Below are 72,089 nucleotides of genomic sequence, written 5' to 3' on the forward strand. Positions count from 1 at the left end.
AGTGAATGAGATAAGCCAATTAATAGGCTTTAGAATGAAAGCAGGTACTTTCTTGTTATAATTGTGTTACAATTATCTCTATAGCCAGCTCAGACACTTACTAGCCACCACCACCTGTCAGGTCACTGAGCTTTACAAACACCAATTTCATCACCTGTTAAATGGAAAAAATAATACTTGCCCTACCTACGTCACAGGCTTTTGGTGAGGAAAATACTCTGTAAATCTTAAGCCATATTGGTACTGTGGTAAGAGAACCAGATTTAGATTTTTTTTTATTTTGGCCAGGCAATTGGGGTTAAGTGACTTGCCCAGAGTCACACAGCTAGTGAGTGTTGTGTGTCCGAGGTCAGATTTGAACTCAGGTCCTCCTGACTCCAGGGCCAGTGCTTTATCCACTGCAGTACCTAGCTGGCCCTACTCTTACTTAATTTCACTTTGGCTTAGTGACAACGGTTGCTTAAAATGTTCTTTAAATATCTGATAATAACATAGCTTATTATTATCGTCTTATTCAGTTACTATAAGCCTATGATGAATTAATCACATGATTGATAGATATTGTATCATCTAGAATAAGATGGTCTGCTTTTTTTTTCTCTCTCCTATGGATTCCATAGGAGTCCTGGGGGGACTCCCAGGCTGCCTAAAGAGAGGCAAACCAACTCAGGTAGGAAACATGCTGATGAGTATTGGTATTAGCCTTTGAGTGGCCACTATACTTCAAAGCAAATTAGGAAAATGTGGTTTCAAAGAGACAGACAAAAACAGAAGAGAAAGAAAGAGAGAGTGGGAGAGATGGAGAGAGAGAGAGAGAGATTACACATGGCATCAGAGCAGATGAACATATCTTGAAAAAGATTTTTAGATTCCCCTCAAATCCTGACTGTGAAATATTACAAAGATAATTGCTCTTTTCATTCATTGACTTTCTTGCTATCTCCCCCTGACCATTACTTACAAAATGAACCAGTTTGAAGAAATCAGCCTTGTCCCTGAATAAACACGTTTATCTCACCATCTACCTCTAGCCTACTTGTTCAGACTTATTTCATTCTAGACAGATACCCTATTTAATGTTCTCCAAATTCCATCTTCTACATCCATAACTTTCCATAGACTGTCCCCCAATGCCTGACCTATGCTTCTCTATCTCTACATCTTAACTTCTTTTAATAGTCAACTCAGGAACCACCTCCTTTGGGAAACCTTTACTGAGTTTTCTTTGCTCACGATCTCTACCTTCTCAAAATATTTCATATTTACTTAGGATCACATATTTAAACCTGTAAGGGACCTTCAAGGTCATCTAGACCAGGGTGCGGAACCCATGGCCTCAAGGCCATATGTGGTCTTCTAGGTCCTTGGGTGTGGCCTTTTGACTGAGTCCAAGTTTTACAGAACAAATCCTTTTACTAAGGGGATTTGTTCTGTGAAGTTTGGATTCAGTCACAGGGCTGCACTTGAGGACCTAGAGGGGCACATGTGGCCTTAAGGCTACAGGTTCCCCACCCCTGCTCTAGACTAACCCACTTTACTTTACAGTTGAGGAAAATGAGGCTCAGAGCGATGAAGTAAGTTGCCCAAGGTCAAACAGATATTAAGTAGAAAAGCCAGAACTTGAGGTCAGGCCCTCCAATTCTGGATACAGCAAACAATTTACTGTGCCATCTCTTCCCATGTGTCCCCGACTAGAAAATGAGCTCCTTGGTACTGTTGGTAGTGCCTTACCCTCCAAGTTTACCTTGTATCTGCCTTATATGAGTACAAGTTGTACATGAGAACATAAACTCCTTTAAGGACAAGGACTGTCTCTTCTGTCTTTGTACCCCTTGCACCTAGCACTCTGCCTGGCAAATTGTAAGTCTATTAATAAATACATTAATAAATGACTGATCATATACTTGGCACTGAGAACATTGACTTGCACACGCACAGTAGTTATTTAACAAATGAATGTTTGTGGAAGAAATGCTTGTTAAATTAAGTGTCTACCACTTCTACTTAGATCAGCTCTTTCCAGTTTTTAATTTGCTACTTAATTTATGGGTTTTCGAGGTGGACCAGTGGATAGGGTGTCAGGCCCAGAGTCCAGAAAATTCATCTCCCTTAATTAAAATCTGGCCTCAGACACTTACTAGCTGTGTAACTCTGGGCAAGTCACATAACCCTGTTTGCCTCAGTTTCCTCCTCTGTAAAATGAGCTGGACAAAGAAATGGAAAAACCACTCTAGTATCATTGCTGAGAAAACCCCAAATGGGGTCATGAAGTCAGACACAAATGAGAAAACAAATGAACTTAATTTAGTAGCAGTGCTTCTATGGGGGAATGCTGCCCTCTCCTGGATATTGGTTGACTGCCTTTTACAGTGTTAGCTCTGCCAGATGAAGTTCAGCAATCACCGTGGATGAGAAGAATGCAGAAAATACCACTTTTGGTAACAGCCTTCACTTCATAGCTAATGCTTTGCAAGTAACTTTGTAATTGTTCGGGTTGTAAACTACTCCATAAAGTCATATTTTGACAATATTTGGGGTCTTTCATATTGCTTTTGAGAAAAGCTTATCTCCAATCCATCTTCCCCAAGTCATCTCAGTTTGGTGGGGCTGTTATACTAGCAAATTAATAAATCACATTTCCAATGGAAAGCATCAGGACTAAAATAAATGTACATAAAGAGACAAAGCAAGTTCCTGTTGCCTGTTTTATGTTTGCTCTTCTTATATGACAATAAAATGTGATGCAAATAAAAAGGTCATTTCACTGTAGCAAGACATGCTCAAAGACAGTTCTCTGCAAACAGGGAGAAGATGCTCCCTTGGCTGTTTTCAAAAGTGAGCCTTGAAAAAGACCATATCATTTCCCCTTACCTGGAGGAAAAACTATTTTAAGAGGCCTTGATGTACCCTAGGACACAGTGATGAGCAGCATGCTGAATTGAGAGGTTAGAACAGGCAACCCAAGAGAGATGGACTGGAGAGGAAAGACACAGAAAAAGGTGTCAAAACAGCTGGCAGGGCCAGAATTTGAGGTCTCCCTATGGTGCTGCCACCATTGCCCTCACCTGTCACAAAGAGTGGTACAGTTGAAGCAAACTAATGCTTGCAGAACTTTCCTTTCCTGGAGCTGATAAAAGATAGTGGTAGGCCCTGTCTCTTCTTCCTTCCACTTCAGTTTGGGGAAATATTAAATCCAAAATTTTCTTATTCTTCAGTGTTTGTTCACATTTTTGTTTAATTGGTATTAATGCTGACTAGATAGAGTTATGATTAATCATAGCTATTTCTGAGCTGTGTGCTTCATTATCTATGAATAGGGAATTGCAAAAAGAGATAGGGCAGTGATGACAAGATGCAAAGAGAACTGAGAGCCTGGATTCACTCTCTCTAAATTTTATCAGAGTGATCTGGTTTGGAGCTCATGAGCTATAGAAAGAGAATCTAATGGATTGTTGTATTTTACAAACTTCCAAATATCTGAGGAAGGTTGAGATGGGTAAATTTGGTCCTCTTTGTCCATCAGGGCAAAGCTGTGGGCTTAAAAAATAGCAGTGTGGCTTTCTGGTGACCCTGGGCTGACATGTTGATCATGTTACCTTTCCCCTACTAATTGCAAAGATCCTCCTGCCAGAGTAGAGCTGTGGTTGGTGACTAGAGAATAAGTTATGAGTGGTTAAAAAAAAAAGACTGGCGATGTCTACATTCCTGGAGGGAGTGACTGGCTAGCTTGCTTCTTCTATGGCCAAACTTTACAGAGATATTCAGCTACTTAATTAATATATGTCCATATTCCTCATATAAAGATTCCTTGGATGCTAATATTATGTAATATTCATGAAGTTTTCCCTTATTGTCCCAGCAAGAAATAATCCTGCCCTCCCATATAGCGTTGTGCTTTTCTTATACCATTAAATACTCCACTTTGGATTTGGGTTTATTTTGTTTGTTTGCTTTTTTGCTTTTTGGTGAAGCAATCAGGGTTAAGTAACTTGCCCAAGGTCACACAGCTAGTAAGTGTCAAGTGTCTGGTCTGAGGGTGCAGTGGATAGAGCACCAGCCTCAGAGTCGGGAGGACCTGAGTTCAAATGTGGCCTCTACCCATATGTCCCCACCTGCTTACTGGGCTTTAGTCTTCCCATACAGTTTTCATTTAGAATTTCTTGAAATGTAACTCTGGGAAAACAGGCTTTTAAAAAAAATGATTTTTGAAGAAGACCTACAATTCTCTGGACCAGCCCATAGTGTTTCAAAATGGAGCTACCTGACTATGCCTTTTGGCATAAAAACTATGGATTTACCAAATCATTCTGGCTTCCATTGAATGGCCAACAAATGGCCCAAACTTCTATGGCTTGTTCTTTAGGTTTTGCTGGCTTAGAATGAATGTAAATAGAGACTGTTTTAGGTTCTGCTAGAAACTTTGAGGGTCTTTCCCTCCCAGATTGATATTTTTATGATTGTAAATTAGACCATCTTTTGTCTCAATTCCTACCTAACTCTTAGTCATTGAAAGGACATGCTTCAGACAAACTGAGGCCTGGGAAAGATCTTAATTTAGAAAGGCCAAGGTCACCCACTGCATCCTGGACCATCGGTAAGTCTCTTAACTTACGTCTTGCCACTGGACTTCGATGACAACTTTGTGCAGTTTTGCCTCACTTAAATCCAATTCACTGCAAGTCAAGAGTGATGTCATTGGTCCTTTTCAAGGACAAAGGTCAAACAGCAACTGGTCAGGTTCACTTGTATGTTCCATTGATAACTCTAGCTGAATATTTCTAAAACTAAATTAATCACTTTCCTCCAAAATATTTTCTTTTCCTGACTTCCCTCTCTCTGTGACTGGCTCCATGTCCTCCTAGACACCCAGTCTTACAACCATGGAGTCATTTTTTCCTCCTTCCTGTCTCTGGATTCCTCTGGTCCCTAAAATCAGCATAGCACCTTGTTCATAGGAAGTACCTGAAAAAATATGCTCTTGGAAAAAGAATCAGACTCATAAAATTTCAGTGTCAAGAGAGACCTCAGCTATCAACCTAGTTTAATTCTTATCAAAAGCATGTATCATATCAATAATATCCCCCCAAAGTTGTCATCTTCTGGCCTATGCCTGAAGCACATCAAGGACAGAGACTTCACTCCTGCACAGTACAACCCATTCAATTTTGGAACATCTGTAATTTTTAGGGACATCTTCCTTATATTGAAGCAAAATCTGACTTCATGTAACTACTCTCATTAATCTCAGTTCTGCCTTCTGTAACCAACCACAACAAGTCTAATTCAAGAATCAGTGATTTCACTGGGGGTAGATGCACCTTTCAAAAACATAGACCATAAATCCTTACTGTCTTAGCAAATGGTCTTCATGAGTTGCTGTGATCAAAAAAGTTCTGTTTTCCAACCTTCTCATAATGAACCTCTCCATATTGGTCTTTAGATGACAGACACAGTCTGGCCCTCAACTGCCTGACCACCAGACCAGGGACATGGGAACCTACTCTCTGCTCGGGGCACTTGGGTCCCTGGGTTCATACTTCAAACTTTTCAGCTTGGTTGGATCTGTTACAAGTTGTATGCCACTGTCATAACCTTTAAGAATTCAGGATCACATCTAGCCCATGCTAGGGCATCTGGATAGGATTTTAGTGAAGGACTTCCATAGAACAGTCCTTCAAATATCTAAATTCAATTATTGTGACTGCTTCCCCTATCCCCCCACTCAATCTTCTTTTCTACATTTCTTTTAACTAATCCTTGTAAAGCATGATTTTAAGTCCCTTTACTATCCTAGGCACCTTTCTCTTGGCAAACTCTGATTTGTCAATGCAATTCAAAATAAATTCAATTGAATGTACTTATAAACTACAGCGTGCAGAACACTGTTCTAGATACTGACATTATCAATGTCCTCTTCCACCTCAGAGCATGAGTTTTTCAGGGATTTGTTTCCTCCATTCATAGTCTCAAGAATGACAGCTTCTCAAATGCCATGTGGCATTTGAGACTCCCTGTTCCCCTTCCCCCATCATTTCTTTATTAATTATTTTAATCCTGATTAACAGCTTTCCTTTTGAAATGTATGCTCTTTATCCCGGTCTGCCAATAAGGTATTGTGACTGAATTTAGATGTTCATAAAGATATACACCAGTATATCTGTGATGTAAACTGATCTAAATGAGTTTTATTATCTAAATAACCTCTTCATTGGATCTAGCAACCCATCCATGGGAATTCTAGAATAAAATAGAAAATGGGTTATTTGTTCATATTAAATTGCATCTTGTTAGCTTTAGCCCACCATTCCAACTTGTTAAAATACATTTGGATCACAATCCAGTCATCCAATATATCTCTCCCACCTTTGTGTCATGCTTTGTGTCATGTTTAACAGAACGAAGCCAAGGACAGAGCTCCATGAGACTCCATTAGAGACCTCCTACTCAGCTGACATCAATTCATTAATATAGGTGTTTAAACAAAACCTGAATGAGTCTACTATAAATTTATATAATTATATAACTGCAGCTGGATAAGGGATATTACATAATCTCACTGTGATGGGGCGGATGAGACCTGGACCCCTTAAAGGCCCTGGACTTTCCCACACAGCCCAGTCCCTGGGGTCGTGTGGGAGGCATCTGGCCCATCCCTAGATACTCAATAGTCCTTTCACTGTGGTCCTCCAACCCAGCTCAGACCACTTAACTCCTTTCACTGTCTGCACCTGGCCCACCCCAGGCCATTTACCATTCCTTAATCCCATCCAGATTCTTCTCACTGTCTTTTCTTGTATATAAGTACCAATCTTACCCCTCATTAAATTGAGCAGATTCAGTAGGAATCTCTCCTGCTCCTATTGGCCTCACAAATAAACCTCACTACTTTGACTGAAAGAAAGCTTGAGTGGTCAAATTCTTTTGAGGCAGACCCCCTGTACCCTTGCATTTCGGGGTTCCCAGCACCCCAAACCATAACAACTGCAGCAAGGCAATCCTTTTATACCTAATTAATTTACTATCTCACTACAAGCAGTGGATAGATAACTGGACCTGGAGTCAGGAGGACCTGAATTTAAATCTGGCCTCAAAGAGTAGTAACTAGCTGTGTAACCCTGGGGAAGTCACTTAATCTCTTCTGCCTCAGTTTCCTCAACTGTAGAATGTGGTAATGACAGCACCTACCTTCCAGGGGTATCATAATGATCAAATGAAATAGTATTTGTAAAGCACTTAACACAGTTCCTAGAACATAGTAGGCACTTAATAAATGTTTCTTTTTCTTTCATTTGTGCAGTAACTATTCCAAACCTTCTCATCTCTCCTCAATCATCCCCTAACTTTTTCTCCCCTACCCTCTCAGCTGATTATCTTGCCTCATACTTCACTGGAAAAAAAAATAAGGCTATTCAAAGCACTGCCTCTTCTCCCCCTGTTCCCATCTCACTTCATTCAGATATCTTCCTCACCATCTCATTTAGCTCTTTCTCATTTGGTTAGACAACCCTTTCCCTACCAAGGTAAATCTCTCTACATGTACAAGTGATACTATTCTATCCTATGCTCTGCACTAGATTGATCCCTCTCTCATCCCCATTCTTTCACTAATCTTCATTCTCTCCTTGTCTACCGGCTACTTCCCTGCTGCTAAAATATGCTTTAAAAAATAAGTTCATCTCCCCCATTTTTGTGTGTATGAGGCAATCAAGGTTAAGTGACTTGCCCAGGGGATCTCACCCATTTTTAAGAAAATTTCATTTGATGCCCATTATCACCAATACTACTGTTAGCAATAGCAATTAAAAAAAAAAAAGAAATTGAAAGAATCAGAATGGTCAATGAGGTAATAAAACTATCTCTTTTTGCTGACAATATGATGATATATTTGGAAAATCCTAGAGATTCAACTAAAAAGGTAGTTGAAACAATTACTAATTTTAGCAAAGTAGTGGGATATAAAATAAACCCACATAAATCATCAGTATTTCTATATATCACCAACAAAACCCTGCAAGAAGAGATACCCCATTTAAAATAACCATAGGTAGCATAAAATACCTGGGAATATACCTGTCAAGACATAATTATATGAACATAATTGTTAAACACTTATTAAATAAAATTAGATTTAAATAATTGGATAAATATTAATTATTTATGGACAGGCAGACCCACAAATAATAAAAATGGCAATTCTAACTAAACTAATCTATTTATTTAATGCCATCCCAATTAAATTACCAAAAATTATTTTATTGAGCTAGAAAAAAATCCTAAAAAAATTCATTTGGAAGGAGAAAAGGTCAAGAATATCAAAGGAATTAATGAGAACAAATGTAAAGGAAGGAGGTTTAGCGGTACCAGATCTAAAATTGTATTAGAAGGTGGTAATTATCAAATATATCTGGTACTGGCTAAGAAATAGAAAGGTGGGTCAGTGGAACAGAGTAGACAGACAATATGCAGTAGTAAGTGATTATAGTAACTTTGTTTTTGACAAATGTAAAGATTTGAGCTTGTGGGATAAGAATTCACTATTTAGTAAAAAAAAAAAATTGGGGGGGACTAGAAAGCAGTCTGACAGAAATTGGGTATGAGGGGCAGCTAGGTGGTGCTGTGAATAGACCTCTGGCCTTAGACTCAGGAGGACCTGAGTTCAAATCTCACCTCAGACACATGACATTTACTAGCTATGTGACCCTGGGCTTTCACTTAACCCCAATTGCCTCACTAAAAAAAAATTAGGTATTGACCAATATCTTATACCATTTATCAAGATAATGTCAAAATGGATACATGACCTAGATATAAAAGGAGACACTCTCCTGAGGGAAACTACTATGTACATAGCAGTTTGCATGTTGTTTCCCTCATTAGAATGTTAGCTATTTGAAGGCAGGGACAATTTTTGCCTTTCTTTGTGTCCCTAGTGTTAGCACAGTGCCTAGCACATAGCAACAATGGAATAAATGCTTGTCGACCTGACCTAACCCATATTTTGGATATGTTTACAAACATCTGAAGCCCTGCTGTCTACTTGCCTAGATTCTGTTGGCTGTGAATTTCTAGATCTCTCCACTGATACTCTATCTACATTGTAGCTGTTCTCTATAGTATTGAGGTTGATATTCAAACAGTTTTTTTTCCCCTGCCCCTGCCATTTTAGTCAAAAGCACTTTTGATTAAATTTGCAACCACCCTTACCGTTTGTTTTGTTTTTTGGGTTTTTGTTTTTTAGACAATTGGGGTTAAGTGACTTGCCCAGGGTCACACAGCTAGTAAGTGTCAAGTGTCTGGTGAACTCAGGTACTCCTGACTCCAAGGCCAGTGCTCTATGCACTGTGCCACCTCGCTGCCCTCTTACCATGTTGTTTTGAGGAAAGCTCTTTATAAACCTTTGGGTACTACACAAATGTTAATAATTTTTATTATTCAGTAAAAATTGAGTGCAATTAGATTACATTTTAAAAGTGTGCAATGGTGTCATTAATCTTGAAGTGTTACTCTCCACCAAAGGCCATATTTTTAATATCATAATTATAATGCTGATGGATAAAAATCCTGGAACACCATAATCCCAGCAAACTTTAAACTGCAGGTGACCCAAATAGTCACAGAAAGATATACGGTAGGCACATTTAGCATAGAAGAACTGCTGGAAGTGCTGGGATAGGGGTACTTATCCTTCCTTGTCCTGTACCCAGTTATGCAGTTGTGGACCTGGTTTAGTCCTGCAGAGTCTGCCTCTAATTAGAGTAATTAGGCTCCCCATTCTCACATTCATTGGCTTGTCAACAAACCCCCATCCTGACATTTCTCAGACAATTTTACTCGCGTCTTATATTATGACTTGTGTCTGAGTCTCCCCAAAACATGGGGCAAAAGTACTCAATGCACTATATGAATCACACTTATAGAAGAGGTAGCTTATTCCTATGCATGGACAAATGCTAAACAAAGAAAGAATCATTGTCAGCTTTAGCAGAACAAGCATAATTCAGTAACTCAATTAGAACTACTCTTACAATCTGCTGGGAATCTGGTACTTAAATCTTATGGGGACATCAAGCATTTTGAAAGACTGCTAATTAGTCATTTTGCATTCACTTCAAGTTCAATCCAATCAACTCTGTTTTTAAAACTGGCCACTCACGATAGTGGCCAATCTCATCAACTCCACTAGAGTCATTGCTGAGAACTCTTCTGTTGCCACCCTTCAGTTCCAGCCTGCAGATGATACCTGCATACCTCTCATAACTCACAAGGTTACTTGTCCTGCATGTATACACCGTGGGATCTTCGCTCTTCTGAGATCAGAAAAGCATAGGCATAGAAGAAGCAAAGGCAGCCATGCACTCATGGTCTTACAGAGGCTATGTGACAGAAAGGTCAATCACCCAATGGATAGAGCACTGGGCCTGAGTCCTGACAGCACCTACCTCCCAGATTTGTTAAGAAAATATTTGTAAAGTGCTTCATATAACACCTGGCACATACTAGGTACTTAACAAATGTTTCTTTCCTTGCCCTTCCTCTCCCTTCCCTTCCTCCACCTGCCTCTCAACACACAGACGGAACCAGTTCACATAAACATCAGTGATGGAAAAGGGGAGGGATTCAATGAGCCCAGCAGTCTCTTTTCATAAATCCCTTGAATCATCATCTCTTTTGGTTCAGGAGTCACTTAGGGGCTTCTTCATCATCACACAGTACAACTCCTCAGCAATGCATCATACATGGCTGAAAGTTGCCCCCGCACCCCAAGCTTCCGCCTGAATTGTTGAAACCAGGGAGGAGATATCTGGGTAGGTTCCAAGGAATGGTCCTCATAGTTCAATTCAACCATCGGAAGTATATGACCAATAACAATTCAAATCAAGAAGTGACATTAAAAGCATCATCATAGTACCAAAAAGGAAACAGGCTGGTTGTATAGTAAAAGAGGAGATAGTTTGTATAGTAAAAGAGAAGATAGTCCACGTGTTACATTGGCATGTGGAAAATATTTTAAAATCCACAGGAAGACTTCCAGGACATTGGGTAGATGCTGTATGGAGGATTTATTGGAGGACATAGGCAAAAGTTGCATAATATAATAGGGGATGAATAAATTGTAGTATCTACTGGAGAAAGGAATCCCTATATTGATGAAATAAGGAATCCATTAAAATCTCAAACTATCATTTTTTTTTTAAAGATTGTCTCCCTGGGGCAACTAGGTAGTGTAGTGGATGGAGCACCGGCCCTGGAGCCAGGAGGACCTGAGTTCAAATCTGGCCTCAGACATATAACACTAGCTGTGTGACTCTGAGCAAGTCACTTAACCCTAACTACCTCACCAAAAAAAAAAAAAATTGTCCCCCTAACACTCTCAAGACAGAAGTACACGAGCTACTTGTAGGTTCGATCCTATTACTAATCATCACGGGAACTTTGACCTTCATTAGGCTGGTCTACTTCTGCTTCTAAAAGCTCAACTAGTGAAGACAACGGTTCACCAGGGCTCGCTGTAGCTCAGAACTCCCAAGTTCATGAGATTTGCCAACCTTACCCTCCCTATTGGGGGTATTCCAGGTGTGCACCGTCACTCTTATTATTAGGTAAAATTCGATCCTATTCTAAAAAACAAAACAAAACAAAAGAGGTAAAGTAACTCCATCCTAAATTTCTGTGATACCTAGAGTCACCACAAGATGTCCTTATCCTCTATTTTAATAATCCCAATTCTTCCCTTTGTTAGAGGGAATTATTATTACATGGTATTTTATTGATTCAAATATAAAATAGACTTTTCCCCCAAGTCTGGCTTACATTAAATCTTATTTGGTTTCTAATCATGTTTCCAGTAGTATGGATTATTTTCATATATCCCCCCAACGTATCAACTCCAGTGAATCATTACTATTTCATTGTTTGAGAACAAATATCTTGAGAAATAAATGAAGTTTTCATTCATCTGAAAGTCTAGATCATTTTCATATGCCTCAGTCCACTATATACCAATAGTTGTTGCCTTTTAAGAGAATCTCATTTTGAAAATGAGACCTCTATCCTGGAGCGGCCTGTATTTGGACATCATTCGCTGATAATCATCTAGCTCCAGGAATTCAGCAAATTTACAAAGCTTATATTCCCTCAAAAGAGACAGTATGGTACAGCAGAAGGAATACTAGGTTTGGGATTAAAAGCTCCACTCTGAAGTCAGAAGTTACTTCCTGTGTGACCTTAGGCAAGTCATTTAATTTAGGGCCTCAGTTTCTGTAGTACCAAATGGCTGAATTGGACTACATGTTGTAGTACTAAGTGAAAAGAACTCTGAATTTGGAGTCCAAGGACCTTAGGAGCCAATCCCTGCCACTTGCTAATTCTGTGACCTTGGTGCACCTCTCTGGACCTCAGTTTCCTTTTCTATAATAAGCATCCTATTTTGTATCTTGTGATGTTTTAGTCAGTCACTAAATGTGGATTAAGCATCTACTATGTGCCAGGCACTGTGCTAAGTGCTGGAAATAAAGAAAAGCTAAAAGATGATCCATGATCTCTAGGAGCTTATTACCATTTAAGGTACCCAAAAACTACCTATCCTTTTGAATCAGATTGTTACCTGATGCAAAAAAAATCAGATACCATTCAGGAAGTCATTTATTAGCCTTAAAAAGATGTGAAAATCCTATTAATTCAATCCAACAAACAGTTATTAAGCACCTGCTCTACCCCAGACACTGTGCTTGGTACTGGAGATACAAAGACAAAAATTAAACAGTTTGCCCTCAAGGAGCTTATATTCTACTGATAAATACAAAGTGTTGCTGTTGTTCATTTGTTTCTTGTTTGTTTTTTTTTCCCAGTTGTATCAGACTCTTTGTATCATAATTTTGGGTTTTCTTGGCAAAGATACCACAGTGGTTTGCCATTTCCTTCTCCAGCTCATTTGACAAAGGAAGAAACTGAGGCAAACAGGGTTATGTGACTTGCCTAGGGTCACACAACTAGTAAGTGTCTAAGGCCAGATTTGAACTCAGGAAGATGATGAATCTTTCTGACTCCAGGTCAAGCACTCTAAGTAATATAGCACAGTTTCAAGAGGGAGAAGGCAGTAACATTTTCTAAAACTCCCTGCTGACCTTCTAATGTACTAGATAGATTCCACTTCTGTGTTAGTATAAAATCATTTTCATGAGGTGGCTAATCTTCATTCATAAGCCTCTGCCATTGGAACCAATGGTGTTACAAGGTTGTTTGTAAAGATATTTGCCTCCATTAGCTGGCTCGTTACTAAGGCAACCAATTTGTCTGCATGTGAAGAATTCTTATTTCAGATAATAAAAGAATAGGATACCAACTTGCTAAGAACTCCCACTGTATCCCTCTCCTTTTCCGCCTGTGCCCAGGAATGTGTCACATCTCTTGACTATTTTGTGCAAATGGCTTTTTGTGATTTTGTTTGCTGAAGTTTCACTGGACAGGAAACCATGGGAAAAGTTCTGCTTGTTCTAACATGATGCTTTTCATTTGACTCCCTCTGAGTAGGGATCAGAGAGCTCTTCCTGTAATTGATTAGAAACAAAGAACCCAGACAGACACTTCCTTAAAATCTCCTCAGAGTACAAGAGTTTGGGGGAGCTTCTCCATAAAATGAAGACTACGGGAAATCCTACGTGCTCTCAGAAGAGAACCAGTTTTTCTTTGAGGTAGGATAGGGACTTATAGACCCATGATTTCATTGATAGGGGGTAACTGTGGCATAGTGGAAAGAGCACTGGACCTGGAAACAGGAAGATCTGATCAAATCCTGTCTTAAAAGTTTACTAGCTGGATGACCCAGGCAGAGTCATTTAAATTCTGTCTACATCAGTTTCTTCAACCGGAAAATGGGGATAAAAATAGCACACGCCTCCCAGGGTTGTTGAGAAGATAAAATGAGATAAAATTGTTAAAGTGCTTTGGAAACACTAAGGCACTATGTTACTGCTAGTTGCTGTGATTGTTGTTAAACAAGCAACTGCCTAGAGATAGTAACACTTAGGGAAAATAGTTGGCTGGCCTAAAAACAAGGTTTGGGTGAGACAGACCATCAGCTGTGTCAGCTTATTGCTGTTCAATATGGCACACACCACTACTAGATAGGTAAAGTTCTTTGCAAATGTTTACATGTTATATAAGTGTAAGCTATTATTTATATTACATTCTATCATTAGAGTGTTTGTAACTTACATATAATCAATTTGGCTTTGTAATCATGGAAGTATATGAGATCTCCAAGGCAGAAAGCATATGAAAAGAAGAGGCTGAAAATAGTAATAATAATCACATTATTTATTGTTTATACTGTACTTTAAGGTTTGTATTTTCCGTTTCATCATTTGGTCCCCTCAACAATCCTGTGAAACTGTGCCATTATTATCCCCATTTTTACACATGAGGAAACAGGCTCAGAGGTGTCTGAGGAGGGCATGAACCGGAATCTTCCTGACTTGAGTCCAATACACTATTCCCTGTGACAGGTAGCTGTGCCCACACTTAGGGAGTTGAAGGAAGAACTGCAATGAGACTAAAAAGGTACAGTCAAAGAGGTAACAAAATAATCAGTGTCTCAGAAGCCAAGGAACAAGAGAGTATTCAGAAGGAGGAAGTTATGGACAGACAACTGCTGCAAAATACAGCAAAAAGATCAGAGAGGCTGAGGACTGAAAAGGGAACATTACATTTGGCAATTAGGGAGTCATTAATGAACTTCAAGGGTGCAATGTCAGTATAATTTACCTAGATTTTAGGAAAGCTTTTGGTAAAGTTTCTCATGCTATGTGGTATTCTTGTGGAGAGATAGATTAGAAAAGAATGCAATTAGATGAATTCAGAATTAGTTGGAGGGCAGGGCTCAAAGAGTAACTGCTACTATTTCAATGACAAATTAGCAGGAGGTCTCTAGTGGAGTACCCCCCAAGGATTTGTGCTTGGCCTTCTGCCATTTAACATTTTTATCAGTGGCTTGGATAAAGATATGTAGATAGTATGCTCCTTAAATTTATAAGTGGTATAAAGGGATAATCAACATGGGAGATGACAGTTCTCGACAGGCTTAAGCACTGGCCTGAATCTAAGATGAAATCCAACAGGGGATAAATGTAAAGTCTTACACTTGGTTACAAAAAAAAAAATCGACTTCACAACTTCACCTAGGAGATGCAGAGGTTGTTCTGAAAAAGATCTTGGAGGTTTAGTCAGCTGCCAGCTCAATGAGTCAGCAGTGTGATGGAAAATCAAAAAGCTAATGCAATCTTGACCTGCATTGATACATATAGCTTCTAGTGAGAGGTACTTGGTACCTCTGTGTACCCACTGTACACTGCCCTTGTCAGACCTCATCTGGAGAACGGCGTTTAGTTCTAGGTATCACAGCTTAAGAAGGATAATGATAACCTGGACAATGTTCAAATCAGGGCAAACAGGTCAAGTCTGTATCCTATGAGGACTGGGTCGGAGAAGCTGGGTAAGTTTTAGATAAGGAAAGACAGGGAGGCCATGATAGCTGTCTTCCAGAATTTGAAAGGTTATTGTGTGGAGGAAGGATTAGATTTGTTCTGTTTGGTCCCAGATGCTTAATGTTAGGCAAAACTTCTTAACAATTAGGTTTTTCCCCAATCTTAGAAAAAGAAACTGAACAAGCCAACAATAAACTTCCTAAGAAGAAATCCCCAGGGCCAGATAGATTCACTAGCGAATTTTACCAAACACTTAAAAATCAAGTAATCCCAATACTATACAAATTATTTGGAAAAATAGGTGAAGAAGGAGTCCTACCAAATTACTTTTATGACACAAATATGGTACTGATACCCAAACCAGGAAGAGCCAAAACAGAGAAAAAAAATTATAAACCAATTTCCCTAATGAATATTGATGCAAAATTTTTAAGTAAAATACTAGCAAAAAGAGATTATACCAATATAACACAAAGATCATACACTATAACCAGGTGGGATTTATACCAGAAATGCAGGGCTGGTTCAATATTAGGAAAACTATCAGTATAATTGACTGTATCAATAACAAAACCAACAGAAACCATATATCTCAACAGATGCAGAAAAAGCCTTTGGCAAAATACAACACCCATTCCTATCAAAAACACTAGAAAGCATAGGAATAAATGAAGCTTACCTTAAAATGATAAGTAATATTTATCTAAAACCATCAGCAAGCATTATCTGTAATAGGAATAAGCTAGAAGCCTTCCCAATACAATCAGAGGTGAAGCAAGGATACCTATTATCACCTCTATTGTACAATATCGTACTAGAAATGTTAGCTGTAGGAACAAGAAAAAGAAATTGAAGGAATTAGAATAGGCAATGAAGAAACAAAACTATCACTCTTTGCAGATGATATGATGTTATACTTAGAAAATTCTAGAGAATCAACTAAAAAAGTACTTAAAATTATTAACTTCAGTAAAGTTGCAGGATAAAAAATAACCTCATATAAATTATCAGCATTTCTACATATTAACAACAAAGTCCAGTAGCAAAAGATAGAAAGAGAAATTCCATTTAAAATAACTGTAGACAAGATAAAATACTTGGGAGTCTACCTGCCAACAGAAACCTAGGAACTATATAAACACAACTACAAAACACTTTTCACACAAATGAAGTCAGATCTAAATAACTGGAAAAACATTAATTGCTCATGGATAGGCCAAGCCAATATAATAAAAATGACAATTCCACCTAAATTAATCTATCTCTTCAGTGCCATACCAATCAAACTATCAAAAGTATTCTTTTATACAGCTAGAAAACAATAATAATTCATCTGGAAGAACAAAAGGTCAAGGATATCAAAGGAATCAATGAAAAAAATGTGAAGGAAGGCAATCTAGCCTTACCAGATCTCAAACTGTATTATAAAGCAGTAATTATCAAAACAATCTGGGGCAGCTAGGTGGCGCAGTGGACAGAGCTCCAGCCTTGGAGGCAGAAGGACCTGGGTTCAAATCCAACTTCAGACACTTGACACTTACTAGCTGTGTGACCCTGAGCCAGTCACTTAACCCCACTGCCTAGCCCAGAAAAAAGAAAAAAAAAAAACTATCTGATACTGGCTAAGAAATAGAGTGGTGGGTAAGTGGAATAGATTAGGTACAAATTACATTATATTAAGTGACCATAGTAAACTAGTACACGATAAAGTCAAAAATCTAAGCTTTTAGAACAAAAACTCATTATTTAATAAAACTGCTGGGAAAATTAGAAAAGCAGTATAGCAGAAACTAGGTATAAGCCAACATCTCACACAGTATACCAAGATAAAGTCAAAATGGGTATATGATTTACACATAAGAAAATTAGCAGAGCATGGAATAATTAATCTGTCAGATCTGTGGATACAATAAGAATTTATGACCAAATAAGAGATAAAGAGCATTACAAAATGTTAAAAAAAATAATTTTGATTATGTAAAATTAAAACGTTTTTATACAAACAAAACCAATACAAATAAAATTATAAGGAAAGCAGAAAGCTGGGGGGAAAAGTTGCAGCAAGTATCTCTGATATAGGCCTTATTTCTCAAATATATAGAGAACTGAGACTAATTTATAAAAATACAAATCATTCCCCAATTGATAAATGATCAAAGAATATGAATAGACAGTTTTCAGATGAAGAAATCAAAGCTATCTATATCACACCTATCAGATTAGCTAATAGGACAAAAAAGAAAAATGATGGGTTTGAGAGGATGGGGGAAAACTGGGACACTAATACATTGCTGGTGGAGGTGTGAACTGATCCAACCATTCTGGAAAGCAATTTGAAACTATGCCCAAAGGGCTATAAACTCTGCATACCGTTTGATTCAGCTGAATTGGGAAATGGCTAAACAAGCTGTGGTATATGATTGTAATGCAATATTATTGTGCTATAAGAAATGACAAGCAGGATGATTTCAGAAAAACCTGGAAAGACCTATATGAACTGATGCAAAGGGAACAGAACCAGAAGAACATTATACACAGTAACAGCAATATTGTTTGACGAACTGTGAATGATTTAGCTCTTCTCAGCAATACAATGATCCACGAAAATCCCAAAGGACTAATGATGAAGTATACTATCTGCCTCCAAAGAAAGAACTGATAGGTTGAATGCAGACCGAAGCATGCTATTTTTCACTTTCTTTCATTCTTTTTCTTTTATTGGAATCTTCTTATACAAAATGACTAATATGGAAATGTTTTATATGATTGCACATGTATAACCTATATGTGATTGCTTACTGTCTCAGGGACAGTGGAAGAGAAAGAGGAAGGGTAAAATTCAGAACCCAAAACTTTTTTAAAAAATGTTAAAAAATTGTTTTAACATGTAATTCGGGGGGGGGGGGATAAATAAATAACAATTAGAGTTGTTTGAAAGTGGAATGAGATACCTAGAAAGGTTCCCCCTTCCTTGGAAGTTTCCAAACAGTGGCTTAATGACCACATCAGGTATATTACAATGTGAGCCAGCCTCATTTCCTACCCTTTCCTAGTACACAACCTCTCACAGAATCTTAGAGCTATGACTCCAGAAGTCATCTATATAGTTCATCCTGTGATTGAATAGAATCCCTGACAAACAGTCATCCAGCCTTTGCTTATAGACTTCTCCTGATAAAGGAGGAAATCTACTACCTTCCAAGAGAGCTGCTGGGTCCTATTCTAGCCCACAATTATCTGCTAGGTCTTCTCATGGACATAAAACACATCAATGTACTAATACTAAAGTATTAAACAAAAGGTCCTGAGTCAGTCTCAAACATTTCAATGTACCTTCAGCATGATTTATAGGCCACTGCAGTGGTGTCAGACTCAAACAGAAACACACCCTGGTGGCTGTAAATATGCAGTCAATAGACTTAGAAAACCACAAATTAATATTATTTGTGTTGTACTGTGTTTTCATTTATTTTGATAAATATTTCCCAATTTTATTTTAATCTGATTCAGGCCTACCACTGTGGAAGTTTTGTGGGTATAGCCCAAGTTTGATATCTCTGGTCTAGAAAATAGCTTAGGAGACTTAAGTCTACTCAGGATATGAATTTGAGATATGAACAAACTTAAGAACCTGTGTGATTTGTATGAGCTCATAAAGTACCACCATCAGTCTGAAGCTAACTGTGCAAGGTAGAGTTTCAGAGTCCAATAAAAGCCCTAAGGTCTTATCCCTATAAGAACAGGTCCAAAGTCAGCTATGGGGTGTGTCAGATTGTCTCCTACAATTACAATGCTCAAGCATCTCACAGCATAGATCTGGAAGGGAAATAACAGAAAATGCCTTGCTTCCCCACTCATCACTTTCCCATGACCATTAGAAAGTGAGGGAAACTAACACATAGTCAGAGATGGGACCTTGCTTATACAATAAAGAAAAGTTAGGAAGTCATTTTTGTTAGCTGCAGGGAGGTTGAGAAACAGGGACAGGGTTAGAGAGTGGCACCTCTCCAGCACAAATTTTACTGTCCAAACAAAGACTTGCAGTTTTTCATTACCCTCCCATCTGAGGCCTCAACTGGTCATAAAGGACATCTTTCAAACCCCTTCAAATCTACTTTGTATATGAATGTCTTGTATATAGGCTCTTCCTCATTTTTCCTCCATAGTACAGAAATTAATTTACCACAGAGAGGCATTTACCACCAAAGAGGAATTAAAATTGGTAGGATTCTGTTCATCTTAATGAAAAATCCTGTGAAACTATAGAAATCCAGCAGTACATTTCACTTTTGGATAATTCTTCTAATCAATCAGGCAGGACTCCTTACCCTCTCTTAAGTATATTGATGCTGTCTTGATGTCTTTGCCAGTACTGTTACCCAGTATGGGAAAACTCTTTCCTTGTCCCCACCTATCTATTCTTCAAGTTCGAATTTCACAATGATGCTTTCTCTAACTACAGCATTCCACATTGACTTCTACCATCTTGGAAATCTAACTGTAGGAGAGTCAGTACCACAATATAGTTTTGTTTCCTCAGTTAGATAGATAGTAATGGTACACTGCACATCACTAGTGCTAAAAATAGTGCAAGAACAAAATAAATGCTTCTTGACTGATTATATGTAACTGTTCCCTTAGCAATCATGTCACATTTTCAAAGAATCCGATACTGGTCATTTTATCCCTAAATTGTGTGGCTGATAATTCCTTTTTGAGTAAATTCCCTGTTTGGAGAATTCTGCGACTGAATATACCTGCATTTGGTATAAAATGTATTTTCAAGTAAATTCACATCCCCTATTTGTGAAATGCTTACTAAACAGCACAAGTCAATCAAAAAAAGGATTTAAGTCATAATGATCCAATGAATAGGTAGAATAAACAAGATACCTACAGTTTTTTTCCCCTTAACTAGTTCTTTCAAGAATAGAAATTAAGTAATGAAATTTAACAGAAATTAAACATAAAACATTAATGATCAAAGAAAGGAAATACAATATGCCACCATGATATTTTGTCCAGTGTAAGAAACTTTGAGGTTTTATTTTTTTTTAAGTTTCGAATGTCCATTCACACCACAGCAATGCCAATACGCAAAATGTGTATTTACTTTATACAACACTATCATTTATGCCCCAAATTTTCAATTATAAAATGCCAATATGCTTAGATTAACTATGATAGATAGTATTTTAAACAAAAATAGGTTTGAGTTGGTGGAAGTTATGCAAAATGGGGCTTTGAACAAGTAACAAGCCTGAGTTCCACAGAGTTTTTCTGAAGAGCAATTATTTAAATCATCTGTGTTCTCCACTCCTCCAGAAGTAGGAAAGGCAATCAACTCAAGCTTAATATTACAATCTACATTCCATTTCAAAGTAATTCCTAACTACATTCAGTTTTTAGGACCTACTTTGGAACTTAACAGTAAAGAAAAAAATCAGACTGCACCACTCTGGGACCTAAAGTTAACCCACTTCTAATAATGCGACACAAATTGTTCCAACTTGGCAAAAAGGCCACCCTGACTTTGGCAAGCTTTAATCATTTGATTACTCTAAAACACCCACCGAAACCATAATTCTACAACTATGGTAAAGCAGCACAATGTACAGAAAATTCCCAAAGACTCTAGTTTTTAAAAAGCAGCCTATTCAAAGTAAACATTAATAAGATGTGTGTACGTTTTCAAAATTTTCATTACTTAATGCCTTATTTTTAAATTAAAAAAACCTTAAATTTGCCAGCATTTTACATATCCTAGACCATATATTTACAGATTTTTTGATTCCACAAGATTTTAAAGACATTAAATGGCACATAAAAATTCTAATACTGCCCCTCCCCTCAACTTTTTGAAATTTAATCTTTCAATAGCATTAACCAAGGTGCATTTTAATTGTCTCTGCCTACCTGACATATCTGAGTTTCTTCCAATCAAAATAACCCCGAGGATTTGTAAGAAACTAGCCAAATAAATCTGAAATTTTGGTACCTTTCGACATTTTAAACATAGCTACTTTAGTGTACTCATAATTAAGTCATGAAACCTTGGCTACTGGGAATCCATCTACAATTATATATAATTTTCAGATTATGCCAACTTCTAAATAACAGAGAAGACACCATCAAAAATGGCTCCTGTGACAGAAATTACAACTAGGAGCCAAGGAAAGAATAGGGGGCAGTATTTCAATACTCCCTCATGGCACGGAACATCCTGGGTTCTCAAAGGCTAAGCCAACAAAGTATACACTCTGGAAGGTTCTACCAGATTGAGTCCCCAAGACCGACTACATATGTTGTCTAAGGACAGAATGATGGGTTACAAGGTGACAAATCATTTGGCCACAGAAACTCAGCAATCAAAGAAAACATTTTAAATGGCCCTTGGTCCTGTGCGGCCCCTTTCTGCTTCCTGTGCAATCATGGTGGAGTGGCACAAAAGGAGGCAGAGGATAAGGACTTTTATTTATTCATCAGATAACTGAAATAATGAGCAGAAATGGTCCTGGGAAGCCCAAGACTCTTTAAAAGCACTTGGTATTTAACTAAGTTGAAGCATTACATTCATTTTAAAGATGAACCAAGAATAAGTCTTAGCAGTGGTTTCTACAACATTCAAATGCAACTTTCTTGAAATCAGTATCAGTAAAATGCAGCAGGATACTTTTGTTTAAGAAATAACATTCTAATCATTCTTCTAATACCTCATTAAGAGGTCTGATTCCTCATTAAGAAGATCCTTTTCCCCACCTGCAGTTTGATAGTATGTAATCCAAAAGTGGAACTGTGAAGCAGCTAATGGTGTTAAATATTCCTCACACTGTTATGTCACAAAGAAAATGAAATAAAAATTAATAAAATTCAAGAATAACAAGAAACAAATGACTGTCATTGCACTTAGATTTTCCAAGCATTTTTTTCCAAAGCCGATTTTTAAAAGATAGAAACCAAATAAATGTAATTACATTTCTTCAAAATGTGTTAACAAAATTAACTGCACTATTTATTTTTATTAACTCTTTTCCTTCTAATACATTAAAGCAATTGGCATATTCTTAGAGTTTCACAAACTAAACCATTTTCTTGAACATTTTTGCCTGAAACTTGCCCTAAGGTTAAATTTGCTAATATTTTTGACTCTATGCACATAGCTAAATCACATTTTTTTTTAAAGGGAAGCATATTAGATTAAGAGTTGTTTTATATGGCACTATACCTTTGAAGATACACAGAATATTCTTCTGGTAATTTAGTGACTTACAGAACTTGGAAATAAAGTGTTATGTTTGATTTGCATGTAATTATAGATATTTCTCTGTGCTGCATAAATACACACCACTAATAATACAATAAATGTGATTTGGCCCCTAGGATCATGAAATATAGTACTGTGGCATGACCAACAATCTATAAGGAATTGGGGGAATTAAAGAATATATTAGTTGAGTTCAAATTATCTTAATGGTTTTTTACTCCTTTGATAAAATTTCACCATTTTTTCATTCTTCACATTCTCATCTTGAACTCTTACACAAGAGATGACCTTTTCCACTTTTATTTTTTAAACTATGTTTTGGGATATAAAGATTTTAATGTGTTATATAAATAATATACGAGTAATGCTGTACATAGACAAACAGACCTCTCTGGGAAAAAAAAATACAAGTGCCATGTATCAGACCACTGAGGTTGTACTTTCAGGATTTACTCGAATAAGTCTAGATGCATTCCTCAAGTCTTGGAGTTGCTTGGCAGGTTTCCCTACACCTTGTTCAAACCTCTTCTCCACCACAGGGAGCACTGTTTCATATAGAAAGGAAGCATTTTGTCTGATAAAGGCTTTCTTTTCTGGGTCTTGTTCACATCGGAGACTGTAATCCACATGTTGAACTGCAACCAAAATTATTTCCACCAGACTCTCTAGAAGCACCATATGCAGCTCTGGAAAATACAACTTCAGAGCTTCTTCCAAGAAGCCCATAGTTTGTTTAGTGAAGGCCACTACTGTGTAGCTTAGGTTCACCCAGCAGTCATCCCCCGTGTACTGTTCAAAATTGCTCACCCCACAGCTTTTCATCTCTTCTTTGAGTTTCCCCAAGGCCTCTGGAGTCATCAAGTTCATCCTCCTCCACATTTCCTCAGAGTTTCGGTGCTTAGTGGCCTCAATTATGATTTCTTTATAACTGTGCAAAGCCCCTTGGATGTCCTTTACCAAGAGAGCATGGATGATGAAAGTAAGGTCTAACCCAATATCACCCAATTGCTGGCAATGTTCCTTAGCCACCTTTACACACTCAGCTGCTGTAGACAAGCTCTCTTTGCTGTCAAATACCTGCTTGCTAAAAGCATCCACAAACATGCCCATGGCTGAACGGGCCCAAACAATAAAGGCAGAGTAGCAACCACTGTTGGTGCCTGCAAAATCGGTTTCAAACTCCCTAGCAGTCTCAAGGAGGCTGGTGAAGAACACATGACATAACTTATGAATATAGAGTAAAGTGGCACCTTCAATTCGAAGCTGTCTAATGGCAGTATGCACAGCTGCTGCCCTATTTCTCAAAAACAGTTCACAAGCCTTGGTACATTGGCCAAGTCGTATTAACTGAGAAACTGCCCTTCGAGTGGCTTTAGGGCCACCTCTTAGAGAGCGATCCGGGGAAAGTTCAAAGACTAGCACTTCAGTGAGTTGCCTGACTCGCTCATCCACTTTGGCCTTCAGTTCCTTTACAGGAGGTGGGCACGGCTTGCCCTCCAGATAGTGGTTTAATTTATCCAACAAGTCCACTGCCCCTTCAAAGTCCCTCTGGGCAATACAGACATCCAGGTCCTCCGGCAACTCCTGGATCCATTCCATTGATAAGTCCACTTTCTCCTCAACCTCCGGAGAAGTAGGCTCCTCCTCTTCTTCATCATCCTCAAACGGGTTTGTGGCCTGGGAAGAAACATGGGGTGGGCCCCGCGGAGCTGCCGCCTCCTCCTGTTCCCTCCGTCTCTTTTCACTGAGAGCCCTTTTGGTTTCCTCCAGCACTTCCAGCCACTCCCTTTTGATCTTGGCATTCTCCGCCTGAAAGATGCGGCTCTCGGGGAACATCAGCAGCTTGAACATGTCCTTCATGGGCGGGTTATCCTTGACATTCACCACCGCCAGTCGGTCCAGGGGGTACAGGGCATTGTAGCGATACATCCCCCTGCGCTGGGGCAGCCAAGTGGCCACCAGCAGGCAGTCGTTCATGAGAAAACCATGCACCCGCTGCAGCTGAGCCATGTGGTCCGCCTCATACTCCACCAGGTCTCCGTTGTAGACCAGGTACTGCCCGGGGGTCTCCAGCAGGTGCCTGCAGCCCTCCACTTTCTCCAGCAAGGTGGTCAGCGTGCGCTGCTTGCCCTCCTCGCCCGCACTCTGGCTGTCCCGGGCGGCGCCCCCGTGGCCGGGGAAGAAGCCGGCGGGGCCGCGGAGGTGGTCTCGGCCTCCGGGTCCGCCGGCGCCGCCTTCTTCGGCCCCGGCGGCGGCGGCTCCCGCGGCGGCGGCGGCGGCGGGGAGCAGGGTGAGCGGGATGCTCTCGAGGCTGCTCTTCTGCTCCGTGAGCAGGTGGCTGAGCTGGTACATCTCGCTCTCCAGGTAGGAGATCTCGCGCGCCGTCTCGATGAACTGCCGGTAGTTCTGGTACACATTGCGCTTCAGGTTCTGCGCCGTTTCCTCGGCCAGCGCCTGGATCCGCTGCCGGTGCTCCTGCAGGTCCCGGTCCCCGTCCGACTGCTGCGACAGCTGCTTCACGTACAGCCGCGCCTCGAAACCGCTCGACTCCAGCTGCCGCCGCAGGCGGCTTGCCCCGCTGTCCGACATCGCCATGGCCATCGCTTCCCCCGTCACTGTCACGGTCTCCGCAGCCGCCGAGACCCACCCAACTCCGACGGAGTTCAGGGACCGGGGAAGAAGGGCGGAAGCGAAGTGAATGCGCCTGCGCGGGAGGAGTCAGCCGGTGCTTGCGGCCAATGACAACGCATGCGCGACGAGGGCGGGCTAAAGGAACGTAAGGAAAATGAAGCCACTTGGCTGCTGCGCCTGTGCAAAAAAACAAACAAACAAACAAAAAAACCACTTAAGACTAAGAGAGGAGGAAGAGGAGGAGGAGGAGGCTGAGAAACTCCTTTTCCGGTCCTTTGGGCTCTGACTATTGAGCCCTTCTAGTGCCGGAAGTTGATTGTTTTGTCACCTCCGCCTTTTCTTGTACTCTCGCGAGATCAGTTTTAGTTTCCGTTTCCGACAAGCTGATTCGAAACACTGTGGTTCCCGCAGTAGGAATGCCGAGGTGGCGGACCTGTGTGTGAGGTTGCAACTTTCTGTTTTCTCGGTTCCCTCCCCCCCGAGTTCCTTCCTGCTGTCATGGCCGCGGTGGAAGAGGACTTTGCGCTGGCCCTGAAGCTGCAGGAGGAGTGGAACACGGAGGTCCCGGCGTTGGTCCCGCCCCCGAAGGAGCCCAAGTCGCTGGTGGACGAGGCTTGGGAGCTCGTGGACCCCAACCCCGATCTCCGAGCGCTGTTCGTGCAGTTCAACAAGCTGTATTTCTGGGGGCGGCTGGGGGCGGTGGAGGTGAAGTGGAGTTTTCGAATGACGCTGTAAGTAAATCCCCTGCCTTGCTGTGGGGTCGGGGGGAGGGGGGACTCCAGAAGCCCGGGCTGCCCCGCCTGGGGGCGGTAACTGCGGCCCCCTGGCTCCCAGCGCGGAGCCGTCCGTGGCCAGCTTGTTTGCACAGACCCAGATTTCTTCCTGCAGTGATAAGCCAAAAATCAGTTCTGCCCTCTTGTCATTTTATCTCTCTCTTCTTCCTCTGTGCTTTTGGATGCCGTGCATTGGGCCGGAATATCTAAGGAGTTTCGTAATTTTGAACCTTTCTTGGACTGAAGCAAAATCTCATTGAGAAGATATGTATCTATTAGCATCCCTACTGCTTGAATCAAATAATAGTGTCCTTAGTGTTTACAAATGCATCACTTCTTACTTATGCTTCAGTAGTAAGAATTATGTTTTAATCTCTCTTACTGCTGCAGAGCCCTCCAGACGTTGATAGGGATGAGCTTCTGTGATCCTCTCCCCCTTCTAATTCTCTTCTCTCCCCACCCCCCAACACTCAAAAATCACCACCAGGTGATCAGTTCTCTATCATAATGATTGGATTTAGAGTTTGAAGGGACTTCGGAAGTCATCTAATTCAACTTGGAATCACAGGACCTGAATTTAGTTGCCATCTCTGCCAGTTGATACATGTTTGACCTTGGGCAAGTCATTTAATCCTTCCTCGAACTCAGTTTCTTTATCTGTTAATTGAAAGGGTTTCTTCCATCCATGCCTTATTTTCCTTTGGGAAGGATAATGAGTTCTGTTTTAAACATGTTGAGTTTGAGGTATCTCAGGAGCATACTGTTTGAAATGTCCAGTAGGCACTTGGTCATGTGGAGTTGAAGCTCCAGGGAGAGCCTTGGGCTGGATCTCTGCAACTTCGAGGCCTCTGCATAGAGTTGATAGTTTGAAAGCTGTGGAGGGTAACCAAGAAAGAATGTGTAGAGAAATGAGAGGTCTAGGAGACCCCCATAGTTACAAGGTATAATGTAGGTGATCAACTAGTAAGAGAATGGGAAGTAGCTGTTTACATGTAGGAGAACCAGGGGAAAGTAGTATCACAGAAACATAGAGAAAAGAGTGTCCAGAAAGTGCCCTTTTATGTGAGAAAATTTTTCCCATTCTACCTTTCCTGTCCTCCTCCTTCCAGTGTATCCCCCTTTCTCACCACCACCACCACCGCCCCTTTTTTAAAAAATCATCTCAGTGTATTTGATTTAGACTTTATGCCCTCTGTAGATTTTAACTACCCTAATGATGGCGAAGTTCTTAGGAGTCACATGTTTCATCTTCCCATATAAGAATGTAAACAGTTTAACTTTACTGTGCCCTTTATGATTACTGTTTAATGTGTACCATTTTATTCTTCTCTTGTGTCATGTGTTTAAATGTCAGGTTTTCTATTGATCCTTATTATTTTTATCAGGGATGCTTGAAAGCCCTCCATTTCATTAAGTAGCTTTTTTTTTTTTCCTTTGAAGGATTATGCTAAGTTTTGCTGGGTAGGTTATTCTTCTTGTTTATAATTCTAATCCCTTTCCCTTCCAGAATATCATATTCCAAGCCCTCCTCTTCTTTAACATGGAAGCTGCTAAATCTTGTATGATCCTAACTGTGTTTCCATAGTATTTCAGTGGTTTCTTTCTGGCTGCTTGAAGTATTTTAGATTTTGTTCTGGGAGCTCAGGAATTTGGCTATACTATTCCAGGGAGGTTTCATTTTGGGGTTTCTTTGGGTAGACTCTTTCAGTTTCTAATTTGCTGGTGGAACTAAGATTTCCTTGATAATTTCTTAAAATTTGATGTCTAGATCCCTTTTTTGATGATGTCTTCCAGGTAGTCCAATAATTCTTAAATTATCTCTTCTTATTCTACTTTCCAGGTCAGTTGTTTTTTCAAGTTAGGGAGTTTACATTTTCTTCTATTTTTTTGTTTCATTTTTTTGACTTTGTTGTTTCTTGATGTCTCATGGAGTCCTTAGCTTCCACTTGCCCAATTCTGATTTCTAAGGAATGATTTTCTTCAGTGAGTTTTTGCACCTCTTTTTCCATTTGGCAAATTCTGCTTTTTAAGGAGTTCTTTTTTTCTGTGAATTTTTGTGCTGATTTTACCATTAGACCAATTAGATTTTTTAAGGTATCTTCAGTATTTTTTGTGCCTCTTTTACCAAGATGTTAATTCCCTTTTCATAATTTTCTTGCATCACTGTCATTTCTTTTCCCAATTTTTTCTCCACCACTTGTATCTGTTTCTTTAATGCTTTCAGGACTTATTATTGGACTTGGGTCCAGTTAGCATTTTTTTTTTAATTAGACTTTGCTTTGTAGCTGTTGTATTCTTCTGAGATTGTATCTTGGTCTTCTCTGCCACTGTAATAACTTTTTATAGTCAGGTTCTTTTTTTGTTGTTGTTTGCTCCTTTTCCCTGTCTTTTTCTTAACTTTGCACTTTGTTTAAGTTGGGCTTTGCTCACCTGGGGGCGGGGAGGCCCTGTTTCAAGCTTCAAGCTTTTTTGTGCTGCTGTTTTCAGAATTAGTTCTAGGGTTTTGCAGGTTTTCAGTGCTTTCCCAGGTGATGGTGATTTGTGATGAGGCATGGTCCCACTCTCCTGGTCTACTTCCAAGGCCTATTGCTTATGCTGCCGCTGCCGGCACTGTATTCTGAGCTAGCTCCCACCCCAGTGTCACAGACCTCTCCTGCTGACCTGCTAAGTCATCTTAGGCCAGAAAAATGTGTCACTCTGACCTTTTGTTGGCCGCTCCAAAGTGTGATTTGAGTTATTTTATATCAGTTCTGCCACTTGTTTTATTGGATTGTCTAATCCATTTATAACTAAGGTTATGAAAGTTAGGTATATGTTGTACTCCATTTCTGTATATTGCTTTATTTTGAAATATTTTGTTCTCTTTTTAAGTTCTCTTAAGCTAGGACTCTGTCCCTAGGATTAACTTTGCTTAAACCATTTTTATGCAACCCTTTCTCTTCAAAATGATAGTACTAAAACACAGATTTGACCATATCACTTTACTACATGAGAAGTTTCTCTTGCTCCTTATTGCCACCAGTGTAAACTATAGACTCGTCTTTTCTTCAATTAAAACCCTTCACTGTCTGATGCAAGCCTGTCTTTCCAGACTGATTACACATTAGGCCTTTACATGGATTCTCTTGTCACAGTCAGATTGGCCTACTTGCCATTCCCCATACATCCTCATCCCCTTACCATCTGATCCTGTGCTCTGCCTCTGGGGGCTCTGGGTTTAGTAGATGAACTTTCACCTTATTTGGGGCACAAGGGCAGAAGCAGACCTTTACTTCACTCCCCCTCACCTTGTCTTTATCCTTTACAATGTAAACTCCGTGATCACAAAGTACTATCGCTTGTATTTGTATCCCTAGTATTTAGCACTATCCCTGGCTTATAATAAGTAAGCTCTTTTAATAAATGCTTTTTTACTCATTCACGATATTCCTTCTCCTGTCTGACTCTTTTCTTCAGGCTCCACTGTCCCCTGTCTCTGGTATGCTTTCCCTCCTCATCTCTGCCTCTTAGAACACAGAGCTCCCTTCAAGGCTCTCAGCTCAAGTGCCACCTTCAGTAATAACTCTTTCATGATTCTGGAATTGTTAGTTGCTCGCCTCAAATTACTTTGTATTTATTTTGTATATATTTCTGTGTACATGTTGTTTCCCTCCAGTGGAATGTAAGCTCCTTGAGAAGAACAGACTTTTTTATTCACATACAGTTCCTGGCTTATATAGTAATCACTTAAATAATGCACATAATGCTTGAATAATTTACTCACTCAGGAACTAGAATGGGACTTTGAAGGACCAGGAACTGTTGCCTTATTTTTGTCTTTCATGGGTTGCCATGGCACAGAATTTATCACCAAATGGCTGACCCACTGGAGAAGAACAAATTGGGCCCTAGGCTCCTCCTCAGAAAGGGTGGCATAAGCAGTCTGTTCCTTTGACTGTGCTGGAACACTTTCTGTCATGGTAGAAATTGTCACTATGCTTCACTGGCACAGACTTCAAGAACCTAGGGTCACTTCCCTCTCTATGAGGCATTGAGTAGAACTTTATCAAAAAGCTACTGTGAATTCAGGAATGCTTTAAAATTTATGTTTCATTAATCACAAAAACACCTACATAAATTTGAAATAGTAATATAACATGTATGAGACATTCATTCTACAAAAGAAATGTTTATTTATAAGCTTGAGGACAATTTACAATAAGTCTATGGCCCCCAGTTGGGAACTATTTATCTTGACTAATTCCCTCTTACAGGTAAGGAAGCTGAGGCCAATGAAAGCAAGTTCTGCTTCCTGCCTTGTAGCCCAGCCTTTAAGAAAAATAATATATGTTTATCTTATTTGTTCTAGCTGTTATTTTAGATTATGATGTTTCCTTTGAAGGAACCATATCTTTATATATACATATTCTAAGAGGAAAAAACTATAAACATAATTTCAGCTCTCTTATTGAGATCTCATGTGCTTTTAGTTTTTTTATTTTCTTTTGAAGCTTTACCTTCCAGTAGGACCCCAAGTTTCAGTGGCTCTAAAACAATTAGTTGTTGCTCTCAGCATAAATTTGTTCTTGTTTTATATAGTCCTCTCCATCCTTTCCAGGAACTGGAGAGTTATATTAGGTGAGAAAATAGCAGAACATCAGTTGATTCCCCTTGATAGTAATAGAGGGTTATAGAGCAGGCTTGCCACCTGGCCAAGAAGCTATTATCAACTGGTGTCTGTTCAGCTATTACTGTGCTAACAAAAATCTAGTAATAACTGGCATTTACCTAGCATTGTAAAATTTGTAAACCATTTCATTGAACCCTCACAACAACTTTGACATACGTACTACATGTATCATTATTTGCGTTTTGCAACTGAGGACACTGAGGCTCAGAGAAGCTATGTAACTTTTCAGTGTCCCGAGTGGAATTTTCATTCATTTTTTCTTGGCTCCAGGTCCAACATTCTATCTACTATGCAACACCACCTCTCTAGAAGTAACAGAATCAGGAAGTGTATTTAATTGGAGCAGAAAAGGAAATACAAAACATAATAGAAATAATTTTTCAATCATTCCTCAAATTATTCCTACTCTTTTCATCCCACTCATATCAGAAAATTAGAGAAACTATGCAATGTTTTGGCAACTTTAAGTATCTACTGGGTGTAGTTTTTCTTCTATAGCTCCTATGTACCACTGGCAAAGCCTACCCCTGAATAGTGGGGAAGGGACGTTGCTTATCTTGTTTTGTATTTGGCTCCCACTTTCTTCTTTCTATTTCGTTACCATGATAGCATCTTCTTGCTAATTCAGTATCCTGCAGGAATTCAGAATTTCAGTTCACCTGCCATCTAGCTAACCCTATCTGACTCTCAAAGTGCTAAAATGTAGAACTGGAAAGGACCTTTAGATAATCCAGCCGCATCTCCTCATTCTACAGAAACTAAAGCTCAGAAGGGCAGGATAATGCCCAGGTCACACCAGGTAAATAGTAGCCAAGATTCAAACCTGAATCCTTTGACAACAAATTTGTTTCTTTTCTTATTGACCCATAATGCCAGTCATGAAAATTTCTATAAAATGAGTCATTTCCTACATCACTGTTTTCCCACAGACTTGATTATAGGGTTTGGGTGAGCCCATCTTTAGCTTTTGCAGTTTAGTTCTCAAGATAGAATCATCCAAACCTAGGATAAGATGCAAACAACTGAGAATAGACTTGGTAAAAAATTTTGTTCCTTTTCTGTTTATATTTCTTTGAATTTCTGGTAAGTGTAACTAAAACTTGAATGTTTGCATTTTTACTTGTCTTTTTTAGATGTGCTGGATTTTGTAAGTATGAGGGAAAAGGTGGAATGTGTTCCATCAGCCTCAGTGAACCCCTTTTAAAATTGAGACCGAGAAAAGATCTTATAGAGGTGGGTATTCACAAATAAATCCTGACTCTTATCTTAGTAATTAGATATTACAACTAAAAGGGACTCTGGAGATACATTTTTATTTCCTCATTTTATAGATGAATGTCTTAGGAGGGCCTTAGCAGCTGTCCGAAACTCAGATAGCAGAATGGTTACATGAGTAACCAAACACAAGAAGTATAAAAGAAAGTTATTTAGCTTTTAAAGATATAATTGTCAAAATCAAGGCAAGTATACATTGATAGTCCTAATTCTGTTTTTCACAAGTTTGGTGAGCACTGACCTCCCCCAGTCACCTTTTCTTTCTCAGAGACATGCTTAAAAAGCTGACTAGAGGTTAAGTTAGGTGGGGCAGTGGATAGAGCACTGGCCCTGGAGTCAGGAGGACCCGAGTTCAAATGTGACCTCAGACACATAACACACTAGCTGTGTGACTCTGGACAAGTCACTTAACTCCAATTGCCTCACAAAAAAAAAAAAGAAAAGAAAAGAAAGGGAAAAAAAAGCTGACTGGTACAACCAGCATAAAAGAACTCCCCTCATTTGAAGAGGCCAAAGAATTCTCACTCTCCACTTGTTTCGATCCCCAAATGCTAGATGCTTGTTATCCTGAGGGTCACTTTGGCAATTGTCAAAAATAGGGTCTTTGTTGCTTGAAGCAGTGTGTCTTTCTCCTCCCTAGCTTTATTTAATTCTTTTCCTGTGGATCCTCCCCCCTCTCAGCACATTGGCTTTTGAGCTATTTGGTTGGTTACTCAGCTTGCAAGGTAGATCTGTGCTGGAATGTAGAAGACTTTTACATTGTTGTGATTGTCTCAAATGGCTAAAAACTTGTGCTGTAATATTACGCTATTATAAACTTTGAATGAATTAGGCTGACATGAAATTTTGAAGAGTTCATCCCTCGAAATTTTTACAGTGGCATCCCCCACACTCACCACAGACACCACAAGTGTCTGCATCCTGTCTTCTCTCTCCCCATATTCCTCTCCCTAATCAAATTGCAACCATCTGCTTGTTCACGAGGCTGAGGATCCCTAATGGCCACAGAGCAGAATTAGGTCAGTTTGGCTATACTTTTAAATGTTAGGTACCTGTACTGCTACTTCCAAGAGGAAAAATTTATGTACTGTCCTAGTTACACTACCAAGAGCTTGAAGATGACTTGGACAAAAAACAGCAATATTTTTTTTTCCAAGATGGAGAAGATCTATATACATGATCTCATAGATTATTTAGTCAACTCCGGTACTTTTCAGTTGAAAAACTAAATGACATCTTTGAAAGTAGGAAGAAATAGTTGGGTTTTCTTTATAATTAATATTGATAAAAGTAGGAAGATAATAGCTTCAAGTGAACATTTGCAGTTGGGCAAAAGGCAGAATGTTAAAAACAGAAGAAGAGGGTAGTAGCAAAAAAATAAGTGACAACAGAGCTTCATCTTTAAAGACAAGCTAAACCTCAGGCAGCAGAAAAACAGGAAACTCATCAGTATTCTGCTGAATCAGCTAAATTTTCACTTTGAAATGCTAGCAGAAATAAATCTTATGGGTTACACTTTGACGTACACTCAGTACTGTCAGAGAAGCTAAATGTTCAATATAATAGATTATAGAAATGAAGTTTCTTAGGATAGTGCTTTGGTCTTTAAGGGACTATTAATTCATTGGTGTGAATGCGTCTTTCACCTCAGTGAAGACAGTATTTGTGCATGTTTGAGCCAAAAAAGGGACATAATTTGTTGGTTTTCCTTGTGGGGATGAGCCTTTTCACTCATAACTAGGCCAGCCCCCAAATGATAGAAATGCTTTCTGTCCTAGATCCCATACTTTCTCTGACTTATTCACATCTGCTAGTGCTTATGTTCCAATGGCATGGCCTTTGAGACCCCAAGGATTTGGAGTAGGGTGAAAGTCATAAACCATATTCAATAAATATTAAGTCAGTTGACTTGAAATCTAGAAACCAATGTATATGTGTGTGTTTAAAAATAAATTTAACATGATTAACAGGATATTGATAAAACCTTATTTACTTTGGAAATTTAGAGTGAATCTCAAATTTGTGACCTATTAGTATTAAATAAGGTTTGTTTTATATATGATATATTTTGCATAACAACCTAAGAAAAAATTGCTTGGCCTTTGTATAGTTGATAAATAGTTTTTCTAATAGTTTTTCCACTATATACATCTTGATGCCTTCACAAGGGCTTTCACCAGCATGTGGAATGCCCTTCCTCCTCACCTCGCCTCTTAGAATCCCTAGTACACCTGAAAGCTCAGCTCAGGTGCCATCTTTCCATGAGGCTTTTTTTCTCTCCAACTTCAAAAACCTCCCCCCTCCAGTACGACCCCCAATTACCTTACATATAGTCTGTATCCTTTTTATTCTTATTTTTTTTATGTACTTGTTGTCTCCCCAATGGAAGCTCCTTAAGAGAAGAAACTTAATTTTTTTCTTTTGTGTCCCCAGTAGCTGACTTACAAGTAGGTACTTAATAAATGTCTGTGGATTGATAAAATATAGAAACTCATTGATGATATAGAAGCTCATGATAAATACAAATTATAGCAATAACAATTCTGATTAAAATTGACATTGACATAAACTTGAAAGATTTTGAAAAGTACATTATAATAAGACTTCATTAATCTTATCAGGCTGATTTATTTATGTTATGACAAGTTATATTTAAAATGAGTAAATATACCAACATACAAGGTAACTAGCTGAAGGAAGGAAAGATACCAAAGATATGGGGAAAAAATCTCAACCTTATTTCTGTCCCCAAAGAAGGTGACCTATATGTCTATTCCCATTTGTACAAAATGTTTTGGAGAGATTTCTATATACAAATTGAAGGCATACTCAGTAAAGGTGTGTTAGTAGGAAACAAGAAGGCTTTTGCAAGTGATTTTCAACAGAAGACCACATCTACTATCTCACCATTGACTAAAAGATATAAAGCATATAAGATCCCGTTCTGCTTCTTGTTTATTGATTATACAAAAACATTTGACTTACACAGCAAATGCCGTCTTACAATTTCTTCTATAACAAGGTGTCTCCTATCCATATATCAGGATCATTCAGTATTCTTTGAAAGATTTAAGAAGAGAAATAGCACTATTCAGTTCCCCTCTGATAATAAATATCAGGCAAGGTATAAAGCAGGGAGATGTGTGCTCAACAAAATTATTCACCATAGTGATGAGATCTGATATAGAGTGCTGGTCAAGGAGGGATTCCTTCTAAATGATGAGATCTTCCAGATGCCCCTGCTTGTAGATGAAATGTTAGTGATCACAGCAAACCCTAAGACATTTCAGAGTCACTCCTTTGAAGAGATCTGTAATTGCTCAAAGGAGTTTGAGCTATTCCTCCACACAGGGAGAATCAAATAAATGACAAATGTGTATTGCTCAGATTTCAACAGGTCTCTGAATGGTCACCCAGTAGAGCTTGTCCAACAGTATATGCATCTGAGACAGACAATATATATATGGAATATAAACTGGGCCCAGACTTGAAAAGAGGGAGGAGAATGGGCTTGGATTGCTTTTAGGAAATTGCAAAGTACTTTTATTGACCTCAGGCTTCCCATAAAAGCAAAGGCTGACCTTTACAATACAAACATCTTATTGGTGGTGGTGTGCGGCAGTGAGATGTGGAATACCATTGGCTCAGAAGAACTAAAAATGAATGTCACTTAAAAGGCAGTGGAAAAGGGAGGGGCATGGTGGATATGAGCAGGCTGCAGCATATGACCAGTCAGGAATTCCAGAGAAGAACAGGAATAAAAGATATCATCAAAGAATTATGTGACACAAAGAGAATATGGGCAGGTCATAATGGCTAGAGTGCTAGACTGGTATTGCCCACAATGTCAGGAGAAAGCAAAGAAGGCTTCTAGCATGTTGGAAATCCATATGAATATTGAGTAAATACACATAGTATGTAACAGTGTTAGGGCTTTTGTAAATTTTGTTTTCCCTCTGCTCACTACCTTCTCTCTTGTCCTCCCAAAAAGAAAAAAAAATTAAAGCATAAGCATCACCTTAGTTTAACAATTTAATTTTTCTGCATTTTTCTCATAAAGGTCACAAGTTGAGTTGGTTTGCTTTTATCCTGTTTCAGACACTGTTACATGAAATGATACATGCGTATTTATTTGTCACTAATAATGACAAAGATCGGGAAGGTCACGGCCCAGAGTTTTGTAAACATATGCGTCGCATCAATCGCCTAACTGGAGCCAATATAACAGTAAGTGTACCACCTTTAGGAAATTCTGTAATTGTATTTATTTAGACAAATTAATTTTAATAAAATTCAAGGTAGAGGAAGATGTTCTCTTCTATTTACAGACCAGAAAATTGAGTCGCAGAGAAGTTGTGATTTGTCCAGGACCATGCAATTGAATCGGTGGCAGAGCCAAAAATATGTCCCAGGACCTCTGTCTTCCATTACCAGATGAATGCCATGTGTTTTACTCCACACAATTTTCTTCATGGAATAAACACATATTTTTGTATACAGATTTCAAGTCAAAAGTGAATGAAAATCTTTTCATAACAGTTGTGTTTATTGACATCCAAGTGCAATAAGGACACATGATGAAGAACAAAACATGCCAAAGTGTTTACCTTCTATGCAGTCAGGTGTCTTAACTGTAGTCAGAGTTTAGAGTTAGTTCCATAATCAGGAAAAGTGGCTGATGTTGAAAATATTTTTTGGAAGATCTGTTCGATCATGTAGTGTTCTATCCCAGGTACTCTTTAGAAAATAGGAACTAGAGACAAGCTCAACTCTGTTGTGATTCAGATAAGTTAGGCTGGTGTGATTGTACTGCTGTCATCACAGGCAGGGCTTGTTCTGCCCTGTTATAAATTCTGGAGGTATTCAGCTGATCAGTCCTGACTGAGCCAAATATCCATGAAGAGACACATACATACACACACACGCACACACAGAGATGCATGCACGCACATACATGCACACACACACACTCACACCTTATGAATATAATATAGGAAGAAATCTAAAGCAAATGCAGACAGCTACTACCATTGTTTCATCTCCCTGGTACTAGATGTCTGATCCTCTGATCCATCCTTTTCTTTGATGATTAATTTGTAAGAGTTCTGAGCATGGTACTAAAAGAGGAAGCAGTCCTGAGCTCTCCTCCACCAGCATCTTTGCTCTTGGTACTTTCTTCTTCCCAAGTTCCACCATGCTTAGTGCAGTATGAGTTAAATTAATGCTTGTTGAGTAAATGAAATTTGCATTTGAGAGGATGAATGATTACAGTGTTTGAGTGGAGAAGAATAAGGAACCAGAAGCAGGGTTTACTGCAAAACAGTTTTTAAAAATTCAGCTTTCCTCACCACTGGTAGCTTATCATTGATCAAGAATTAGGGAATTAGTTATTCTAAGCAAAACCACAAACAATTAGACACCGTTTCTTCCATTGCCACTGTCTTGTTACATGGAAAGGAGCAGAAAGAAGATTTACTTACTGTAGAAAATTGTGTGCTACAATGATTTCTTCATTAGAAGCATTTAGTCACTTAGAACTTTTTGCTAGAATAGTATTTTCTATGGTGTGATTTTACTTCAGATAATATAGCATCCAATTAAGTATTATGTCAGCCTTACTTATTTTGGTGGTACATGAGCTTTTCTTAGGTTTTGATCATTTTCCATCTGACCGCTGAAAGCAATAGAATCCAAAGGCATTAATATTATATTTCAGACTGAGTTCCATGAGGGCAGGGGAGATTGTGATCTAATCCAGCCTTTGTCTCTATTCTCTATTCCAAACACCCAACGCAATAACGTGATGTGTGTTTGTTGAATTTGTTGTTGAATTGAATGATTCAAACATTTCCTTAAATTTATTCAGCTCAGAAAGAATTTGTTTCCTCTGTTTATGATGAAAATTCCACTTTTGATAGAAGTTAAACTCTCATGCTTTCTGTCCAAAATTAGAACTTTTCAGAAGCCCAGGGGAAACTAAGAAGGTGAAATATTAGCCTTAGAATTTTAGAGTTGAAAAGAACTTAGATGTTATTTAGTTTAGCTTTTCTCATTTTACAGATGAAGATGAAGAAACTGACCCCCAGAAAGGTGAAATACTGTCAGGCCAGCATCATGGGCCGTGGGAGTGTCAGCACTGCATAGAGCCTGTGTTTTCAGGCTCTTCCCATTTTACTATGCTGCCTTCCAGTTTCTAATATAATTTCTAAAGCACAGCAAGGAGCACCGGCCCTGAAGTCAGGAGGACCTGAGTTCAAATCCAGCCTCAGACTAAACACTTGACACTAGCTGTGTGACCCTGGGCAAGTCACTTAACCCCAATTGCCTTAAAAAAAAAAAAAGCACAGCAAGGTTGCCCATTTTAAATGATTTTGCAAAGGTGTTATTGTTAATGTGATGAATAAATACTTAAAAAAATTTTTTTTAATGCAGATATACCACAATTTTCATGATGAGGTGGACGTGTACCGTCAACATTGGTGGCGTTGCAATGGACCCTGCCGGAACAGAAAACCCTACTATGGTTACGTGAAACGGGCAATGAACAGAGCACCCTCAGCTAAAGACTTTTGGTGGGCTGAGCATCAGAGAACTTGTGGAGGCACGTACATAAAGGTCAAAGAACCAGAGGGCTATTCAACAACAGGCAAGAAAAAGACAGAGCTAGAAAAGCAGCCAAACTCTGGAACAGAAAGTAAAGATAAAGGTACCCTGACTTACATTCTTCTGCCTTTTCTCCATGGCATAATAGTAATAGCTACCATTTATATAACACTTTTCTGTTATATAAAACAAAACTCTTTACCTATGTTGTCTCATTTGATCCTCACTACCCAACACTATGAGGTACGTGCTTTCCCCCATTTTGCAGATGAAGAAACTGAGGCAGGATTTGAATTCAGATCTACCTGATTCCAAATCTAACACTCTACTGTGCCCCCTGCCTCTATGATGTAATGTTAGTACTTTTCATATTATTAATTGATACTCAGATAGCATTTATTAAACACTTGCTGTTTGTTAGGCACTGTACTAAGTGTTGGGCAAGCAAATACACTCAAGCAAAACAGTCCCTGCCCTCAAGGAGCTAACATTCTAATGAGGGGAAATACCTCTTAAAGAGGAGCTAGAAAGGAGTGACATGAAAGTTAGAGTGGAGGCATCATGTTTTGTAACTGACAGCTAGAAAGGGAGGTGGAGGCATGATTCCATGGAAGACAAGGCGTGCTCAGGAATAAGAGTCCAGAGTGGTTCCCATGGTTAAAGACTTCCAGGGTGGATGAATATCAAAATGGAGATGGCATAGCTCGGAATTGGTGGCATGCAGTTACCAGTCATTTGTTCTTGTATAATTTTGTTCTCCATTTTGATTTTATTCTCTATTATTATTTTACTTTTAAGGAAGTAGCATTGCATTCTTGCTCTCGTATATCTATGAAGAAACTATGCTTCCTATTTGTGAGTGGTAGGTGCCATTTGAAGAATTATAGGGGTGTACTCTGCCACTCTAAATAGAGGTACAAGAAATTATTCAGCAGTCAAGAGACTTCAAGGTGTAATAATTTTACTGCTGTACTTTTGCCAAGATAGTAACGTCACACCAGAATTCAGGATAGCTATGCCCCCATCTGACATCAGTAATTACTTTTGTAAAACACACATTAGGTGAAACGACATTACAGGGAACACTTCATCCATAGGATCCTAAGCCTAGAGGTTAGAATCTCCCCTTGCAGGTTAGCTTCCATCCACTCTGTACAGATCTTGTGTGTACCTGTTTATGTATTGTCTGCTGCATTAGAATAGAAATTTCTTGAAGGCAGGGACCATTTTTTGCCTTTCTTTGAATCCCTAGCACAGTGCTTGAACATTGTAAATACTTAATAAATGCCTCTGTTGGTTGATTAGAAGGGAGCTGAGAGGCCATCCAGTCTAACACTCTCAATTCTCAGATGAAGGACCTGAGATCCAGGATGATGAAGGGTCTAGCCCAAGGTCATAAAGAGTAATGGTCAAACGCAGGATTTGAAGCCAGGTGCTTTGCCTTTAGAGCCATTGCTTTTTCTGCTGTACTACATTGCCTCCTTAATTTATTAGGAGCCACATGATAAATATGAGAGCAACCAAAATGCACACTACAAAAGCTTAAATTAAATTTTTACAGGTGCCTTACTTTGACTTTATGATGGTAATACTGACCTCCCCTTGTCCTGTGCCAGAAGTGGCTTCTGCCCTCCCTGCTCATCCCCTTGGGGCCCATGGTGTGCTGGAGCTACAAGGCTTGCAGATTCTTACAAGGCTGTGCTATTCCTACACACTTTTTTTTTTAAATTTTAATTAATTTATTTATTTTTAGTTTTCAACAATCACTTCCATAAGCTTTTGAGTTTTAAATTTTTCTCCCTCTCCACCTCCCTCCACAAGACTACACGCAGTCTGATATAGATTATACATATACATTCCTATTAAACATATTTTCACATTAGTGGTGTTGTAAGGAAGAATTAGAACCAATAGGAGGAACCACCAGAAAAAGGAAACAAAACAAAACAGAAGAAAAAAAAGAGCAAATAGTATGCTTTGATTTGCATTCAAACTCCATAGTTCTTTCCCTGGATGTGGATGGCATTTTCCATCATGAGACTTTTGGAGCTGTCTTAGATCCTTGTGTTGCTGAGAAGGATTAAGTCTATCAAAGTTAGTCATCACACAACATGTCTGTTATTGCCTACGAGCATTTTTTTTCCTTTAATGGCTCACTATAGCCCTCTTGAAGAGAAGGCAGTGACTTAGAGGATAGGGTAGCCCACAAACTCTACTTCACTGCCCTAGCCCTGAGCTTCTGATTAGCACTGTATGAAAGACTTTAAATCAGATTTTTCTGTACTACTCAGGATGGAGAAGAATTGTATTTGTGGAATTTACTTTTTCTTTGAAGATTAGCTATGTTTGGAAGTGCTTAGATAGAATATATAAAGGATATTTTTGTAAATAATGTATAGGATTCATATATAGTATTATATTTCATATATATAAATTACTGTGTCTAATTCTTTCATTCTTGGTGTTTTCTAGCCATCTGTCTTTTTCCTTCACTTTATTTTTGATCATGGGAGATTTCTATCTTAATTCCACAGAGAGTTAGCTCCTAAAGAATGGGAAATTTAAAAAAAGCTTAACCCTAAAAAACTGCTTCTAAAGAAACTCATTTTTCCTCCATTAACAGCTTATTATTGCATAGCTCCACTTTATCATCCAATATAGCCTTTGCATTTTGAAGTATCCATTAGCTTAGGTGAGTTAGCTTAATAAAGGTGTTCTGGCTTTAAGTGAATGGAAAAATCTCATAATTAATGAACGGCTTTTGCAGGTAAACCAAAGGAAGGAGGGAGCCAGCTGTTGACTCCTTTCAGTGGAAAAGGTTATCTCCTGGGAGGAACAAGCAGTACGTCCTCACTTGGGAAACTCATCAACCCACACGCCCTTAATAAAACCCAAGAACTGCCCAATCAAAACTGTCCACTGGTTGCCACAAGACCCAACCATAAAACTGAGTTGAAATCAAATTCATCTCGGGGAATTAACAGCTCTGAAGATGAATTATCAAATAAGAGACCCAAAGTCGAAAACAAAACTGCTTTTGCCAATTTTTTTATCAAGAAAGAGCAAATGAATAACATATGTACAAGTGAAAATGGCTCAAAATGCAGTTCATTCCCTGTCACCTCATCTCAGAATTCCAGCAGTTTAATTAGTCACAAAAAAGCAGTGAGCTGCCCTGTTTGCCAGACTCAAGTTTTGGAGACAGAAATTAATGAACACTTGGATTCCTGCCTTATGTGAGAAACCGTTGCCAAAGCTAAGAGCTACAAATGTCTTTGGGAAACGAATTTGTCTTAATTATGTAGCAAAAATTAGTTCATAAGAGTATCATACCAAATAATGAGAAAGTTAAAGTGTTGTGAGTAATAATGAAGAGTGTGTGTGTGGAGGGGGGTGGTGTATGTGTATGGATTATAAAATTGAGAGGGTTCTTTCTGTGGCCTTCAAAGTTAAATCTGTATTTTTCTGTTATCACAGTTTGAATAAATACTGGCTGTATATAGATGTCCCAGAAGTTTTTATATAAAATTTTAAAACACCCTGTATAGTAGTGCTAAATTTGTATGTTTCATATGGCACAGTTCACAATTTGTTGACTGAGTTTTATTATTTTGCAATTTTGACCGCTTATGAATAAAAAGGATTTCAAAATACTGTATTTAAGATAATGACTTGTTTTTCATACATTTAAGTCTGTTGTCTGTATGTCTTCAAAACTATGCCATTTCAAAGTTGAAAACACACACACACACACACATACACACACGTTGAGTCCCTTCAGGTGAAAAGACTATCTCCTTGGAGGAACACGCAATGCATCCCCACTTAGGGAACTCATCAAGTCACATGCCATTAATAAAACCTAAGAACTGCTTAATCAAAACTGTCCACTGGTTGCCACAAGACCCAACCATAAAACTGAGTTGAAATCAAATTCATCTCCAGGAATTAACAGTTCTGAAGATAAATTACCAAATAAGAGACCCAAAGCCAAGCTATAATACTGAGATGTTATCCAAAGAATTGAGAATGGTTTTCAGAGTTGCAAACAAAGGAGACAGAACAAAGTTTAAAGCACTTTTTTGAACACATCTAACTTACAAGTATAAAAAATATATATATGTTAATATGTTTTTTTTTTTTTTTGGTAGGCAATGGGGTTAAGTGACTTGCCCAGGGTCACACAGCTAGTAAGCATCAAGTGTCTGACACCAGAATTGAACTCAGGTCCTCCTGACTCCAGGGCTTGTGCTCTATCTACTGCACCACCTAGCTGCCCCTGGGTTTGTTTTTTTTAACATTCTAGTTCTTCACCATTAATATCTTGTGAAGACTTAGAGCAAGATTAGATTTTAGGCTTAGCTGAGGTTCAAAGATGGTAAATTGACTTAATTGCAGTTGCCATTTTGCTGACTAATGTGAAAGAGCCATTATAAATTTGTATGCTAATTACCAAATTTAGTTAAGCTATCTCCTCAGGATTTTAGTATGTTGGAGTTACATATGCATAAGAAAGGACTGATTTGTATGCACACACGGTAGAAAATCACACATAATGGTTATAACCTTTAAAGCAGAATGTTTTGAAGCATAGTATACAGTTTTATCAATTTTCTTTAAGAAAAATTTCCTAAGTTATAGTGATGAGACTGAGCTTCCTAATTCAGTTTGCCTTTTATTTGATAATAGACTGGGTATAAGTTAACTTATTTGAAAAACTAATATTTATGGAGAAATGTTGCTGTTCTGATATGAATATTAGAATGCATGAGTATGTTAACCTCCATGAAAGTCCTACTTCAAAGCTTCATTGTGATGTGGAGATGACCCTGAGGCTTTTGAAGGCTATGCAGGCACAGAACAGAACCTTAACAGATTCTCATCTACTACAAGGAGAAGCATCTAGGTGGTCACCAGATAGTGCTGCACCTAGAGTCAGGAAGAACTGAATTCAAACCTGGCCTCAGATCCTAGCTCTGTGATTCTGCTCAAGTCACTTAACCTCTGTGCCTCGGTTTCCTCACTTGTAAAACGAGAATAATAGCACCTACCTCCCGGGGATATGAGGATAAAATAATGTTGTAAAGTGCTATGTACATCTTAAAATGTTGTATAAAGCTAACTATTCTATAAATGTCAGTTTTCTTCAATCACATCTACAGATCTCTCATCTTCCATCTCATTTTCGCTCTCAATCTCAGTCTTTTTGTTTTAAATCTCTCACTCAAGTTTTCAATATCAATCACTCGTCTTCAGTCTTGCTCTCATCTAGGATCAAACTCTGTTTGACATTTAAAGCCCTTCCAACTTGACATTTAAAGCTCTTTTTCCAGTATTAGATATTACTCTTCTTCACATCCTCTATGATCCAGCCAAACTTTTTTTAATTTCTCACATGACACACTCCCTCTATTCCTGATGCCCGATTCCTGAGAGGCAGCTATAGCGCAGTGAATAGAGGTCTAGCCTTGGAACCAGGAAGACCTGAGTGTAAGTCCTTCATATGATACATACTGGCTCCGTGACCCAGGGCAAGACTCTTTGAGTTGCAAAGAAGCTGCTTACCTGCATTGCTGGAGGAAGTTCCTTCACCTGCGTGTTCTCTGTACAGGTGAGAACTTAACGCTTTTGTGTCCTCTTCAGTCTCTCTTGTTGGATCGTTATCTCCTAATCGTGAGTTTCCCTCATGCTGTTCCTGGATCCCTTCTTGCTTGGTGAGCTTATCTGCTGCCACGGATTCAGTTCTCATCTCCATACCTATGACGTCCAAATCTGTCTCCTATAATTTCTCTCCTGGGTGCTAGGTGGCACAGTGGATAGAGCGCTGGGCCAACAGCCAGGAAGACCTGAGTTTAAATCTGGCCTCCGACACTAGCTTTGTGACTTTGGGCAAGTCACTCAACCCTGTTTGCCTCAGTTTCCTCATCTGTAAAATGAAGTGGAGAAGGAAATGGCAAACCATTCCATTATCTTTGCTGAGGGAACCCTGAATGGGTCACGAAGAGTCAAACGGGTTAGGACTAAACAAAAAATCTCTCTTGGGTTCCAGTCCCATATTTCTAACTTGCTGCTTGACTTTTCAAATTGGATGTCCTGTTGATATTTCAGACTCAGCAGTATTCTCATCTCCCCTACCTGAACCCTCCCCTGCTCTACACTTCATTATCCCTCAACTGGACTTTGTAATAACCTCTTACTTGGTCTCCTTGCTTCTAATCTCTTCGTTGTTATGTAGTTTTTCAGTCATATTGAACTCTGCCTGACCCCATTTGGGGTTTCTTGACAAAGATACTGCAGTGGTTTGCCATTTCCTTCTCCAGCTCATCCAACAGATGAGAAAACTGAGGCAGAGTGAAGTGACTTGACCAGGGTCACACTGCTAGTAAGTGTCTGAGGCCAGATTTAAACTCGGGGGGAAAAAGGAGTCTTCCTGACTCAGTCTATCCACTGTGCTGCTTAGCTGCCCTCTTCCCTCTCCACTCCATCCTTTAAAGAGCTGTCAAAATAAACTTTCTAAGGCTTAGGTCTGACCATGTCACCCCCACCCTCTAAAACCTTGATATAATACAAACTCTTAGCATTCAAGATTCACTGCAGTCTTTCCCTAACCTATCTCTGCATTGATCTCTCACATTATGCCACTCCTTGGACTGTATGTTCCAGCCAGGCAGGAATACTAGCCCGGTGTTTTTTCCTAAGTTTCAGTAATACCTCCTCCATCAAGCCTTCCTGATTCTCAAATTTCCTTGTATTCTACTTCTCTGTACACATAATGTATCACTCCAGTGCTAGAAAGGCAGCAGATGTCAATTTTTGAACCTCTGGCACTTAATGAGCACATTGTACAAAGTAGGTGCTTTATATGTGTGGAATTGAACTGAGGAGGAGATCTCAGGAACCATAAGGAAGTTAAGTATATTTGCTAGCTTTCATAAAAAAAGTTCATCCTCCCTGACAGCTGGTGCTGGTTACCTGGTGAGCTGTTTACTGTGAAAAGATTCTAGAGGTTTCGTGTAATTTTTAGATTAAAAACTATGGATGACCTTTTTTTATGCTATTAGGAATTGAGCTACAATAATTCAAATTTTGAAATGGCAATTTTTAAAACTTGTTTCAAATATTAATGATAGTGAAGAGTGGGAAGGAAAAATGGTTTAAAATATTTTTAATTAAAAGAAATTAAGCCATCCATAGTAAATATTTCACATACTTATTTTATATAATTTCTTTCCTAGCTATACACAAATATTACTCCCTTTCAACGAAATGCCATTTCAGGGGTGCCACCTATATTCAGGCTATTTCATTGTACCAAGATTAATAAAGTATAATATATTTAATATACTTAATATAGTCTTTAAAAGCATTCTTATTGTTCTCCTAATCTGTTTTTTCCTCTGATCTATTTTGTATAATGGCAGTGATAAAGTAATTAACTTGTTATGTGGAAGTTTTAGATCCATTTTCCTATTCCTAAAATATGGAAATTAGCACCAAAGGGATTTTTTAAATTACTATACATATATGTAATTGAATGAATGAGCATTTATTAAGCACTTGTTACCAGCCAAGCACTGCTAAACATTGGGGATACCAATTACAAGCAAACAAGAGTCCCTGCCCTCAAGGAGCTTACTTTCCAATAAAGGAAGACAACAACAAGTGTTTTGGACTGGGAAGTCAGAAATAGGGAATGGTGACTGCCCTACTACTTCAGTTGGTTTACGTGTCCTTACTGGGAATTAATTTGATTATTTACAGGGTGTTAATTTGATTACTGTTCTCAGAACTGGGAGAGGGAGGGAGAATGACTTCAGTGGCATGTCATAGAAATAAGTATATTTCATAGGGTTGACACCTAAAACATTTTTGAAGATTTTTCTGCCTTTTCCCATTAGACCACACTTGGTTTGCTCGGGTTATATTATATGAGACATGTTGAAGTGGATAGTGGGATAGCTTTGGAGTCAGAAGAACTGGATTCATTTTGAACCCACAGATACCTTCCCCCTCTCCCCACCCCATCTTCCAAGGTACCTGATTTCTGTCAAAGGCACCACCATACTTCCAGTCTGCCAGGCTCAAAACCCTAATGTCGTCCCTTTCCAATCCATTCTCCACTCAATTGCTGAGGTGACGTTCCTTAAACACAGGTCTGAGTATGTCATGCCCTCTCTCCCAGTCAATAAACTCTAATGACTCCCTATTACTTTCAAGATCAAATATTAAATATTCTTTTTGGAACTTAACTCTAATCCTAATCCACCTTTCCTGTCTTATTACACATTATTCTGCCCACTACTCCCCTTTATACGTGTCAAACTGGCCTTCCTACTAGTCATTTACAAAACTCCATCTCACACTTATGGGTCTTTCCTCTGGTTTCCTCCCTCCCACCACGCCTGGAATTTACTCCCTTCTCACCTCTGTCTCTTAAAATATTCATTTCCTTCAAGATTTACCTCCAATTCCACCTTCTACATGAAGCCTTTCCCGATCCACCCAAAACCTCTTCCCAACAAAAATCACCTTGCATCTATTGTGTAGATATATAACAATATATGTATGTGTTGTCTTCCCTGGCTAGAGTAGAATCTCCGTGAGGGCAAGGAACCTTTCACTTTTCGGTTCACCAACAACCATTTATTAAGTGCCTACTCAAGCACTGTGCTGAGCACCAGGGATTCAACGAAAGGCAACAGAGTCCCTGCTCTCAAGGAGTTCTTAGTCCAATGGGGGAAGCAATATGCAAGCAACTATGGATAAATAAGGCCTATGTGGGAGAAGCTGGAGGGAACTGGAGGGAATTCCAGAGGGAAGGCACTAGCTAATATTAAGGGGATCAGGAAAGGCTTCTTAAAAAAAAGGAGGAGACTTGAAGGAAGCCAGGCATTCTTTCCCTGGAGGTGGAGGGGGGAGTGGTCATTCCAGCAGGTACTTCTGTCTTTGTATTTCTCCTCTGCCTAACTTACCTAGGTCTCCAGGCTTGGCCCTTGACAGTACCCTCCTTTTCTTTCTTCCTTCTTCTTTCCCGATTCCTTTTATGTTTTGACTTTCCCTCTTAAAATATAAGCTCCTTCAGAGTAGGGACCATCCTTTTAGCACAGTGCCCGGCACATAGTAAGCACTTAATAAATCCACTATCACGTAGCATACTGTCTTTGTTGTTCAATCGTGTCTGACTCTGTGACTTCATTTGGGGTTTTCTTGGCCACGATGATGGAGTGATTTGCCATTCCCTTCTCCACCTCATTTGACAGATGAGGACACTGAGGTAAACAGGGTTAAGGGACTTGCACACAGATAGAGTCTGAGGCCAGATTTGAAGTCGGGAAGATGAATTTTCCTCATCCCAGGCACAGTGTTTAGCACTTAATAAATGTTTAGTTGGTTGATTATAGTCTTGCCTCTAACACTAGTTGTATGACCATGGGTAAATTAAGTCACTTAGGAGGGAGCTAAGATTAAAAGCAACAGATAAATTGCTTCTCTGCATCAGGGGAAGGGAATTTCCTTACCAAAAGTTCCCGAAACTGATAAAATGACAGGTTCAGGCAAAAAAAAAAAAAGGTGGATATTTTGTTTCTTTATATATCCCCGCACTTATCTCAATCCCCTGCTACACTTGGCTGAGAAATGTGGGTAAGCTTCTAAGGGCATGGTTAACTCTCACATACGCTGACTAGTGTTTGGCTTTTGCAAATCCAAGCAAGGCCTTTGTATTAAAAACTGACGCTAGCCTAGAGGTCACTGAGTTAGTTTAATATAAAAAGAGTGAAGCCAGAGAAAAAAGGCAATGGATGACGTCTGCCTATGTCATTTAGACCTGGTCTAAGTAGAGGTGATTTCCCCATTGCCCCTTCCCCATCCCCCACTCTCACCCCCATCAGAATCCTAGTGCATCTGCCAGTGAAAGATTTTCACATATGAGCCTTAAATTCCCTCTATCAATGAAATCACAAGTCCTGAACCTATCCTGAACCACCCTGGCTAGTCCCTACACTGTTGTATGAGTCTCTTCTCAGGTTTTTGCATACTTAGAAGGTGTTCCTCCATTTCCACCACCAGACTTTCACAAGCTGTCCTTTGGCCTGGAATGCATTCCCTCCTTTCTAGTGAAGTCCTAATGCTCCTTTCCTCAAAGATCAGCTCCATGAAACCCTTTTCCATCTCCCCAGCTGCAAGTTTTCTCTCTCTCCTCAAATTTCCCTAGGGCACTTTGGCTGGATCCCTCCTTGGTTCCCACTCTACCCTGAACTACATTTATGTACAAAATCGTATTCCCGTAACAGAGCTCCTACAGGGCAGAGATTGTGGGTTGTTTTGTTTTTCTCTCTCTTAGTATCCCAGAGCTTAGCACAGTGGTTTGCATGTAGTTAAATATTTATTGTACTGAAAAGTAGATGGAGCATTTCCTGTAAGAAGTTGCAGCGGGTCACTCAAAGAATGGGACAGCCCCAGTAGCTAAATGGAGCAATGAATAATCCCAGTTGAAAAATCAGCCTCATGAGGTATCATAGACAGTGACATTCAGCAGCAAAACTGGGTTTATTCAGGATGCAGTGAGCCGGTATCATTACTATCTACCTATGTCATTTAGATGTGATCTGGGTAGAGGTGACTTACCCATTGCCCTTTCCCCTTACCCCTTAAGGGCTATACTTTGGGGGGCAGGAACAGGGGCTATAATAGAGGTAGTACAGTGGATAGAATGCTGGGCCTGGAGTCAGGGAGACCTGAGTTCAAATCTAGTCTGTGACCTTGGGGAAGCCACTTAATTTCTGCCTGTTCCCTCTGGGGCTAATAGCAAGGCCTACTTTCCAGGATTATTGTGAGGATTAAATGAGATATTTGGAAAGCACTTAGCACAGTGCCTGGCACATACTAGTCATTATATAAATGTTAATTATCATTAAAACCAAGTGTGAAAAAACCTTAGTAAAACTTCTTTCTCCCTGAAAGTGCTTAAGAAGCTGGTTGAACCATCCTTTGAAGAACTAGGAGTCCCCAGTTAGTAAACCAAATCTTGATCTTAAGAAACAAGATTTACCAGTAGGTCTTTAGGCCCTCCCTAGTAAATTAAAAAAAAAAATACATATATATATAAAAATTGGAAAGCTGGGAACAGCTACTTTCAAAGTAAATGTGACAAAACTGATGACCTGCCTACCTAAATAATATCTAATCCTTAGTTAGAGCTTCTGCTGCTGTCTGATTCAAGCATTAATGCTATCTTTTGGAGGAAAATGCAATCCATAAATATTTGGAAAATAAAAGGATTGGACACATTAATGGCACTCATACTCATGGGACTTCAGCTATATGTGCCATCACTATTAACTTAAGAGCCACAGGTTTTTTGTTCAGTCTAACCTTGCATTTTAATATAGCTATTAGAAGCCTAGAGGTGTTGGAGGTCACGGCACCTCTGTCAGCAACCCTGAATTAGGCCTACCAGAATGTGTAAGCTCCAGTTTAACACTAGGTGGTGCTCTTAGGAAGTTATTGTTTTCTTAAGGAGTAAAAGCAAAACCACCAAATGGATGGGGTGGGGAAGGAGAGAACTGGCCAAGAACTGGAAAAAGAATGACTAGTTATGATCCCATAGAAAAGAAAGCACAGGTCACAATCTCAAGCCCTAAGAAGGGAAAAGCAAGCTGAGAGGTGTGCTCGTCCAAAAGACAGGGGAAAGCTTCTGACCCCTTACTGACCATCCAGATGCTTGATCTTTTCACCTTTCTGCTAAATGAAGGTACTCCATTTTCTAAAGGCACAAGGCAATGACAAAGCCCAACAGGAAATCTTCCACCCTAGCCAAGAGCTAGACTTTCCTCCTATTTTCATATTATAGTACTTTGACTTGAAAACATTTTTTCCATTTGTTTACTGAATCTTGTTAGGTTAAACTAAAAGCCCCCTGAGGGCAGGGATCTTCCTTCTCTGTTTCCACATCATTTGCACAGTGGAGTGTCAGGTACCTTGTAAATTATCAGACAGGGTTAATTAAAAGGAAAAATAATCTCATCCATCCCAGGCCCTCAAAGTAACTTCAAAATATTGGATCCTCTTCCTATCTTTGAAAGTAAATACTATTCTGAGGGCAGTGGATAGAGCAGCTGTCCCTGAAGTCAGGAGGACCTGAGTTCAAATCTGACCTCAGACACTTGACACTAGCTGTGTGACCATGGGCAAGTCACTTAACCCCACTGCCTAGCCAAATTAACCCCACTGCCTAGCCAAAAAAAAAGAAAAAAGAAAGTAAATACTATTCTGTACTGGAGATCCTGTTTCACCTACTACAAAGAGTTAAGAAGTATTGGAAGCATGATGTAGCTGGACAGGGCACTGACATTGGAGTAAAAAATGTCTTGACTCATCCCCTATCTCAAATGGTTCCCACTTGATTATCTCTGTAACCATGGGCAAGTCATGTAACCTCTCTGTGCCTCAGTTTCCTCACCTGTAAGATAACAGGGTTCGGGGAGGGACTAGATGGCTTAAGGTCCCTTCCAGCTCCGTGATATGATAATTCTACTTAAGAGATGTTATCACAAGTTTATATAAATACACAGATGGTTGATTTTTTACCTAATGTACCATAGGAAAGATCTTTTTGTTCATTGCTTACTCAACTGCTACTGCTCATGAAGTGGTCTAAAGTAAGAATAAGAATTTAATTCTATTTTCTGTGGCCCTTTTCTCTAAGAAGGCCATAACTGCTGCTTTGAACCTTGTCCAACCATGACCCTTGTCGTACCCCTTCCCCATTCAACAGAGACTGCAGCCATTCTGCATGGCATTGCATTAATCATGTTAGGAAAGTTTTACTGGGCTTTTACTATCTGTTATGAACTATATTAGGCTTTCTAAGTGAGTGTAAGGTAATGACAGGAATGCTGGATTGGGACTCAGGGAACATTTTCAGCGTCCCAAACATTCTGTTTACTATGTGACCTTGAAAAAAAATCACAACCTTTCTGGGCCTCAGTTTCCTCATTTGCAAAATGAGAAAATTGAGTTACATTATAAATTCTAAGGTTCATTTCATCTCTAAGTCTGTGATCCTATATGGAATGGAAATGTGACTTCAAGAAGCCACAATATGAGAAACATGATTTAGTGCTTGTAAAATTTAAAATCTTACCCCACTACACTCCACCTTAGGCTTAGGAGACTGCCTTGAAGTTAGGAAGACCTGGTTTCATATCCTCTGATTGAGACTGTGTAATCTTAGACAAACAGGGGCAGCTAAGTGGCACAGTGAATACAGTGCCAGGCCTAGAGTCAAGAAGTTCATCGCCCTGAGTTCAAATCTGACCTCAGACACTTAATAGCTGTGTGACCCTGGGCAAGTCACTCAACCCGGTTTGCCTCAGTTTCCTCACCTGTAAAATGAGCTGGAGAAAGAAACGGCAAACCACTCCAAGTATCTTTGCCAAGAAAACCCCAAACAGGGTCACACACATGACTCAATGACAACTACAAAAAATCTTGGATGAATCCCTTAACTTTTAAGTGTCTCAGGCAACTCCTAAGTGCCTATATTCCAGAAGAACTACCCTTCTGCATTGGTAGAGGGAGTTTGCCCTCACTGGAGTTCTAAGGGTTCGGACACACACACCTGTATCTACATATCAGGCACTTGTTACACACTGAACGTACGTACACACACATACACACACACCTGACTAGAGAGACGGTTACTTAGGGCTGGGAAGACTGGCTGGTTTCGTGGAGTTTTTGTTGTTTTTTTTTTTTTTTTAATGTCAGGTGATTTTTTTATACTTACAAAGCTGTTATACAGTAAGAATTTGAAAAGCTGCTCCCAAACAATGACTCAATGGATTGCATGGACTTCACAACTGTGATAAAATACATCACCTCCCTTTTTTTTTTTTTTGACTAGGCAAGGGGTTAAGTGAGTTGCCCAGGGTCACATAGCTAGTAAGTGTCAAGTGTCTCAGACTGCATTTGAACTCAGGTCCTTCTGACTCCAGGGCCGGCACTCTATCCACTGCACCACCTAACCACCCCATATCTCTCATTTTTCAAACTTAAATGCCTTAACAGGGAAGCTAAATGATCAACTGATCACATGGCAGTTCTACAACAATGTCAGAAATAGTGAAAGTTTGTGTCCATGCGTTTTCTAGACTTTTAGTTCAGACTCCCCAAAATTATACTGAATTTCATAAGCACTAATCCAGGGGAATTATCACTTGCCAACCCTATGTTTATGAAATTATCTAAAATCTCAAAAAGGATCAACTACACAAAGAATACATGTATTAGAGGCCAAGCATCACCTAAGTGCTTTCCCTTTAGGTCATTTCCAGGTAGTGAAAAACTTAACTACCAACCTGACTTCACCTCTAGGTCTGCTGTAATAAAAATATTATCACTGGTAAGAGTAGCAATGAACACCCTGTTCCTATCTCTCTGCCTCTTTAGGAATACCAAATACAAAATTATCTGGGTCATAGCCATAATAAGGACTATCTCTACTCTATCTGAACAAGCATTAATTAAGTGCCTACTATGTAACACGTGTTAATCTCTGGAGATACAAAGGGAGGCCACAGTCCCTGATCAAAAAGAGCTTGAATTCTAATGGGGGAAACAATGTGCAAACAAGGATGTACAAATTCTATGCAAGAAAAATTGATGGTAATCTCAGAGTGATGGCACTAGCAATAAAGGAAACCAGGGAAGGCTTATTTTTTTTTCTTTTGGTTAGGCAATTGGGGTTAAGTGACTTGCCCAGGGTCACACAGCTAGTAAGTGTCAAGTGTTTGGTCTGAGGTCTTATTTGAACTCAGGTCCTCCTGACTTTAGGGCTGGTGCTCCACTTAGCTGCCCCCAGGGAAGGCTTATTGCAAAAGATGAGACTGTAGTAAGGCTTGTAGGAAGCCAAAAGGTAGAGACAAGGAGGGAGAGAATGCTGGGCATGGGTGGGATAGCCAATGAAAATGCAGATTTGTGAGGTGGAATTTGAGGAATAAGAAGACCCATGTCACTGGATCTTGAGTTAAATGGAGGAGAATAAGGTGTAATAAGAATGGAAAAGTTGTAAGGGGCCAGATAATGAAGGGCTTTAAAAGCCACAGGATTTTTCGTTTGATCTTAGAGATAACAGGGAGCCACTGGAATTTATGGGATAGAGGGACGGCATGGTCAGACCGGCAGTTTAAAAAGATCACTTTGAGGTAAATGAGAAATGCTTGAGGGGATATGGGAAATTAATGCATTGTTGGTGGAGCTGTCAACTGATTCAACCATTCTGTAAAGCAATTTTGAACTATGTCCAAAGGACTAAAACACCATGCGTTTCCTTTGACCTAGCAATATCACTACTAGGTCTGTATCCCAAGGGATAAAAAACAAAAAGGAAAAGGACCTATATATACAAAAATGTTTATAGCAGCTCTTTTCTGGGGGCAAAGAATTAGAGATTGAGGGGGTGCCCATCAATTAGGGAATGGCTGAACAAGTTGTGGTATGTGATTATGATGGAATACTATTGTACTATAAGGAATGATGAGCAGGATGCTCTCAGAAATATCTGGAAAGACTTGCATAGGCTGAATCAAAGTGAAATGTACTGTGTACAAAGTAACAGCAATATTTGTAAGATGATCAGCTGTAGTTGACTTAGCTATTCTGAGCAATGCAACAATCCAAGACAACTCTGAAGAACTTAGGATAAAAAATGCTATCCATCCCTAGAGAAAGAATTGATGGGGTCTGAATACAGATCGAAGCATACTTTTTCTTGTTTTGGTCTATATTTTCTTTCACAACATGACTTATGTATATGTTTTGCATGACTACACATGTATAACCTAGATCAAATTGCTTGCCTTCTCAATGGGGGAGGAGGGTGATGGAGGAAGGGAGGGTATTTGGAATTCAAAGTTTTAAAAACAAATGTTAAAAACTGTTTTTGCATGTAATTGGAGAAAAATAAAATACTAAAAAACAATTTAAAATTAAAAAAAGATCACTTTGACAGCTCAGTGGGGAGAGACTTGAGGCAGGAAGACCTAGTCCAGATAAAGGCTTGTAACAGGGTGGTGGCAGTGTCAAAAGAAAGGAGGTATATTGAGAGATATACTGATAGAACATGGCAACAGATTGGATAGGGGTGGGAAGTGTATAAAGCCTAGGTAACTGGGAGGATGATGGCATCCTCTATAGTAACAGAAGTTTGGAAGAGGAGAGGCTTTGGGGAAAAGTAAAGGAGTTCAGTAATGGATATAATTCAGATGTCCACGAGGTCCATTTTACAGTTGGGGAAACTGAGGCAAAGAAAGATTAAGTCACCTGCCCAGGGTCACACTGCTAGTAAGGCTCCATAACTGAATTTGAATTCAGATCTTCCTGACTCCAGACTCAGTGCTCAATCCATTGCATTACCTAGCTGCCATTTTTCCTGTACTTAGTCCCAACAGTAAAATTCTCTCATTGATCTAAGCCAGAAATGAAATAGTTCAAAAGAAAAACATTTTCCTCAGAAAAATGTTAGGGTTGAATTCCTGAACATCTATTTTAGCTTCCTGTTACAGTAGCCTAAGTTCATGTATCAGACTATGATTTCTATAACGGTTATGTACCTAACAACTTTATTAACACGTTGTATGTGCAACCATGACTAAACTCAACTCAGGTGAGGAAATTGCTCTTTTCTGAGATGTGTGAAAAAGATGCTATTCATACAATTGAGAGATATACCCTTGAAAAACTGCCTTGATCTTTTTAAGTCCTTCCTTTTTTGACAGATGAGTGATGTATACCTCAGGAAAGATGAGTTTTTATGAAATTTAGTGCTTGAAGGGACCTCTAAACTTAATTTATAGAGTAGGAAAATGAAGCCCAAAACGACACGGACATTATATAACAGAAGCCCAGAGATATGACTGGCCTTAGGACTTTATCTGTCTTGCAAGAATGAAATCAGAAAAAAAATTTTTCCATGTCTTACCTATTGCTGATGTGAGACCCTTAAGCTAACCTCTGAACTCAAATATCAATGACAGCACACCAACTTGCAAGGACTTCACATTTTTCTTGTACACATAAAAGTGTTATTTTGCTTAGACAAATTTCTTGAAGATTTCTTGAAGCCCTAATTTATTGCTATGAAGTTTAACATCTGTTTATGCCATTGTTTGTGTGATGAGTAATTAAAAGTTGTTACATTTAAATTAACAGGATATAGAGCTTTTATCCACTTGTGATCATTACTGGTTTCAATTTAGGTATAGGATAATCTTAGGGACCCTACTGAAATAAATGCTAATGTGTTCAGAAAACTCATTGTAATGAAATCAGCCTTCCAATTCAGACTGCCAGCAATGCTGCCCAAGAAAGAAATGCAGAAAAGTAGTCTTGATAGTTTGTCTTTCCCTTTCCTTTACTCCATATGCTGCAGTTAAGTCTAATAAGCTTCATTTTAATGTACCAAATGTAAATGGCTATACATATTGGTGAGGAAATATATAAAAGTCTCACCTTTTTTTAATACACAACAGTTAGACCTCAAAAGCTACCATCAACTCTGATCCATTATTTTAAATGGGAAAAACTACAAAGAAGTTTTTTTAAAAATCAAGTGAGAATGAAGGTTCACTAGGAAGTGCATATAGTAGGGACCCCAAGTTTCTTTCTCTACAGCGCATACTGGCACCAAAGGAGCAAGCGCATCCTCTTTTCCCTCTAAATATTTTAGGAAGAAGCGCCCATCAATTTGAACCTAACCCAACAGATCCAGGGGGTGGTTACAGTGAGACTGAGACAACTGAAAAACAGATTAGGATGTTCTTCCAAGCCTCTAACCCTTGACTTAGGAAATAAAAGTACAGGAAAGTAAACAAGTAGTGACAAGTCATTCTGAACTACCACAGAACTGAAAGAGGTTGGCTCCCCTGATCCCTTGGAAGCTCTCTCATGGGTGAAGTCTGGAGCAGAACCAGTATGATAAAAGGCTTCAGAAATAGAGGGGTGCAGTTTTTTGAGCTGTTACATAGGCTGCCAGGAATTGTGGAATAGATGTACTAGTCCTCTGAGAAAGGGAACAGAAACCACCACCCAGGAGCAGAAGAAAAGTACAATTGGCCTGGGCCGGAGGCTGAACAATACAAAGTGGGACAGGACCTACAATGGACATCAGGGATCCAGGACATCTGCTGTGAGGGAAGAACTTTAGGAGGTGTGGGCTACAGGAAAAGAAACCCTGCACAGACTTTCAGAAAAGAGAAAGAGGAACTTCAACTGCCAAGAAGCCCCTGGCTAGATAGAATATTCTGAAGGGCACCTAAGTAACAGACCACGCAGGTCTTTAATGGAAGAGCTGCCCAAGGGCATTACTATTTTCTAAGGTCTTTGTGATGTGTGTTTTATTTGTTTCTCTTAACTTATAAAGTTGTTAATATTTTGGGTCTTGTGAATCTGTGTATTTCTAAAGGAAGCTGTGGGGAGGAAGGGTGTTCAACATTCAAGTTCCCAGATTACTAATTATCTAATGAGAGCAATAAGCTAGAAGTGAGAGGTTCTTCAAAGTATACCCAAGGTCCTTTATGTCAGAAGGCAGTCTCTGTTATAAGGGTTTTACACAATATGAAAGTTTGTAAAGGACTCAGTCAATCCTTCAGGAGTCCAAAATATAAATTGACACCTCAAATAAAGAAAATGAAATTTCAAAATATAGCTTGTTCATGCAACTTAATTCTTACTTGGCAGTAGGTAGGTGAATCTAAAGTAGTTTTATTTTAAATAGTGCACTATGGAAAACCAAGAAACAAATGTTTTAAAAAATATTATCTAGTAATTATAAAAATCTTGTGAAAAAGCCAAGGATAATTTTGCTTTCAAGGAAAAACAAACATTTAAGTATCCAAACACTATGCCTGTAGACTCCTTTTCCTTCAAACATAAAGCTTAGAACTATTATCCCATGGGGTGGGTTTCTACTAATATACTACACTTTAAAGTATTTCCTGTTATCCAACCTTCAAAAATGAAAAACAAAACAAAAAAACACTAGAGACTGAATTACAAATAGTAATACCAGTAATTGGACTAAGTCCAAATGGGCAATAAAAACACCTACATACTACATCATCAAATAAGTGCACTGGCAAGAAAGTCACTGGTATGACACAGGCTTTTAAAAACAACAAAATGACTTTTGAAAATAAACCACCATATAGTTTTCCAAGAACCTTTATACATCTGTTTAATTAGATTAGCTTTACAAGCAACTTGCGAGCTCTTTCATAATGAAACACTGCTTTTCAAATTACATGACTCTATAGGCAATTTGTGAGTCCTGAATTCTTTGCCTATTATAAAGGTCTGTGTTTTACAGCTGGTTAATGTCATGAATAAAAATAGCATTATGAAGTTTATCTTTAACCAGGATTAAACACAAACAAGTCATGAAAATTTTTTTAAAAGTGCTACCTGGTTAACAAGTTAACTGTCCCACTACTATGAAATTCTGAGAAGACAGTGAAAATATGGTTGCCCTGAATTGCTGATGTTTTCCTAATGATTTATAAATATGATGAAGCAGACTTAAAAAAAAAATTACACCATTGAGTTAAATCTGTCTGGTAAGCACTACACAGAGATGAGAATTTGGTACTTTGCATACCTGCAGAAGTATACGTTTGAATTACAAAGGGGCTCACAAATTGAAGGCCTTTTCTGTACACATATCTAAAAATAAAATTCAAACATACCTCCCACCAAAATAATATAACTTCTGGTAAACCTAGAAAAAAAAAAGTAGCGCTTTTTAATTGTGGCTTAATGCAATGCACTGCACTGCAGACCAGACCAGAAGATGGCAAAAACAACTTGCACTCCTGGATCAGGCTGGCAGAGGCACTTACAGAGGAAGTGTTGGGTCAAATTTATGGAAAGAAGGGAGAGAAGAGGAACAAAATGGAACACATTTAGTAAAAACAACAATAATTCTGAGTAGAAGCTAGAGAATTCTTTCTGCAAGTTCTCCTAAGTGAGATCACAATACTGAATGTTTACCCCCACCCCATTCCCCACTGTCAGTTTCACTAAACAATTAATTTTTTTCATGTTTTACATGAACAATAGCAATCTTTTAATAAAAATTACTGAGCTTTCCATAGAAAAGGTTTCTAATTGAATACAAACTATACAGATGCTAAAATTGTCATAAATTGAAATATATACAGAAATATTTCTGTACACTCACATTGTTTTGGCAAAGGAAATCAAGGACAGAGATAGAAAAATTAAGTGGGCAGGTGAGTACCCATAATTTATGAGAGTGGATACGGCCCTATGGACTTTGCTAATGAGCACAGGAAAACATTTAAGTCCAAGACACCTGTTCCAATTCATTCTTTAAACAACAGAAGTTTAGGGAGGTCTTGTGTGATTTAGTAACATTCCCTCTCTTTCTGAAAAGTAAAAAAGAACACCAAAACATAAAAACCAAAGCATTTCAACTTTCTTACTAAATGTACACCTTTTCAGTACTGATCAAAGGCCAGTGTTATGTTTGGGGAATGCTTTAACAGAACAAGAATCCGAAAATTCATTGCACATTAAGCCTGTAATGATGCATTTCAGTCTCAATGTATACATAATTTGCCCTTGATACTATATAATAGAATCAAGGTCCTACTGATCTGCAGATCAGATGGGGCATTTAATAGGAAGAAAACATGGATAAATTTAAAAGTTTTAGGAATGGAGACATCTCTTTTTAAACATATAGAAAATTTCAGGGTAGATCTGAAAGCCTAAGAAAGCCCTTTTTTGTCTTAGGAACTTGATGCTATGTCCCCAAAGCCAAGGATAACCTGGATATAGCCTCAAGCTCAGTGCCAGTCACTTTATTATTACTATTATTTTTTAAATTTAACTTAAAAGATAAAGCCCTTCCCACTCTGGATTTAACTTGTAAAACATGAACTAAAATAAAATAACTGATAGTAGAATAGTGATTTTTTTCCTGTTAAATTTAATTAAGGACAAAGTAAAAAAATACAGTAGCAATCTTTAAGAGTTCAAATTAGTTTAAGATATGACTACAAAAGAATCCGATTTTTAGCTGGTAATTAAAGTGCTCCTTTTCTGACTTTAAATGTAAAGAAAATTAAAGTGATCTTCAGTTACTGGCGACTATCATTAAATTAGGTCTTTTAGGGCAAAGGATAACAATATGAAGAGGTTTACAAAAATAGATTGATGCTATTTTGGAGAATAATACTGTAATTTTTACTCAATTCACTTTGATAAAGTGTACCTGGTCATACAAAAATTACCCCAAATTCAAATTTGACTATATAAAAAAGGGAGAGATGAATTGGATTCAACTGGATGATAGGTCTGACAAAATATAATAATGAAAAAATTCTATGTAGGGCACTTATTTTATGTCCAGATGTATATGTCATTTTTAATTGCTTATAGTCTTCAAATAAGCAGTCACAGGTTTGGAGTCAGTCACACAGTACAATGCCACAGCAGTCAAAATCTTCTTTTTGATGCAACACAAAAATGTTGTTTTGGTTTCCATATTAAAATGCTGATTTGTTGTTTATTTTCCTTTATCCCATTTATTCAAATTCACAAGTTAATAAACAGCATCAATGTAGGTGTGTTGCTGGATCAAAGACTCTATAAAACGTCTTTCCCAATTGAATCAGAAGGTTTATTAAGTTCAACCCTCACACCTTTTTCACCTGCAGGAAGAAAAAGAAAGTATTTCAGTTAAAAAAAAAAAAAAGCAACCACACATTATAACTGGCTCCAGGCAATTACTTCTCTGCATTTAATTCCTTTGTCACATGATAGCAAAACCCTAACTTCGTAATCATTAACTGAAAACCATTATTCCTTCTCCAGAATGTTACCTCCAGCACAATCAAATTCAGTAATTACAGTGCTGGACTTCCTTAATTAATGAACCTTTAAGATTCTTGTAGGTGTCAAAAGCCCTGGATTTGGAATCAGATGCCCTAGGTGCAAATCACAGTTCTGTCACCCACTCTGTGTGACGTTGAGTAAGTAACTTCTGTTGGACTCAGCTTCTTCATATAATGAGTGAGAGGGGATGGATTGACTAAATGACTTCCAAGTTCCCTTCTAACTCTATGACTCTCTGAAGAGAAAAGCAGTCTATTTACTGACTCTAACTTCTGCCTTTTTTGAATGAATGCAAGCTAGTAAAGTGTCCTCCACAGCAAAATTTCTGCAACTAATGACTTAAGGAAAATATAAAAGGGGCAGGAAGATCAGAATCGCCAAATATTGATTAGTATGAAAATCATCAGGAGGTTTATGCTAGGATGCAGTTTCTGAAATTAGAATGGAGTGTTCCACTAAAACATACACAAGCAGGCAAAGAGGCAATGAGTGAAATCACTGATATAAGAGAAACAATCCAGAACTTGGGACTGGGCTGAAAGAATCTATCTTCATAACATAAGCATAACTGTATTTACTCAAAATTGATTTTTGTGTACATTTAATAAACACAAAATCTAAAGGTTAAATTGAAATGCTGAAAGCAAGAACAGGACTATTCTGATTAGCCAAAGACCTCACTGCTATAGACACGAGCATTCCACTTTCAAATAAAAGAATGTAAAACTTCAGGAGAATAAAGAATATTTTTCTCTGGTCTCAGTTCAACCTATTTTTGGAAATCACTGAGAAGAAGAGTAATGATAAGTTTTTAATACAAACCCAATGTGATTATTACCTGTTAGATATTTTACTTTAGCTCGTGCCCTCTCATCTGCATCAAAATACCACACTGTAATTGCGTACCTAGAAGAAAATTTAAAACAAAGAAAAAATGTGAGGATCAAATGAGATAATGGATATGAAAGCACAGTGAAACTATGTAGTAATATGCAAATGTAAGGCTGGGGACAGGCAGTGGGCGAGTGCCACCTTAACAATCTTATATTTAATTTTTTTTTTTTTTTGGCGAGGCAATTGGGGTTAAATGACTTGCCCAGGGTCACAAAGCTAGTAAGTGTCAAGAGTCTGGTCTGAGACCACATTTGAACTCAGGTCCTCCTGACTCCAGGGCCAGCACTCTATTCACTATGCCACCTAAAATATAATTCTACTATAACTATCTTAGTATTTTATCTAAGAATAAATTATTAGCACAATAAATACTCAATTATACAGCAACTTGATTCATTCTCGAACATAGCTGAGAACTAGAATATAAGCAAAAAAGCCCTCTGAACTGCCAAAATAAATGTCATTAAATCCATGTTATTAATGCTCACGTTTTACCTATGGGAGAACCCCTATGGGCCTCATTTATTGGATGTATACTTTTAATAAACTTAGTCATCTGATATAAACATTAATTATTAAGTGATTAAAAGCAACAAATTACCAAAGGGAGGTGGGGAAGACTGGTGGTTAGAGAACTGACATGGAGGCAGCTAGGTGGTAAAGCTGATAGAGAACAGTCAGGAGGACTCAAGTTCAAATCTGGCCTCAGACATTTGACACTAGGTGTGTGACCCTGGACAAGTCACTTAACCCCATTGCCTAACCAAAAAAAAAAAAAAAAAAAAGAACTGACACTGATATTATTAAATGACCTCTATGAGGAAGATGACAGAAACACAATAAAAAACAGGCCCCAAGAACTCAAAAAGCACACAGAGTGAGACTACTTAACATAATGAAAACTGTTGCTGTACCTTGACAACTCCTAAGGCCATCACTATATTAAAACATAGTACAACAATGGGTGATGGTCCCAAGTAATCAAATAAGGTTTAAATTATGCTAAACAATAAAAGATTTTCAACAAAAATAATTCAAATAAAGTTTTGCCTAGGAGTGAACTTGAATATCGTTTGTAGATCAGCTTTTTTTCCAACAATGTAGGATAAACTGAAAGTCACTATATCCAGGAAATATTGCAAAAGAAGGTATACAATTTAGAAATGAAAAGTAACAGACTGGAAAAAGAAATACAAAATCAGAACAGAAGAACAGGGACTAGTTAGTTTTGTATCCCCAGCTCAAAGCACAACGCCTGTAGATACTAGGCATTTAATAAATGTTGAATTCAATTTTTTTATTTAAAATTAAGGAGATTATCCTGTAGATTAGAACCACTGGTCATGGGTAGCACGGAATAATAATTGAGAGAACTGGCACTAATAAATGCTATAAAACTAGCCCATGTAAACATTTACGAAGTACCTACTACATAGAAAACATTATGCTAGTTAATGGTAAAGATATGAAACTGAGATAAGATACGGTCCATACTCTCATGAAACTTAAACAATAGAGAGGTATGACACATGTATAAATAATAATACAAAATAATATATTATAACTAATAAATTATATGAAAAATTAAAAAAATAAAATGTGTGAAAGATGCAGAAGGAAAGTGATGGGAAAGGGGAAGACTTCAAAAAGAGATGATGTTTCATCTGGGCTCTAAAGCAGTGGTGTCAAACTGAAAAATAGAAAAGTGGGAAACTAAATAGTACACAGGATCCTTGCGGGCACATACTGGCTTAGAAAACCACATACTAACATTAAGTATTTTTTAAATTACATTTTCCAATTACATTTTAATCTGATTTAGGTACATGCAAGTTTGACACTTCTACTCTAAAGGATGGGTAGAGGAATTTAAAAGGAATGGGGGGGGCAGGTGAATCATAACATAAAGAACCATGTCAACAAAGGGGCAGAGGTAAGAAAGCATGGGGCATATATAAGGGATAAGGAATCTAGTTTGGGTAAAATAAAAAGTACAGAGGAAAGAGCATGAGACAATACTGAAATGGTAGACAGACTGTGTAGGCTTTAAACTTTGGAGAAGTCAAATTTAGGATACAATAAAAATTACTAAGCTGGAAGAGAATTCATTATCCAATTCAACCATTTCACTTAACTAGTGCAGAAACATGTCCTGAGACATCAGGTGACTCGTCCAACAACACACAGTGAGTTAACACCACGGCTAGGACCAGGACCTAGGACTCTGGGACCTTAGTACTTCAATGTCCTTCCTTCCACTATACCACTGTCATTCTTAGTGTTGATTTTTCTGTTCTATAGGCTGACTCTGGTAACGTATGGGGAAGCTACAGGATCCTAAAAAGTCATTTATTCCCACCTCCTCATTTTATAGATGATGAAACTAGTTCGACTGTGACATGTCACCTTCCTTGCTGGGAGTTCCCTATACCAATGGAATTAGAAGTTTATAGTAAATGTCAGAGGAAGGATTTGAACCCAGGTCAAAAGACACCAGAACCAGGGCTCTTTTCCCTCTACCACACCCTGACCTTCTACTCAAAACTATTAATCTCCCTTTACTGTTCAATTTCCTTTAACTGCCTTATAAAAATCTTGGCTAACCAAACACCAAAATGGTCTACTGGCACAATGGAAAAGATCTCTGGATTTGGATGTATTCAAAATGTGTCTCTGCCATGTAATACCTGTGTGACCTTGGATACTTATCTGATACTTAACCTCTCTAAGCCTCAATGATTTCATCTGTGAAATGGGGAGATTATACTGGCTAACCTCTAAGGCCTCTTCCAGCTAAACCTCTGATCCTTTTCTCTGTCCAAAGTTGCAACTGGAACCCAACCTCTTTTGTGGAGGCTTTTCTGACCAGCCCAGCTGGAAGTGGCATCTCTCAGGAGCAAGACTAGATAACCTCTTTTAGCTCTATGTAATTACAACATTTATCCTTATGACTCATTTAATGATCATCCACCACCTTATATTTTTAGTTACCTTTTAACATGTGAATATATTATCTCTTCAAAGAGGCTGCAACAGACTGATACTTCCCAACACCAGTGTTTTCCAAAGTCTTTTCCTGACCCCCATGACACATGGTGTTTAGCCCTCCACCCACTGCAAAGTTTAGTATTAAAGAGACCAAGTATTTGGTACAGAACAAGGGCTATATAGCTGGGATGAAAGCAAGTAGAAGAAAGGTAGAAAACTCTCACTGAATCTCTAAGTCCTCATCAGTGGCAAGTGCTAAGACCTGAGGGTGAAGCCTTGTGCTGTACTACTATCACTACTGTATAACATTTCCATTATTTCTATTGCAGCTCGTACTTTGATCTTATTGTATCTTCTAAGTTGCACAAAAAAGCGAAAAAAATTAAAGTCTGGGGTGTTAGAAGACTCATAACTTACTACGGCTACCTTTAATTCTAAGTTGGCTAAACCAAATATTTCCTTAGCATAGTTACTCTCATTAAAATAATTTTCCCATAACAAGGCCATTTTTTCATAAATTAATTTTTGATGCCAATATCTTATCTTTGTTTAAAGTATGACATAGATACTTATGGTATAATACTAAAAGTCAGACATGAACTTCAGGCTTGGGTCTGCCACTTACTAGCCCGTGTGGTCAAATTGTTTCACTTTTCAGGCCTCAGTTTCTTCATCTATAAAATAAAAGAGTTGGACTAAAAGATCCTGAAGATCCTCTGTTGCTCTAATATTCTAATTATTCGTTGGGACTAAAAGGTAGTTAACATTCCACACCTCTCTTCTCTGAGTAGGAGCTTAATAAATGCTAGTTTTTAATAAATGCTAGTTGACATGAACTGTGCACAGGCTGCTGCTCTCCATGCCTGACATGAGAATGCCACATGAAGGAACTCGAGAATTCTCCCAAAGCTCCATTCAAGTACCTCCTATGGGAGGTCATCCTCATTCCTCCAGCTGCCAGTTCCTCCGCCCCTCTTCCTCAAATCACTTTGCATTAGTTTTTTTGTACATAATGTATTGTACTTAAGTATGTACATGTTATTTCCCCTTATGGAATAAAATGCCTTTAAGGCTGGAACTGTTTAATTTCTGTATTTACATTGGTGGCATCTTGCATGATAACAAAGCACATTGCGTGCAGGAGGTGGCTGACTGATGAGTACTACCGCAGGAAAAGGAGAAGAGAAAAGCTTTCTGGAAAAGAGGAACAGTATGCAGCTAATACCCAGAGCTCTCAATCTTATTTTAAAAATCATTCCCATTATTTTTATGATCTCTTCCTCACCCCCTCACCTGCCATCACTCTTCTCCATCTTAATCTTTTCTTTTCCCTCCTTTTATTTCAAGCCTCATCTATTTTCCAGTTTCCACCATTCCTTATCTTCTTATTTTTAACTCCACTTCTTCTTCCTTACTCCACTCTTTCACCCAAGCAGAAAGGATCCACCAGCCGGTGGATGAAATACAAGGAGACTTGGGGACCTGCCACAAACTTAAGGAAACCATATGGCAAGAGAGATGCAGGAAAGGAGAGCCTGCAACCTCCATTTCTTTTTTACCTAATCATATTATTTTCTTTAATGAACCAATGAATAGATGTGCAGAGACATATATGCAGTGAAAGAGGATACTGAAAACAAAATTGACTGGCAAAATTTGCATGAAAGTAATAAGATGTACATAAAGTTGACTAACAGTTAAAAATCTTTATGAGGGCTTAAGATTCACAAAGTGCTCCTTTCTTTTCCCCCAAAGGAAGTTTTATAAAACCTGTGCCAAGTTTTTCTCAAAAGGAATACTACCTTGTAGCAAATGCTGGTTGCACTTCATGAGGGTTGCGTCGGTCAGACCAGAAAAAGAGCAGTCTATCGAATTTGGGTTCAATGTCAGCAAACTGGGCTTTGCCTTCTGGAAAAATTCGAAGAATACCTCCACTTACCTAGAAAAAAATTATTCAATATAATTAAAGTCAGTCAACATCACCAGTGATTGTTTTAGAAAATTTTACAGGTTGTATGTCCTCTGCTCACCATAAAAGTAGCCCAAGCTGGCTATAAGGGTGCCTGACACTTTTCCAAACAAGATACAAGAAGAGTGTTCTTTCAATACGAATCATTCAAGGATTAACTTCTATTTGCTGAGCTCTCAAACTTCTCTTTCTGGAAAATCACTCTATCTTTTATACATTCCACAAGACTTACTTTCAATTCAGTAAGCATTTAATTAAGTCACTCCTCTTTGCAGATCACTTGTATGTGTGCCATTTCCATGATGCTGAATTCTGAAATATGTCTCAAATCACCACGTCCTCTTCCATCTCTCCCTCTAACTCACTCCACTTAAATCCTATAGTCCATTCATGTTCTCCAAGTCTATCACTCCCTATTCTGCCCTCACTTTCCTACATTCATAGCCTTGATCCCATGTTTAATTAGTTCATTTCATGCCACTCACCAAGTCCCTACTACGTGGAAAAGGCTTTGGCTCTGGAGTCAGAGTCAAGTCAATGAGCACTTATTAAGCACTTACTTGTGGCAAGTAATGCACTAAGTACTCAGGGTACAAAGAAAGGCAAAAACAGTCCCTGCCATCCAGGAGCTCACAGCCTAATGGGAAAGAGAACATGCAAACAACCATGTACATACAAAATATATACTGGGTAAATCAAAGAACCTAGTTTCAAATCCCATCTCTGAAGCTTACTATTTGTGCAACAAATCATTTAATTTCTTTGGGACTTAGTTTCCTCAACTGTATAATTAGGTAGGACTAGATGGCCGCAGAGGTCTTCACTGAGCTGGAAGAGTCCAGCTCAATATCCTACTATCCTATTGTGTTGGGCACTTATCCAACCATACTCTGGTCCCATATATCATTCAATCTCTTGCCTTTTTGAACCTTAGGTCACTCCCACTATTTGCCTTCTACATTATGCTGCCTTGAAGCTTAACACTAGTGGAGAAAAATCACACAATCATGCCAACCAGTCTTCCACTGTGATCTCCACCTCCTCCATTCCACACTCTAAAAGAGCTCTACATCTTCATCAGTATTCTGCCTCGCTATAGTCTAAAGATGCGACGGCTTTCCTCCTTGAGCCCATCCCTTCTCATCTCCTTCATGAGTTTGCCCCCTTTGATCATTCCCTTCTTCTCCTTCCTTTTCAATCTCTTCCTGTATACAGGGTCCTTCTCCACTGGTTACAAATAAACTCAGGTTTCTCTGGAAACAAACAAAAAAAGCCACTCAACCTTGCCAATCCTTCAAGTTATTATTTTTACTCTTCTCCCTTTCCCAAATTCTTAGCTTTTACACTGGTTCCATTTGTCTCACTTTTTCAATTCCTTGTACTCATCATTTCCAGCCCCTCATCTCTCAGAAACTAAGGCAAACGGTGAAGTAACTTGCCCAGCGTCACACAGCTAGTGTCTGAGGCCACATCTGAACTCGGGAATCTGCCTGACTCCAGGCCGAGCACTCTGTCCACTGTGACAACTCACTGCCCATTCTCTCCCCGGTTACCAATAATCTCTTTTAATTGATAAATCTATAACCTGCACTCAGGTTTCATTTTCCTAGATCTCTTTGTATTTTCTGAAGCTGTCAGCAACCACTTCTTCCCCATTTTTCTGGTCTTCCACTTCCACAGAGCTACCCTTTCCTTCTCTGGCTTGCATACCACGGCAATCTCTTGATTCTCCTTCCTGTCTGATTACTTGTTCTCAGAGTCCTTTGATCATCATCTAAGCATGAGTATTTCCAAAGGTTCAGTGCTGCGCTCCTCTTCTTTCTCTACATTCTTTCCCATGATGATCTCATCCATCCCCAAGGGTGTGAGTATCATCTCTAAACCTTCTATACATCAAACTGTAATTTCTCTCCTCTAAATTTCACTGTCACATCTCTGACTGATAGACACCTTTACGTGACTGTCTCAACACCTCAATGTACCCAATACAGAACTCAACTTCCTTCAAAATAGCATCCTTCTTTCAAACTTCCTGGTTTCTGTTGATGGCACCAGAATATATTACTGATATTCTCCCAGTCACCCAGGTTCATAACCTTAACATTCCCTCTTCCTCACCAACTAGATACCAAATCCTGTAGGTTGTTTTTCTGCAACATCTCTCTCATACATACCCTCTTTTCACTCATATGGCCACTACCCTAGTTTAACTCCTCATTTCTTGGCTAGACTATTTTAATACTCTCCTAACTGGCTTTCTCTGCCTCCTGAAATATACCCAGGTTTACTGGAGTACACTGGAATAAAATATACTCCAATCTCTCCCCATCTCCAATCCATTCTCCATACAACTGCCATAATAATTTGCCTAAGGCCACAGATTAGGCCATACTATTCCCATGCTCAGAAATTTTCCCTTAACAGTCAAATAAAAACGGTCCTACTCTGTTTTCTATTAATTATAATGAGATAATGCAATTTGATCATTTAGAACAAATAAAACAAGCCAGTAAGCCAGAATCTTCAAAGTTTTAGATAAATTCCTGGCAATTTATTTTATCCTTTAGACTCAGGGGAATGAACTTATTTCCCAAACTCAGAAGATCATTCTGAAAATATTTATGGAAGGCATATTAAAAGATAACACAAAACATCAAAATTCTTTCAGCAATGAAATGACCTTTTTTTTAACCATATACGAATAATAACATTTAGCAAAAAATTTCTTCAACTAGTTTTCTATACAAAAATTTCTAGACTATCATGACTATACCATACCATAAGTTTAAAATACCTATAATAGGATTAATTTTCTGCACATAAAAAAAGGACACTGATAGTCTATACTGTATGTGTATGCATATATATGTATATGTATACATACACACACATTTGAAGTAGCTAAAGGGCACAGTGGATAAAATGCTGGGCCTAGAGTCAGGTAGACCCAAATTCAAATCCAGCATCAGACACTAACTAGCTATGTGTTCCTAGACATGTCACTTAACCTGTGCCTGTCTCAGTTTTCTCAACCATAAAATGGGGATGATAATAATAGCACCTACCTGACAGAGTTGTTGGATAACACCTGGCACAGTGCCTAGCACATAGCAGATGCTTAATAAATGCTTGTTTCCTTTCTTCCTTCCTATATTGGCAGATAAGTTTTCTTTTTTTAAAAAAAGGTGACAAAAATTGCTGGGAAAACTGGAAAGCAGTTTGGTAGAAACAAGGCATAGGTCAACATCTCACATCATATGCCAGCTATGGTCAAAATGGAAAAAATTATTGAGACATAAAGGATGATGTCATAAGTAAATTAGGGGAGCATGGAAAAATGTACCTGTCAGATCTCTGGATAAGGAAAAAGTTTACAACTAAACAAAGGACAGAAGGGATTACAGGAAGTAAATTAGATAATTTTGATTACACGAAATTAAAAAGCTTTTGCTCAAACAAAACTAATATAGCCAAAATTAGAAGGAAAAAAACAGGAAACTGAGGGGAAAATTTTATAGCAAGTTTCTCTGATAAAAGCATCATTTCTCAAATATATAAGGAACTGGGCCAAATTTGTAAAAATAAGAGTCATTCCTTGGTTGATAGTCAAAGGATATGAACAGACAGTTGTCAGAAGAAGAAATCAAAGCTATCCATAGTCATATGAAAAAATGCTAAATCACTGATTAAAACAATTTTGAGACACTATCTCACAACTATCAGATTAGCTAACATGACAAAAAAGGAAAATGATACCTGGTGAGAAGGGATGTGGGAAAACTGGGACACTGATGTACTGTTGGTAAAATTGTGAACTAGTCTGACTGTTCTAGAGAACAATTTGGAACTATGCCCAAAGAACTGTAAAACTGTATATACCCTTTGAACTCACAATACCACTTATCCCAAAAAGATCAAAGAAAAAGGAAAAGGATCTATTTGTACAAAAATATTTATAGCAGCCATTTTGTGGTGGCAAAGAATTGGAAATTGAGGGGATGCCCATCAATTGGTGAATGGCTGAACAAACTGTGGTATATGATTGTAATGGAATACTACTGTGCTATAAGAAATGACCAGCAGGATGGTTTCAGAAAAATCTGGGAAATCTTATATGAACACATGCAAAGTGAAGTGAGCAGAACCAGAAGAGCATGTACAGTAACAGCAATATTGTAAGGATAATCAACTGTGAAAGACTCAGCTATTGAGATCAAGAAAATGATCCAAGACATTTCCAAAGGACCCATGATTAAAAAAAAAAATGCTATCCACATTCAGAGAGAAAACTGATAAACTTTGAATGCAGATTGAGGTATTTTTTTTTAATTTTATTTTGTTTGTGTTTTCTTTTGTAACATGGTTAATATGGAAATATGTTTTGCATGACTTCACATGTATAATCAAGATCAAATTGTTTGCCTTCTCATGAAGGGGAAGAGGTGGGAAGGAAAGAACGTGGAACTTGATTTTTTAAAAAGAATTGTTTAAAAACCGTCTTACATGTAATTGGAAAATGTTAAATGAAATAAAAACAATTTTAAAATTATTTTAAAGTCAGTATACTAAGTCTTTTGGAATGATGTTTTTTGTTTTTAAATCTAGTGAGCTATTTGCCTTCTGAGGGTTTCTCTGAAAAAAAATAACCCACTTCCTCCAACTTCTAGCAGAGTCACAAAGAGGTTTATTTAAACATCATTTAAATTTAAATGAAAAGCAAGATCAATATTTAAAGAGTAGGGTTTTTTAAATCATTAGAGAGAATGTAAATATATATATAAAGACTATCTTTATGAGATCTACTATACATTACCACATTATAAATCATGTTAAATTATGAAATAGCTTGCCTCCTCCCTTTCCTCCAAAAAGGATCAAGTCTGTGAAACAGAGGTGGATATGAAAATCATGTGCTTATTTATATACATTTTTTTTTTCTGGAAAGCCTCTCAAAAGTTTGTAAAAATGGTTCTCATAACTTATTTTTAGAAAAAATTAAAGGAAGTTGTAAACATAACAAAGGTAACTTTTAGGGAAAGTTATTTAATTTTGGATGAATGCTACCCATTGAGTTTCTTTAACATCTACTGGGAATAAAGGAAGCCACTGTGTGGAGTGCGCCAAATTCTACAATAAAAATAAGCTTTTAAAAGTCGTGTATGTGTGTGTGTGTTCTCTGCTATGGTGAGATTATGGATTAAGAATTTTGATTAGGATCTAGCCTAAATATCTATGGTTCTGAGAAAAATATATTATACTCAAAATCAAGTTGCATACCTTGGCATCCCAGTCTTTATTAAGATAATATATACATGTGACACATCTTCCATCTCCATTTGGATTATCAACATGTCGCACATAACCTGTTCCATTGCCTGGATAACAAGCAACCATAGCCTATGGGGGAAGAAAAAAAAATCAATGTATGATTAAAGGGAGAGACGTCAGTCAACCTTTAAAATGGAGTTTCTCAAATGTGGCTATTATGGACTATTTCTAAATTTCTCTCTCTAATCACCACTATATTTCAGAAATACACAAACCTCCTATAATCTGAAGTAATTTTGTCCAATATTTGGAAAAACACAAATGCCACAACGGATTAGAGCCATACTCCATTCAG

The 72,089-nt window shown here is 38.5% G+C and overlaps 3 protein-coding genes across 4 annotated transcripts in view; 1 reads left to right on the top strand and 2 right to left on the bottom strand.

Annotated features, from left to right (window-relative positions):
* Window positions 1-20,497: 20,497 nt before the first annotated feature.
* On the bottom strand, window positions 20,498-25,423 carry LOC114050214 (exocyst complex component 8). Its single transcript, XM_027871863.1, has one exon. The coding sequence runs from the start codon at window positions 25,345-25,347 to the stop codon at window positions 23,167-23,169; it is 2,181 nt and encodes a 726-aa protein (XP_027727664.1). The 5' UTR covers window positions 25,348-25,423; the 3' UTR covers window positions 20,498-23,166.
* Window positions 25,424-25,729: 306 nt separating this feature from the next.
* On the top strand, window positions 25,730-42,342 carry LOC114049533 (sprT-like domain-containing protein Spartan). Its single transcript, XM_027870770.1, has 5 exons — window positions 25,730-26,108; window positions 31,953-32,052; window positions 36,193-36,321; window positions 38,527-38,800; window positions 41,465-42,342. The coding sequence occupies exons 1-5, from the start codon at window positions 25,876-25,878 to the stop codon at window positions 41,935-41,937; spliced, it is 1,209 nt and encodes a 402-aa protein (XP_027726571.1). The 5' UTR covers window positions 25,730-25,875; the 3' UTR covers window positions 41,938-42,342.
* A 15,563-nt stretch (window positions 42,343-57,905) lies between these two features.
* LOC114050125 (egl nine homolog 1-like) overlaps window positions 57,906-72,089 on the bottom strand; it is a 71,341-nt gene continuing 57,157 nt past the window's right edge. For both annotated transcript variants that reach the window (XM_027871702.1, XM_027871701.1), the window contains 4 exons: window positions 71,744-71,863; window positions 66,300-66,436; window positions 61,454-61,521; window positions 57,906-60,431 (listed from right to left, as the gene is read on the bottom strand). In XM_027871702.1, coding sequence (XP_027727503.1) covers window positions 60,367-60,431; window positions 61,454-61,521; window positions 66,300-66,436; window positions 71,744-71,863 — 390 coding nt within the window. In that variant the 3' untranslated portion in view covers window positions 57,906-60,366. The remainder of the gene's footprint in view (window positions 60,432-61,453; window positions 61,522-66,299; window positions 66,437-71,743; window positions 71,864-72,089) is intronic.

This window comes from Vombatus ursinus, unplaced genomic scaffold (genome assembly GCF_900497805.2).
Source record: "Vombatus ursinus unplaced genomic scaffold, bare-nosed wombat genome assembly UNPS02014798.1, whole genome shotgun sequence".
NCBI classification, from domain to species: Eukaryota; Metazoa; Chordata; class Mammalia; order Diprotodontia; family Vombatidae; genus Vombatus; species Vombatus ursinus.

What these genes read in the sequence shown, in the direction of transcription:
- LOC114049533 (XM_027870770.1), top strand. Translation starts at nt 25,876, where the DNA reads ATGGCCGCGGTGGAAGAGGACTTTGCGCTGGCCCTGAAGCTGCAGGAG. An exon ending in CGAGAAAAGATCTTATAGAG is followed by an intron (nt 32,053 to 36,192) that starts GTGGGTATTCAC and finishes ATCCTGTTTCAG; the next exon opens with ACACTGTTACATGAAATGAT. An exon ending in AACAGAAAGTAAAGATAAAG is followed by an intron (nt 38,801 to 41,464) that starts GTACCCTGACTT and finishes CGGCTTTTGCAG; the next exon opens with GTAAACCAAAGGAAGGAGGG.
- LOC114050214 (XM_027871863.1), bottom strand. Translation starts at nt 25,347, where the DNA reads ATGGCCATGGCGATGTCGGACAGCGGGGCAAGCCGCCTGCGGCGGCAG.